General features: G+C 38.7%; 5 protein-coding genes and 1 non-coding gene across 6 annotated transcripts; 2 read left to right on the forward strand and 4 right to left on the reverse strand.

Moving 5' to 3' along the window:
* Positions 1-5,585: 5,585 nt before the first annotated feature.
* LOC131301309 (uncharacterized) lies at positions 5,586-13,357 on the reverse strand. Its single transcript, XM_058327511.1, has 7 exons — positions 13,207-13,357; positions 9,261-9,323; positions 9,017-9,096; positions 7,963-8,071; positions 6,863-7,022; positions 6,436-6,599; positions 5,586-6,203 (listed from the first exon to the last, which is right to left on the reverse strand). The coding sequence occupies exons 1-7, from the start codon at positions 13,207-13,209 to the stop codon at positions 5,862-5,864; spliced, it is 921 nt and encodes a 306-aa protein (XP_058183494.1). The 5' UTR covers positions 13,210-13,357; the 3' UTR covers positions 5,586-5,861.
* LOC131302155 (small nucleolar RNA snoR100) lies at positions 9,787-9,894 on the reverse strand. Its single transcript, XR_009191629.1, has one exon. It is a non-coding gene; the product is annotated as a small nucleolar RNA snoR100 (small nucleolar RNA).
* Positions 13,358-17,131: 3,774 nt separating the features above from the next.
* Positions 17,132-17,996, forward strand: LOC131300823 (CLAVATA3/ESR (CLE)-related protein 12). Its single transcript, XM_058326821.1, has one exon. It carries the CDS (start codon positions 17,407-17,409, stop codon positions 17,761-17,763), a length of 357 nt encoding a protein of 118 aa, XP_058182804.1. The 5' UTR covers positions 17,132-17,406; the 3' UTR covers positions 17,764-17,996.
* Positions 17,997-23,812: 5,816 nt separating this feature from the next.
* LOC131299408 (uncharacterized protein At1g26090, chloroplastic) lies at positions 23,813-27,388 on the forward strand. The gene is made up of 7 exons (XM_058324940.1): positions 23,813-24,103; positions 25,128-25,271; positions 25,362-25,436; positions 25,547-25,740; positions 25,857-26,028; positions 26,112-26,531; positions 27,066-27,388. The coding sequence occupies exons 1-7, from the start codon at positions 23,852-23,854 to the stop codon at positions 27,195-27,197; spliced, it is 1,389 nt and encodes a 462-aa protein (XP_058180923.1). The 5' UTR covers positions 23,813-23,851; the 3' UTR covers positions 27,198-27,388.
* A 113-nt stretch (positions 27,389-27,501) lies between these two features.
* On the reverse strand, positions 27,502-33,794 carry LOC131299407 (protein CHUP1, chloroplastic). The gene is made up of 9 exons (XM_058324939.1): positions 33,101-33,794; positions 32,802-32,893; positions 31,862-32,626; positions 29,699-31,057; positions 29,465-29,596; positions 28,960-29,141; positions 28,688-28,799; positions 28,224-28,367; positions 27,502-27,728 (listed from the first exon to the last, which is right to left on the reverse strand). The coding sequence occupies exons 1-9, from the start codon at positions 33,207-33,209 to the stop codon at positions 27,633-27,635; spliced, it is 2,991 nt and encodes a 996-aa protein (XP_058180922.1). The 5' UTR covers positions 33,210-33,794; the 3' UTR covers positions 27,502-27,632.
* Positions 33,795-41,496: 7,702 nt separating this feature from the next.
* Positions 41,497-44,270, reverse strand: LOC131301701 (probable transmembrane ascorbate ferrireductase 4). The gene is made up of 4 exons (XM_058328084.1): positions 43,929-44,270; positions 43,746-43,797; positions 43,412-43,608; positions 41,497-42,183 (listed from the first exon to the last, which is right to left on the reverse strand). The coding sequence occupies exons 1-4, from the start codon at positions 44,079-44,081 to the stop codon at positions 41,875-41,877; spliced, it is 711 nt and encodes a 236-aa protein (XP_058184067.1). The 5' UTR covers positions 44,082-44,270; the 3' UTR covers positions 41,497-41,874.
* Positions 44,271-71,111: the final 26,841 nt, after the last annotated feature.

Genomic DNA, 71,111 nt, shown 5'->3' on the forward strand with positions numbered 1-71,111 from the left:
AGTCGTCCATGGCGATTTCTAGTTTTCTTCCGGACAAACCGGCCAAATTGAATGAAACCGGACCAAAACCGGCAAATCAATTGAAACCGAACAGACCTAGTTTCGACCGGTGAATTTTAGATTGTCCTTCATTGATTGAAAATAATCTCCAAAAATTAATATATAAGCCTAAGTGGTCCCTTCACTCATTAGCTAATTTGTTTTGAGTTAAATGTTTTAACTTGCATACTAAAAGTGTCGGATGAATTTTAGATTTCATTGCCTTAAAAAGGTTCAGAGATTTTTTTGGATTGTCGTATATACTAGATTGTCATTTTGCAATCCAATTTTAGTGACTACTTGTGCTCTTTATTTTTTACTAGTAAAATAATTACATCAAAGAATATATGCTTACTACATAGTTACTTTATTCAGACGCACATTCATTCATATATTGCTGGATAATCCAACTTGGATTCATTCACTTACAAGGATGCCTACAATAACATTCTAAAAAAATTGAGCAGCTAACTTGACTAAGGCTCCGTTTCGGAACTCAATATAAGTATTTATTTTTTAAGAAGGCAATTTCAAGCTAAAAAATAATATATTTATGCAAATAATTTTTCTACCAATATAGATCTTGTTTGATAGATCTCATTGAGATCTTTTATACGGTGCAAAAAAAATTAAAAAATTATTTTCCATTTACATTATTTTTGAATTTGAAAATGTGAAATAAGTACTTATTTTTTAAGAAGGTGTTCTGGAACGGGGCCTAAATCAACAGGACTCTCTCTCTCTCTCTCTCTCTCTCTCTCTCTCTCTCTCTCTCTCTCTCTCTCTCTCTCTCTCTCTCTCTCTCTCTCTCTCTCTCTCTCTCTCTCTCTCTCTCTCTCTCTCTCATAACTCTTCCTCTGCTAGGGCTTTGCTTCCTTGGTGCTGCCGCCGCCTGGGGGGAGGCGTCTCCCTCCCTCCTCCTCGGGATCAGAGCCGGCTCTGAGATTTTGTGGGCCTAAGACGATCTTAAAAAATGAGGCCTTTAATAAATGTATACATAAAAAAAGTCGATAAATGAATTTTTCAAAACTAAATACATGTATTCAACGTGAAAAATCCCACAAAAAATACAATAAATCGCAATATTTCAAAAGCATCATTATCGTTACTTAAACATCATTCTTCTTCTTCTTCTTGGTTTTTTTTTTTTTTCTCTAGCCGGTCCGTTCTTCCTTTCTTGCGTTTGTTTGCAATGGGATAGTGTTTGTGTAAAAGGGGAAAAGATGATGGTAATGATGCACGATGCACCCACCACACGGTCCACACTGAATAAATTTCAAGGGCCCCAGAGATCAGCAATCCCGTGTTTCCTTTTATTCCAGCTTTTTTTTTATTTATTCCTCGGTTCCGTGTTCTTTTTAACTGGGCCACTGGGCCCTGTTCGCAATAGCCAGTGGGCGAGGAGAACATTGGGCCTTGGGTTTAAAAATAGGCCCGATAACAAACATATATACTTAGGTACTGAAAACAAATGGGGGCCCTAGTTTTTGGGCTTTTTTTAAGGCTTAAAGCTCAGGCCTCTTGGGCCTTAGCCCAGAGCCGGCACTGCCCAAGATCCTTTTTCCTCCTCTCTCTCTCTCTCTCTCTCTCTCTCTCTCTCTCTCTCTCTCTCCTCTTCTTCTCCTTTCTTGATCGAGATCATCTTCCGTTTTCCCTCTTTCCGTCTGTTTCTCGGGCACCGCCCTCTTTTACGAGGAGGGCGTGGCAGCAATGTTGTGGTGCACTCCGTCACCGACTGGAGGCCTAGCGGCGTTTGGGTGTCTCGGATGTTTGGTGATCGTGGGCGGCGCTGTGATGGTGTTTGATCTAGTTTGTCTGGGTGGAGGCGACGAGCGGTGGTGTGGTGGAGATGAAGATGTAGGTAGTTTTTCTAATCTCTGTTTTTGCAGGGTTTTTTCAAAATCGATTGGCGAAGATGACAGTCTGATCAATTCGATTTCTCTCTGGTGGTGGCAAGGTGGTTGCGATCCTCATGGATGGGTTGATCTTGATTGTCTTTGTGCGCCAAATTCAGGCTGACGGCCTTTCTGAGCTCTCATTCGGACGAGGGGTTGGCAGTTCGTCTCTTCTGGTTTGATGTTGCTGCTACTGATGTTCGTATTTGTTGCAGGGAACTGTTCAATGATGGTAGATGGTGGTGGTGGTTGGCCTTTAGGCCCTGACTGCCCCGGCTTTCACTTTTGTGGGCTGGCTCCCGCCGCCGGCCTCTACATTTGGGAGAGGCCGGCTCGGCTTAATGGCGAGGTTGGGCTCCGGTGATTTGTACGGCGGTGGCTGCCAATGTAGTTAGGGTTGTGGGATGGTTTGGGTGGGCCGGTCCAGGCTTGCGTCGAGTCTTGGGTGTTTGGACTGTCTTTGATTAATTTGGGTTCGGGTTGAGCTTAATGTTTTTTCTGTTATGGACCCTAATAGACCTTTGCGTGTTTCGGGTTTTGCCCTTGAGGCGTATTATCCAACTGTTTGTTGGATCCTCTTTCCCTTTTCCCGTTTTTAATAAAATTCATCTTTGCCGATCAAAAAAAAATTGAGCAACTCCGATCATTTGTGTGAGACCTCAAAGTGAATCCCACAAAATCCGGTGTACATTTGGTGTACTCATGATAGTTGAACTCTTTCTTTGCCCATTTTGAGGAACCGAGTTTTTATGAACACAATGATGAAACATTTAATTGGTATGGACTTTCTCAATTTGCCCTTATTGAATGCTTTGGTGACATGACAGTTAAATGTGAAAAAAGGATAAAACAGTAAATTTGCATAACTTTTTTTGTCGATTTTTCAAAGTTGATGTTCTTTTTGGAACATGCAAAAAGCACACGAAAGATTAGCTCTTTGGCACGGATGGAATATCTTGACATTTATGAAAGCCATCATGCATACAGTAACTTTCTCTTTAACCCAGAGCATCAATCTAAAAACTCTTGGGTGTTTTCTTCATTCGTAGCTAGTGATGACTTTTGTCACTTTCCATGAGGAATTCACTTTCCATAATTCCTCGAGGGTTTTCTCTCTTGATCTTAAATCTACAAATTTCTTCGTGCTATCCTCTCTTTTTTCCTTTCTCTCGACTTCTCCTTTATCTCTAAGGTGTCGGTTTAGTTTCCGACAATACTAGTGGTGATAGTTCTCTAACGAAGGAAGGCAGTGGTGATCCAAAGACAAATCAAATTGATTGGCTTGCCGGCCTCACTGATACGAGTGTTTGAATTTTAAACAATGTAAGTTTTCTTGTGTGTTGGCATGGGAGTGGGGTGGCCCATTCTTCGGCTTGGAGAGGTAATTGTAATTTGGGTGTCTGTACTTGGAAGGACTACCGTTCTTTGTGGCTTTCTAGGTCTTTTGATTAAGAACAATTGCTACTTCTAGATGATTATCTTATATACTCCTGTTTCCAACTTGAGCGTCTGTATTTGGAATGACTACCGTAAAAACATAATCTACGTATGAAACAGTCCCTACACGGCACGCTACAAGACGAAAAAAAAGAAAGTGTTCGCATCAATTAGGAGAATGTAGAAATCGATTTCCAGATATATACAAGGTACATTGAGTACTCTTGACATTGTAATCACCATTCAGCTTCTCTCTGTTCGTTTTTGGAAGCACATGAAACTGTCACTGCATTTATACATCATTTCATATCCAGGCAAAACTGTTAGATGAATGATTATGGTTTGTACCAGTGAACAAATCAGTTGTCTGGATGAGTTTGTTATCTTCGATTCTGTACCAGTGATGATGTCGCACAATTTGGTGGCACACAAAGCTCGTACCCCATTGAGAAAGAAAAACCAAAGAAAAAGTGGGGAGGTGTACCGTAAAAAAAGGCGGAGGAGAAGATAAGAAGAATCCAAATAGGGCGATTGGGATTCGTGAGGGCCAAACATGGTCATTTCAAGAAAGTATGATATGACATTCCGACGTACCCAAAAAAAAAAAAATGTATGATAGGATTCATTACGGAAGGGCATGCCTACTTAAAGGGAGGTACACCTGCTAAGAATTCGGGACAAGATAGCCGAAATGTGTCTGTTTGTGAGCCCTACTCTTATGTCAGTTAGCAGTCTGCAAACTACACATCAGAGTTTCAATTTTGTGGAGTCCCCGACTCAATTAGAAGCTCATCTGGTGTATCAGGGTTCAAGTCCGAGAAAACTCAGGTCCGAGCGAATCATGGCTCCCACGAAAGTTGATTCTGGGGATGCACTGTCCCATGGTATTGTGCCAAACACTAACATCATAGTTTGAGAGTTCGTGAAGTGGGAGGAATCTCAAGGATAAGGGTATCACGGACTTTAGGGACAGGGATTTTGAGGATGAAGGTCATCATACGCGCGCCTAACCAACCGCATGACTAGATATCTTAGGACTATGCGGTTCATGGCCTCCAGAAAATAGAATTCTCAAGGGTGGAGGTCGTCATATGGCTGGCCCAATCAACACAGGGCTTGCAGTCGAAAATCAGGGCTTATGGATATTGACGATGGTCAAAATTTTCAGGATTCCAATAAGTATGCAATCCCTGAGCACAAACAATCGCATGCCATTGAGGATAGTTGGACCGATCCTCGTGTGTTTCGAGCACACAACGTCTTGTGGTACACTACTATCCTTTATCTGCTCGTTTTAATTTCTTTGTTAGTTTTTTTCAGGTGCTGGAGTGGTTTTTCTTCCATATGTGATCGTTTAGTTACTTTTGCAACTTTAGTGGGAGTAGGCTTTTTCTTGCTTTTGTTTTGTGCTGGTCATCTCCCTTTAAGATTTGCGTTTCTTGTACTTTGTTATCAATGAATTTCTCTCTTCCTCCAAAAATTTTAAAAAAAAATTCCAAATAGGGTGGAGCAAGAAGATCCACATATATATCACCTAGCATTATGATTATAGAGAGCTTCTATGGGTACAACAAACTGTGTACAGATAGCACGTACAACGCGATTTTGGACCCGTATCGGGTCCCACAAATCAAATTCTGAAACAAAGTTTGACGTTTCATAAACACCCTTACCAATAACGGATGGGGCTGATTTTTACGGGGACTCTAACCAAAATATTTTGAACAAAACAAGTAGCTCCAGTCATCTTTGTGGCATCCAAGACAGGTCCAAAAACAGCGATGCACGCGCTGTCTATGCACGGTTTGTTTGTTGCACTCATATTCTTTCCGATGATTAATTATTTCCTTGCCCTTCTGCTAATTTTGCAGGTTGCCCTGTATTTAGGCACTTTTTCTTTTACATTTTGTTATACCAGTACACTACTCTGCGCTCGACTTACATTCGAAAATCCCGATTTCAGTATATAATAGGAAAATAATCAAAACGGGTGAAATGAAAACATTATTTCTGGGTTGAAAATGAAGATGGCTGGCGAAACAGAGGAAAATGAAGGATGAAAAGTGAAAACAAAGATAATCGAGCGGGTGTTGTTTTCACGTGTTGTCACGAGCGAACTTTTTTTTGACGCGACAAGTCAACACGGCATGATACCACAAAGAATCGACATTGCAGATTAAGGTTAAAGAGACTTCACCGCAAACCACAACGGCATGGGTTAAACAGCTTCAAACTTATTATAGCAAGGAACAGTGATATACTGTAACATATTCAACAATACAAGTTTTTGCTGCCTCATTACATCAATTATACGCGAAGCAACTGCTCCAACAAACACAGATTCAAGACAAATTTTAACATTACTACCTCTCTCAAACTGCAGAATCCACATCCATACCCTCAAAAGCCACCAAATTGACACAGAACCCTATCCTTAACTATAGTGGAAGCTTCACATTTAATCAGCTCTGAAAAAGTCCAACGGCTATATCAAACCTTCCTCTGTCTCCCGGAGGAAACTGCACTCTGCGACCAAGACGATGGCTTAAAACCCCCCACTAGTAAACTGGATGCAGCTGTTGCCTTAATTTTCCTTCTCTTGGACTCTAGCTCCATTCTTTTTGCATTAGATGTAGACAGGCCAGATGAACCAGGAAAAATAGATGCAGCTTTAATCAACGCTCTCTTTTCCTTCCTATTTCTCTCAAACTTGGAAGAGAACTTCACGCTTGCCGCCGCGGCAGCATCTTCTTCAGATGCTGGAAGCAGTCTTACGCCAAGGCCCCTTTTCCTGGAAGCAACCTCTTCTTCAGCAACTCTTTTCTTTTGATTCTGACAAATTGGGAAATTGATGAAAACGTTGGACATTATGGCTGTATTTGGATAGAGGATTTAGATAAGGTACCAAGAAATGGAAAGCTGAAGGATTTAATCGGTATGAGCTGTAAGATCCTTTTAACTTTTCTATTTCCTTATCAAAATCCTTGATCCAAACACAACGTAAGGGATGATGCTATTCATGGATTGGTACTAATGATAAATTATCATAACCACAATGACTTGCCCTGAGTTGAGCCCTAAGAGCTTTGTTTAAGGCATAATCGTCTGAATGTCTGGAGTCCGAAACTCGCTGAAGACGCACTAAAACTGGCTCAGCTTCTTTCTTCTTCTGCAGATCTTTTTCACCGTGTTCAAGGCGGTAAAATGGGTCTGCAAGCTTACCTCTTTCTGGAAAATAAAACAAAAAAAAGGTAAGAACATATGCATGACATGAAAAATGCCTGTAGGCAGTCAACCAAGAAGAATTCATGACTAGGAGAGAAGAAAAAAGACTAATGAAAACTCCATCACAGGCACAAACATAATTGTGTCTCCATTTTTTCCTAGCATAAAAGCAAAATAGACTCGTTAACAAGTCCCATAAAACAAATATCAACCCTCTGTTTTCATTAGATTTCCAATCATCAATATATCATAATAGTAACAAGCACCTTCATCAGGGGGAAGTATCAAGGTTTCTGCATCCTCAATGTCATAATCCTCGGTCTTTTTCTGTGCCCCGCTAATTATCACATACTCGCAATTTTTGGGATCTGTCTGAATAACAATCTCGTGCTTGCAGCATGCTGACTTCATGGAAAAGCTCCATATCTGATGAAAGAAAGTAGACATTTGTTGTTAGTTGAGATGATAAGTTTTCTCAATCCAGACAGTGATTCAGGAATTAGCAGAATGTCATTCTGAAGACATTGGCAAATAAAGTTTGACCCCAGTAGAAACAACATGAGATACTCCAACATCTGATTTCTACAAGAATCTCTCTAACAGGAAAAAAAGCAAGATCTCAAAACCCCTTGTGCCAAACACAAACATGTGTGAGTGCAAAAACGAATGAATGGAGAGAAGAGAATTCTTTAATGTGCATATCACACTAGATCACACTGATTGGGATCCCATTAGTTGATCTCTTCCCCCCTCTGCTGTCCTATCCCATCATGGGAAACTAGACATCGACATAGCTCCAACATGGCCCACAAGTAGGGCTGTAAATGAGCTGAGCAGCTCGCGAGTTCGGCTCGGTAAGGGCTCGTTCGGCTCGGTTCGAAGGATAAACGAGCCGAGCTCGAGCTCGATTTTTCGGCTCGTTTGATAAACGAGCTGAGCTCGAACCTAGCAGGGCTCGGCTCGAACAGGTTCATCTCGGCTCAAAATATATAGGTTCGGCTCGGCTCGGCTCAGCTCGAACATGCCAATATATAGGTTCGCGAACAGGTTTGTCACTGCTCGAAATATATAGGTTCTGCTCGGCTCGGCTCGAATATGCCAATATTCGGTTCGACTCGGCTCGTTTAGCCAATTTTTAATATCAATGCCAAAAGGTTGACGAATTCGAGCTCGAATTCGAGCCGAGCCGGCTCGTTTATTCCAGACCGAATACTAACGAGCCGAGCTCGAGCTTTGTACATGTTTGTCGAGCTGAGCTCGAGCCAGACGAATTCTGATCGAGCCGAGCTCGAACATGCCGATATTCGGTTCGATTCGGCTCGTTTACACCCCTACCCACAAGGAAGAGATTTCAAGAATAGCATACCTTTGTAGAGTAATAATTCCCCACTTGCTTCTTCTCCGCATTGAACCTCACACCTTTTGCAATCATAGAGTTGCATCCACCACACCAAATATTGTAAGGCATTTCAAACCTGAACATGGGGGAAAATGATGATAAGCAACTAGCCATTTCAAAAGAAGCTTTTCAATATTGTCACGTTTCCAATAAACTTCCAACAAGAATTTGTTAGTGTTGATTGCACACGAAGCAAAGTTGTAAAGCAAGGGAACGTAAATTTTTGGTTGTTCAATATTTACAACCTCATGCCAGTGTGCATCTTGCATCCATGTATTTCAAAATAAGAAGAAATTGAAGAAATCCCCCACATACTTCGCAAGACCAAAATAGTTACTCCGTATCAAGCTCTAGAAAAAAGAGTAATATTTCACCCTAGTGTTTAATACACTCGGTCTTCGATTAATGAAAACGTAAGCACTCTAGCATCAAGGTTTTAATAGCCTAAAATTGCTTATGCAGGGTGTTGAAGTACAATACAACATGCAACAAAACATGCATGATACAGTACTTCGATATCCTAGTCCGTAGAACTAACGCAAGGAGTAGGGATACTTACCACAAAAAAACACAAGTGATTTCCACTGAACCCTACTTATCTGTCTTCTAGCCACTGCTAGGGGAAAATGCTCTCTCTTAATTTCAAATATACAATATTATTATCACCCGACAACATGGAATGAACCAAACTTTCTTTTTTTTTTGAACAGACAGAATGAACCAAACGAACGTTGTAATAAAACGAAATCTATACTTTATGAGGATCTATAAAATGTCTTTTTTTCTGGCCTCGAACCTATTTGATTCGTATCCTTGTTGGACATTTCCTAGGAGGCATATTGAGAAATTTGAAGTTATCATAAAACTCTGTACAAACATACCATAGCATGAATACAATGCTCTATGACACCTTGTAAATACCATTTATTCCACAACATAAACTGGTATATTAGTATATATGAAACTTTTCCAAGTCAATGTAACAAAGGCTGGTACTTGATAGAATGGATATGATCAGTACCTTATAATCAAAATGCCCTGGTCTATTTTTCTTGCTCTCTCCCTTAAAGCATGTTGGCCATGGAACTTGTTTAAATTCCCCTGGAAAAACAAACGAGATGTAAAAAATCTGGAACATTCATGCAGCTCAAAATTGCATTCATAACAATATAGTGCAGAAGTGCTGTGCAAGAAAAAAAAATGAAATTACTTTCATAATTTCCGTTTAACCCAAAAAAAAAAGAGGAAGTGCTGTGCAAGAATACCTGTTTTGGGGTCCATTCTGGAGGGTAGTAAAAATTGTCTGCTCGGGCAGCTGCAAGTGAAGACTGCAAATACAATAAAACAAAGCAAGTTCAGCAGCAGAAAAAGGAAAAGAATCCTCTATGACAGTAGGATGTCCAGGCTCTGGCATAACACAACTCATGAGACTGAAATTTGTCTACTCAGATGCGGCTACAACTGCTACACTAGTGCACTAGAGTTATCAGAAGGGCCACAAATGATGGGTTCATCATTGAGAAAATCAAACTTAGCAAAATAACTCGGGAAAGAAAGTTCTGTCATACAAGTTGGTAAAATCGAAATCAAGGCATCCTGATTCCTCTTGACCCTCAACTGTATACCGTGTTCTAAAAACAACAACAATACAACAATAACAAGACCCATCTAGTCCCCAACCATTGGAGGTATGGGCGGGGGAGAATTGGAGACAGACCTAACCTTTGGCAGTATATACACAAAGTGACTGACAGTGGCCCCCCAATACCTCCAAGCCGAGGAGCTAAAGGGACGTTTGTTGCGGAACCATGCCCCCAAACCAAACTCGAAAGGCATCATAGAGTGTAGGCTTAGAGACCCAAATCAATTTCTTTGCACATTACCATGCTTACTTCATTCATAGTCCAAAGCATCGGAAAAGCACAAACATACCATGTTCTAAAAATGCTGAACGAAATTTCATAGCTACATCATGCTCAGTACGATGGCGTTAAAATGTTTTACATTAGGTACTTTCAAAACAAAAGGTCTCAGAACACCAAAAGACACCTTTTTTTTTTTTTTTTTGGAATAAGTAAAAGACACCTTTCAAACCAAAGGGTCTCAGAACACTAATAGACACCTTTCATATCCCGTTTGTGATATTAAACTAGGACATTGACATGGTTTTTCCAATATAGTTTATAACCCACATGAAAATGATCGGTAACTAGTACCAGGGGGAAGAAAACACAAAGTTACGGAAGCATATAGTAGATGAAAAAGCTAATAAACGGCTATGCGAAGTTCAGTTCCGAAACTGGGTCGTTCAATACAATTACATCTGCATAATTGTCATGGAAATTAATTGAATCATTTAACAATCGAAATTCTTTTCCAAGATATAAACTTTTTTCAATAAACATTCAATTGAATATCTTATGCTAGACTAATTTCACAGTTTATATGTATTATTGATTTCCATGCATCTTTCAACCAACAATTTCTAGAGGAGCTACCTCTTTCAGAAATGGAAATGACGTAAAACTCCTATGATATATGGTTTATATTCTTTCAATTGAATATCTTATGCTAGACTAATTTCACAGTTTATATGTATTATTGATTTCCAGGCATCTTTCAACCAACAATTTCTAGAGGAGCTACCTCTTTCAGAAATGGAAATGACGTAAAACTCCTAGGATATATGGTTTATATTCTCCACCCTTCTAACTCTCACGCATTGCCAACTTAAAGTCCTCATGCACGGACACAAGTTCAGATGCATCGATTTTCAAAGTAATACATTTCATTTATATCTTCATTTAAATTCCATGAGCCATTTAAAATTCACATCTTTCGTGTTAAAAGTACAAAATCTTGAAAATGATTACAATAGTAAAATATCACATGTTCCACATGAGCCTCAGCTTAGGGAGTTTTTTAAAATTACACACGGATACAAGTTCAGATGCATCGATATTCAAAGTAATACATTTCATTTATATCTTTCATTTAAATTCAATGAACCATTTAAAATTCACATCTTTCGTGTTAAAAGTACAAAATCTTGAAAACAATTACAACAGTAAAATATGGCATGTTTCACACGAGCCTCGGCTTAGGGGTTTTTTAAAATTACATCTTTTAGGTCCACAACAGTCCCAGTAGTCGGTACGAGTATCTCCTTGCGATGCAAGATCAAGTTGTTTATGCGTTACCTTTAATAAAGTCGTAGCACTTTCAGACTTTATTTGGTAGCCTGTTCGTACTAGTCTTATTTTTATGGTAAAGTACTATGATGATGCTTAATATTGTCTCAGTGTCCGCAAATTAAAACTCTGATTTTTCAGCAACTAAGTCAAACAAAAACGAAAAAAATGATGCTTCTGCAGCTCTTTTAACATAGATTGTATTGAAAGAGGAATCAATAAATATAATATGAAGAGTTGTTTATAACATTCACCACACTTAGACGAATTGGCATGTCACTAGACTTTTAACCCACAGGTTGGGATTGTAACAGAGGTGGTACTAATGTTTGTGTTTTGAATTTTGATGGACCCAACATATCAACTCCTGGGCTTTCAAATAAGCTTCCAAACTCCAAAGTACTGTTGTTCTTCGTAATAAGGCAATTCCACTGTTAAAGTCACCTACCTTCTTTGCTTGCTATGTTTAGGTGTATTCACCAATTCACTAAGGAAGAACAAGTATTCCCGTCTTTGAGTGTGCTTGTTGATCCAGGAAATAAAATTGACTTCCACATGTACATCTTTGGAGATCACACAACCAAATAGAGACTGTAGGACAACTAAGCAGGAAAAGTTTGCACGAGACACTTTTCCTCTATGTCACACTGAAACTCCTTAGGGCTAGACATTCACGTAGCACTCGAAGCAACAAACCATACTATGGCATGACTTTCCTCAAGAATGTTCATCCTCTTGATAATTCTCGGGACTCAGTAATTTACTCAATGACTTACGATCAAGAAACATAAATTCAGGGTATTATGGAACATGATAGAGGACAGGCGATAAGTCCTCCAAGAAGTAAAAAGGGAGCATAGTAAGCACACAAAACGATATCAGAAGTAAGCTAACATTACGCTTACATCTGGTTTGGACCCATTCCCTGCCACTTACAAAGATGTTTTACTATACTTTTGCTTTTTGACCCCACCAAATGAAGAAAAAATGGAATGAGCTTAAAGTGCTAACTGCTAAGGTATACCATGGACTACTCAAACTTTCAACAAGTATATACAGCCATTTTAAGCTATTGTACTAGTTTACAATCCCAATAGGCCTCGTGATAGGGTAGTGTTCATATCCAAGTTCTTTTGTAACTAAAATACGTACGGAAGATGAACAGTGTAACTCTAGTGTCATTAAAAGTTTTACCATCACACGATTAAAGTTTCAAGGACCTATCCAAAAGGTTGTGCTACATTTACCAGAAAGCAGCATTAAGATAATTCATCGGTTCCACACAACATCCCTACCTTCCTCCTCTTGAAATCACTTTCTTACCCCAACTTGTTAGCTCTAATACTCATGAATGCTATCATTGCCTAGTGTCAACTCTGTAGCTGGACGTTCAGGTATACCTTCTTCCCATAAGGAACATTATACAGTAGTGCTTTGACATTTGAAATTCTTCTCTCTTTTTTCTTTTACTAGATTTAGGTTAGGGCTTTTATCTTTTCATATTTTGGGAAAACATTTCATTCTTACTCTACATGTCAAATAGTAATACAGGTTGTCAATTGTTTGCAACTATGAAACCAAATAAGACTAGAGTTCAACTTTAAACAAAAACTTTAAATTTTCATTGGGATGTAAATATCAAAACCGGGCCATAATTGGAAATCAAACAAATACAACATCTACGCAATCCTTTATTTATTTGGCTTTTTTGATAAGTTGCAACATGAGGACCTTCCAAGGGGTCACCCACCCTAGTACTACTCGCACACTTAATTGCGGAGTTATGATAGAATCCGGTGCATTAGTGTTGGTATCATCGCACCCTCAATCCTCTATTTGTAACAGCTTCATCCAATATATCCGAGATTCAGCGAGTACACTCAGGTACAAGGCAATCGCACGACTTTTCATTAAATTGACGATTGAGCCCTAATTGCAACAGCAACATAGAAATACAATACGTCTATTTATCAAAACCAGGCGAAATTTAAAAGGCATCGGAGAAGAGATTTTTACGTACCATTTGATCTCCTTATTCGTTGAATTTCGCCAACAAATTTCTTCCTCTCCGATTTGACGCGCGTTCTGATCTGGTTTTGCCTTTCGTGGAGCTTTCGAAGAACACTTTTTTTTCCCCCGGGATTGTATTTATTGCCATTGGGGTTTACTACAAGTCTACAACACGTCGTCGTATGGCTTACGGCAAAGATGGCGGCAGAAAGCCCAATTCTAGAGAGGGCCGAAAGTTTTGGGCCATTGAAAGCCCATAGTCTATTGTAGTAAAAGATGAAAGGACAATTATTATTTTTTAAATATAACTTAGGATGTTCAGATCAGCTTATGTATATCTCGACTATTTATTGGGGACACAATTCCACTATTAACTAGCTACGTGTGTGTGGGAAAAATGTTTTAAGAGAGAAAGTAGAGCCAGGTGTGGAGGGAGAATAGGATCGGGGATTATGTGCCCTTTGAATTTTTGGACCCTTTCACTATTATTCCCCCTAAAAGATTACACTAATTTCTTTTTATGTTTTACAAAATAATTAAACAAACAACTCATATGTTTACAAATAATGAAAGTAGCCCGTTAATTAGTGTTTTACAGCCTTCTCTCTATTATGGAGGCTGTGGATGTCGGTGACTTTGGTATTTCAACGGCGGGGGGAGGCACCATGGAGGTGGTTGGGATGTGAGGGTGCTCAGCGGTTTTTGCGGCGGTGGCTTTTTGATTGTTTTGGGAGTGGCGATATACGACGGTCTCGCTTCCTGATGAAAGCGACTTGGCGTTTCGGGTTTTGATCAACGGCTTGTTTTTAGGGTTTTGGGTGTTGTTGGGCTTTATTGTTGGGTTAATCCCGTGTATTTGGGTTTTTATGCCTTTTCAGGTGTTTGGGCTACGTCATCTGCTCTCTATTGTTTTATCTGTGTTTTGTGGCCTTTTAGGTGCTAGGCTTTGAACCTTGGAGTGTTCTCCTTCGATTGGCATCTTGTCAATCAAAGGTTTGGATCTCAAATGGACACTTGTTGCCTTTCTCCCCGCTTCCTCTAGTCTTTGTAATCACTTTCAAAGATTTAATAAAAATAAATCGCCGTTCCAAAAACAAAAATTTATAATTATTTGTTACGCGATTAATATAACATTAGGCTTTTGATTATTTAGTTTTTTATATGATCTCGACCAATTAAATTGTGTTCTTAGATGCTTGGGACTTTGATTTATAATTAATTGTTAGGACTTTTCATTATGCTTTCTTATTAGGATCAGGCAGCCAGAGGAAATTCTTGTGAATCCTCTAGACGTTTCCGTGTGGAGTGGATTAGTCGAGGTGCGTGTAAATTGATCCGGACACCCTCGACTATAAAAAAAAAAAAAAAAGGATCGAGGAGTCACACTCATTTGATTTTATCGTTGTTGTTATTTTGATGGTATTTTTTAAAAAGCTATGAAATGCAAAGTTGTGAAATTCGTTTCGTACCGGCCGGTACCGGTGCTTAAACGGAACACAAAGACTCAAGATCCGTTCCGGTTGAAATACCGGCCTGTTCCGGCTAATACCGGATATACCGGACGATACCGGTCTATTTCGGACATTTTCCGATATTCCGGACGGTACAAAATTACCTTCTCTCTTCTTTTTTTTGCATGACATAAGTTAAAAAGCCGGCTGAACCAAAAAAGAAAAAGAAAAAGAGGATTCTCAATCAATACAAATATTTTCTAATCGTCTCCATGATATCACCGTACCCCTCACTTTTTTCTCTTTCAAAAATTTAAAATATAAAGGAAAAAAACAACAACATTCTCAAATTAAAAGAAACTTATGGGCTTATATATGATTTTCTTCGATTAAGATCACGATGGAATCCTGATCTGTTTCATAACTTTGTTTTGAGTCTTTTTGAATAATTTTTTGCTGCCATTTGTTTCACGGAAATGGTTTTGCAACCTGATAGATATATATTAAATATATATAAAATATTAATTGCGGTAAATCCAGAACAATACCAAGATACAGCCCGATACTGACACGTACAATTCCAGTAGTGAAAACGGTACGCTAGCCGGTACGAGATTTACAACTTTGATGAAATGCATAGAATCATAAAAACCAAACGTAAAGGCCGGACTCGTATCCAGCAAATAGATGGGTAAAGAGGAGCTATAAAGGTTTCCAGTAATCATATATTCTCATGTATTCCCCACATATATATGCACCCAGCCTTTATTATTTCCATATCCGTATTTACTCAAATACTCCTAGGTATGGCGCAACCCTAGCACATGCACGATCATCATGCCACAAAAGAGATCAGAGCCACAGTTAGATTTTCCTTATTACAAGTGGCATAAGAATACAAATATTTGAATTACATCCAAGGGGACATAAATCCACAATAATACCAAAATTTAACTGATAGTACATTGAGAGAACAAATTAATTAATAATAATACACATTTAACCCTCATTTGGAGGGCCAAAATAATCAATCTCTGATTTCTGGCAAGAATATATGTATCGACCATTTGACCTCCTCAATAAAAGTGTACAAGGGTGACTAACTGAGCTAACTCGAATTAGTTTAGAGCGAGAGTATATATATCGAACCATGTATATGGTCACTATTTCCAGAAATTAACTTTGCTTAACTTGCTTACTTAGCTGCCGATTTTTCGAACTTATATTTTAGAACATTTTGAAAAATAACTCCTTTTCTACTGGATGATTTCGAATTGTCGAAAACGTATAAGATACGAAAACAATGTATGTGTACTTAAAATACATAAATTGATGTACTAATGCATAATTTTAACATTTTAAGCCGTATAGGGTTAACCTGTGTAGACTCTTAAACCATGAATTTAAATTACGTTACTGTACTCCTGAGTTAACTAATACTAATAAGATTAAGAGAAAAAATTCGAAATGGTTCTTGTAATTTAGTGTTTGTATCAACTTGGCCCCTATAGTTTGAATTGACTCAATTTACACTCGTAGTTTTCGTTTTGTTCCAACTTGGTCCAATTACTAACTGTCGTTAGACTCCGTTAACCCCAGACATGAATGGGTTTCTTTTCTAGGGTTAAAACTGCAATATGTCATTCTCCTCTTACCTTAATATACATCTGAACCAAAACACAGAGCCTCATGCCTCATTGTTCCCTTCTCCATTTTTTTCACGGCTTCCATTCTCCATTTGTTACGCCCAAGATTTTACCTTCGACAGAAACGTGTCTTATTCACCTTCGGGGAAGGAGTGAAAGGGATTAGGGCTTGAATAAATGATCTGATTTCTATGGATTGCGATGTGGTTCTTGAAAAGAAAGAAAAAATGAGGAATTTTGTGCTCTATAAAAGGGGTTCGGATATGTTTGAAAAATGTTTGAATTTTAGAAAATGAAGTGGGTTTTATTTTAAAAAGGAACCGAGCTTTCATCAAGCTGCCTACATATCTCCAGGTAAAGGAGAATCAGGTCCAGCTATAGTTTCGGCCACAAAAGGGGTTTAGATCATCTCTTGAATATTAATTGGAAGAATAATTCAAGTATTTTATAAAAAAGAACACAGGCCAGAGAACCCGATTTTTAGAAAATAGTGACTCCATTTTGCTTTTTAAGAAAAGACTTTAGGTCTGCGAGGTTAGAGAAGAAAGAGTTCGGTAATTCAATAGAAAAGGGATCCATTTGTGTCTAGGATTAACGGAAGCTAACGGCTGTTCGTAATTGGACTAAGTTGGAACAAAATGAAAACTACAGAATGTAAATCAAGCCAATTCAAATTACAGGGACTATTTTGGTTTTTTTCCCTGAGATTAATCAAAGTTTACATAATTCAAGGTTTGACAATCCACATAATGACCCTTTTTGTTCCTTGATTTCTAAGGAATTGTCATAGGGAAACGGGTCTACCGGCCTTCTCTCTCTCTCTCTCTCTCTAAGGAATTGTCATAGGGAAACGGGTCTACCGGCCTTCTCTCTCTCTCTCTGTATTAAATAAGGACATAAACTTGCTCACAAGTCTCACATGGATATGCAAAACACCTTCCGAATTCAACTCTCCTCTACGGATCCTATACTAGTCCAATCGATTCAAGCTGTCAACCTTTCAAAAACTCTCAATATAACATAAAAATCTCTCTCTCCCTCTCCCTCTTTTTAGTTCCTCTCTCCTCCCATTGCCCCATATGTTTCCTCTTCTCTCTCTCCTCTTCCCTTATCATGGCCTTGAAAACATATTCTCGTGTACTCCTCACCGTTCTTTGGCTCTCTCTCTTCTTACTCTTCTTTCATGAACAACACACTTCGGATAGCTCCAAGATCAACGGCAGCAGCACACCGGCCGCCTCGTCGCCCTCTCGCCATCGTCCGATTGCCAGAAAGGTTCTAGCCAGCAAGTTTGACTTCACACCTTTCATCAACCACCTCCGCCGGCACCACCGTTACCACCGGAACCACCACCGGGAAAACTCACCGGATACCCGCGGACAGCCGGGGCCAGCCGGGAACGAGATCGATCCACGTTACGGCGTCGAAAAACGCCTCGTCCCGACCGGTCCGAATCCGTTGCACCACTGATTTACATGTGTGGTAAAATGGAAAGTGATCATCATAGAAAAAAAAAAGAAGAACAAGATATGGTTAGTGGGATATTAGTTTACATTATTGTGGTTTATTAATCCATTTCTCCGTTATTATCATATTGTTGTTGCATGGGATCATGTTACATGATCCACTAAATTTTGATTGTGTAATTAAAGGTATAATTAATTAAAAGACTTTGTATTAATTAATTGTTTGTCACAATTTTTTTTTAATTAATTCAAACTCCAGATTCTGTAAATGTTTTTTTCCTTTTAGCCATATTATATTATATTATTATTTTCCATTTGATGTGTTTTGAGTGAGATTTCAAAGAGACATTGAGTGTCTGTGACGGCACGGCACATGCATAGGGAAGAAATGATATTTAGCTAACGCCATAATGATGGCATTAATTAATGAGGTTGGTTAGAGTAGAATATTAGTTGCTTTCGGAATTATGGGATGGGATAGGGTGTGTGCATTGCACGTGATGGGTTTGTGCCACGTGACACCTCTCCGATGGATCGAATCCGATTCCGATGCAATTGGGTTTTCCCGTGGAGATAGGTCGCCTAAAAGTGTTTTTAACTATTCAAATTTGTAACAGACTATCTTACATAACGGTGAATATTTTTTACAAACTTGAGCGATTGATTGTCAGGAAGAACAGTTGAGATGCGACTGATTCCTGAGAGCTGAACTCCGACTATAGAGAAGCTGAGTCCCAATGAATGAATTTAGCTCGATGTTTCCCCTTTTCACCAACCACTTGGTTCTTGAGTCTAAACTCTAATCCTGTCTTTTTTTCATTGCAACCAAAAAAATTCTTCCACTTGCCCAAAATGGAACAGGTTCTTTAATGTTGCTCTAGATATTACATTTTATTTAAAAAAATTCCCGTTTTTTCAATCTTTTTGTATATTATGCTCGAATCTTTAATTAGTAAGATCAAGCATCTCATCAAAGTCCATTATCATAAATAGAAAAAGAAATAGCCGGATTAGATTACAAGAGAAGCTTCGAATATTGAGATCGAGTTGAGTACCATTTTCTTTGCTTCAACCTAATTTGCCTCAACCAGATAATTTTTTAAAGTTTTTAAGGTAATTTTAATTTTTTCTGAGCTTTTTGCTTGTTTTTCTTGGCTTAGCAATGTCATGATTTTAACCGCTACCTATTCTAGTATTTTCCAGTCATGGCCTCATGGGTAACTCAATGTAATGAATTGTCATAGGAGTATAAATTGTACTCCCTCCATCTTTTTTTTAGAGTTCAGTATTCTATTTTGGATTATTCCTTAATAAGTGTCCATTTTGTAAAGTTAGTGAGTAAAAATTAGTGAATTTTTTATTATGTCCTTAAAAGTAGATTCCATTTTAAAAAGTTAGTGAGTAAAAATGTAATGATGATGTTATCATAGAAGGTAAGAGAAGAAAATAAAGATAAAAGTTGATGTGAAAAGTATAATGATGATGTTTTTTTAATAAGTTAGAATTGCGAATCAGAACACTCAAAAGGGGACGAATGAAATAAATTGTAAAGCCAATAAAGTCAGTCATGGGCCCTTTTGCAGCTCTCAAAATGTGATTTTCTTTAATTGTTGACTGCTCTGTAGGGCCATGAGAATTAAATTCTGGAAGGATCTGATTACTAATAAAGCTGCAAATTACTCACTTCCACAAGGGAAATCATGACATTCCTGTGGAGTGACCACTAATCATGAGATCTTAAACTGGCACAGCATCTCTGCTTCATATACTCCGTAATTCACAAAATGGTGTTTTGCATTTAATCAAGCACTTGATTGTGTTAATTACTGCACTTTTAGCTTTCTAATCTTATATGAGAAGATTCTTTCTTATAGGGAGCATCTTCCTTTCTTTTTTCAAGTATGTAATCGAAGTGTATGTAAGTTGATCATGACATCCTTAACTATTGAAAAAAGAAAAGAAAAGAGCTACTGGTATTTGACGCCTCGAGACTATGGCTTGCTAGCTGGTTGAGAAAATTATGATTTGGGGTGCAACATAAAATTTGGTACCTAAAAGAAAAATAAAAAATGAGTACTAATTAAATATGAAACAACTTTCTCAACCAGTGGAGATATTGTTCTATTTATTTATAGTAATAAAGAATTACACTCTCTGAAAACAATTTACAAAAAGAGGACAGGAAAAACTTTAATTATAGGGATTATGATTGCTAACCAACCATATCACGATAATGATGAGAATTTCACTCTAAAATCAAATATTGGCAACATCACTGTCTCTCTAATGATTGCAAACATTTTTAATTCAATGAATTTAGGGGGAAATGTATGTGGAACTACGCTATAGAATTGGGGACTATCAGATTTAAATTAAAAGTTTCCAATATGTCGTTTGATTACAGAAATATCAAAAAAATATCCATTTTTAGAAAGCATTAAGGGGTGGTATTAGATCTCAAAGGCTCGAAATGAGCTTATGATTCTTTAAAAAAAAAAAAAACCTCTTTAGTCCCGTAGAGAAACTCAACCTTAGTGCGTTTTACTACTGCTTGCTACCCAAGGTTGTCAAAAAGTGGGTACATAAGTTTGGTTTCCTAGTATTTTTCATAGTATATATGCTTAATTTGTTCTTGTTTTGCTATTTGGTGCTTGTTGGTATACAATGTGAAATAGAAAAATAGATTAATTTTTTCATAACTAGGCAAATCTTATACTACTACTATAACTTTTACGGCTTGTTTGCCGATGGGCCGAGATATAGATAACGGATATACTACCAATCTAGATAATATATTTGATGTTGGCCACCCAGATATACAAGGAGGATATAATGTTCTCGGACTGTATATCCATCTGAAACTGAATAACACCACGTCCATCTATCTTTAACATATCCGCCTTCATATATGGCTTTGTAATTACAAAAATGCCACTGTTCCCTTTTAATTCTATATCCACCCACTCATATTACTATATAAAACAACCTATTTATAACATATTCTCCCTATTATATATTTGCTATTTAATCATATATTCATCCAACGCCATATTCATCCAAAACTAATCATGTCAACAAACTGTCCGTTAGAGAAGGACCTGAATTGGATTAAACAAACTATTTAATCATATATAAGATTGAAGTTTGAGAAAATAGAAGGCGGGGGGAGGGGGGGTTTTTTTCTAATCGATCGTTTGATGAAGAAGTAAGTGGGACCCAAGAAAGTGGTGGAATGGAACACCCTGATTTGCGGCTCGGAGACGGTCAAATGGGGACCTAAACACGCTTGCTTCATATTCTTGGCATGTTCCTACTACACCATTTGCGTTGACTCGTACACCCTGGCCTCGACAGCTCGACTCGAGGAAACCCAAACATGACTTGTTGACATTTTTCAGCGTCCTGTTTACTCTTTCCCCACCCAATGTCTGTCAAATACTCCAACTCTCAGCTAGCTCTCTCTCTCTCTCTCTCTCTCTCTCTCTCTCTCTCTCTCTCTCTCTCTCTATTACTATTGGCAAAGTCTAGACACAACTGCATATACAACACAATTGTATCCAGAATCATTTGAATGTATGTGGACCCATATTCAATGGTCATGTGGCTCTAGACACTGTTTGTGTCGGAAGTTGTATTTTAGAATTGTGTTTGTATATATCATTGCTTGTGTTGTCTATCAAGGGAAGTCTACTAATACAACAACTTATAAAACGTGCCAATTAAGGTTGCATATTATGTCATCGGTGAAAGAGTTTAAACGAAAGAGTTGCAAATCACCAGGAATAGAATGTCACACATGCATGTTGTACAAATGATTGTATTAGTAGTAATAGACTTTTCCTATCTATAGATGGAGTAATTGTCATGGAACTATGGAAGTCGGATTTCAGACTTCCCACCGACGTCCACATGCAGGGCCAGTCTCTTGCAAAAGCTCCGAGTTTTCCTTTTCTACTAATTAACAACTTAGAATGTTTGGACTAACTTTTATGCAGTACGCTAAACCTCGAATGATTTTGAAGAGCTCAATCTTTTCGTTGATTACTAATAAGGAGCCCGATTAAAGTCGGAACAAAATTTAGTCACTGTATGAACTAGTCCCATAAGCCCAAGATTTTCTTTCGCAGAGAAAAAATGTGCTAGCTAGCCAGCTTAGTTTGATCTTATGTTCAGAAAGGGTTTTGGAAATATTCAAACCGAACTTTTGTATCTCTTTTTTCTTAGTTGATCTTATTTTTGTTTTGACCCGCAACAATTTGTATTGGAAAATCCTATATGTACCGACCAAAAATGTAGGGAAATCGTACCGACGGCCGCACGCGGCCGTCTCTAGCCACCGAACGGCCGTCCAAAAATTTAAAAAAAAAAACCGAGGGGCCTAATGCGGGAATCAACGGCATCCGATGTGTGTAAGGTGCTTGATCTAAACACCCTATTTTTCGTGTATATATGTAAGGTGTTTAGATCAAGCACTCTACACACATCGGATGCCGTTGATTCCAGCGTTGGGCCCCTCGGTTTTCTTTTTAAAATTTTTTGGACGGCTCGGATCGACTGTCTGGTGGCCGGAGTCGGCCGCGTGCGGCCGTCGGTAGGAAACCGTCGGTGCAAATAGCACCACTCCATTTGTATTACCGTTAGCAAATTTTGTTGGGAAACCCTAATTTTATATACCATAAATTTTTTTATAATAAATTTTCTTTCTTTTCTTGGGAGGCCACAAAGTTTAGAGAAAACTTGGCCCACAATACTTGGGCAGAAATACAAATTACCAACACTGGAGTGTGTAATACGGAATTAAATCTTGCACCAAGGCACCTGCCGTGACCGAATATACGGAAGAAAGATCGATATCGATGCTGTAAAATAATTTCAAAATATATAATAGCTGTTGAAATTAATTGAATATTCAACTAACTTAGCTAGAAACCTGGTAAGCAAAGCAACACATGCACGTACCTGGTAAAGTGGGGGGAAAAAATATGTGCAAATATTGGGACAACAGGATCATGACAATACAAAGTTGCGTTTGGTCTTTAACTATATATAATAGCAAGTTCTGGACAGAACAAAGACACATCATCTGAGGTAGTAAATGCAAAGAAGGGATTCACATGAACTTCCAAGTTTGGTAGAACGAAAACCCATCTGCTAGCTAGTTCTGAAACATAATAGGGGTGTGATCATCATATTATTGGTTCGATCTCCCACATTATTTTAGTCTTAGTAGAACAACATATCTCACAAATTGTGTAGTACTCTAGCTTCAATATTGTTTTGGATTCTAGCTTAGGGGCCGGTGAAATAAAATCAAGAAAACGAACTAAACTGGACCGACTTGAAAATTCGGAATTCGGTTTTAAGATTAAGAATTCTAATTTTTCGGCTCGATCTCGGGTACATGAAAATACCCCTGAACCAAGCCAAAAAATAAATATAGGACAGATTGAATTATATAGGGGTTTTGATATTTTAGTGGTCTTATATAGGGGTTGTGATATTTTAATAGTCTTGGACAGGGTCATGATATTTTAGAAGTCTTGAAGCTCAACCCAAAAAACCTGACCAATCAGAATTGTCACAAAATCGATTTTGACCCATTGGATATTTTGAGCAGAATTGATTGTCATCCTTCCCCCACCAAACCGCACTAGCTAATTTCACCCCTGATTTTTTAACAAGCTCCAGTCAACTCAAACAAAGATAAGTACTCCCTCCATCCTCATTTAACAATTCTTTTGAAAATTCATGTCACTTTTCAATTGATTATATTTTGTAATTATAATATTTTATGTGATTTTAAAAGTATTATTTTATTGAATTAATCAAAATTTATCAAACAAAATTTATATTGAATATAAAATTTATTATTAATTTAAAAATATAACTAATTTTTTATCTGAACGGGGATTATTAAATGGGGACGGAAAGAGTACTAATTTTTCGAAAGTATTGGACATATTGGATCTAATCGAAAGCATTGGGTCCTGTTAATGCAATTTGAATAACCAAAAGGAGAAAAGTATAATTTAGGCCCACCCACAAGATAGTGAAAGAAGTCGACTGGAGAGAACGAAAGGTTGTGCAGAGAAATGGCTTCGTCTATTCCGTCACTCCTCTTAGCTTCGCCGCCACCTTCTTCATGTTCAGTACGCACCAGACGAAATTCTACCCAACGAGAGATCACAGGAGGGAATCGGAGAGGAATAACTCATCGGGTTTTCATCACGGCGGCGGCGGCTTCAACGAAAGTTGATGTACCTCCACAGAAATTACCAAAATTGGTTACCTTTTTAGGTAAAGGCGGCTCTGGAAAGACCACTTCCGCCGTTTTCGCCGCTCAGGTACATATCAATGTTGTCTTTCAGTTTAGACGATTTTGTGTTTGTTTGCGTTGTTTAATTCTGCTCATTATCTTGTGATGCCTTCAATGGCTCAAATTGTTTTGTAGTTCACTCGGGGTGTATGTGTATGAGGGCTCCGTTTAGCAAACTAGATTGAAAAATGGGTTAGAGATAGAAAATTGCGGAATTGGACCACTAATTGTTTCATATAACTTGAATCCACTCATCTTTACAAAAAGAAAACACTTGAACCACTGTTGGAAGTTGGAATTCTGGTGGTCCAATGCTACACCCATTTTTTAAAACCCAAATCTAGTGTTATTTAGGCTTTCCCTCCAAAATTTGAGTTAAAATGGCACATTTGTAAATATTAAGAAGTGAAAAGAGGTGTTGAGAAAAAAGGTATGGATTTGGGTCTCCCTAAATTTGAGTAAGGAAAAGGGTAAAACTCAAAAAGGGTAGGGAATGAGTATGGCATTGGAGATTAGTTTTTAGTGTTCTACTCAAATTTTGGGTTTGGGTAGAAAAAAAGGTAAGGATTGGAGATGCTCTGTAAGAAGGGAAGAATCAAATCAAAACCCACTTTATGTATTCGGAAATTGTAAAAAAAAAAAAAACTATAGTAGTCTTTATAGATCATACCTACATGAATTTTACCTCGCAGGGGGCAAGATGCTAAGCTTTCTTCATTGAGGCATGCAGCCTTTAAGAAAACTCTTCAACAGGATCAACACCATTAATGATTTTCTCTCTTTAATTGGTTTACTTACTTTTGTTGGTGAGTGGAGAGGGGAGGTCCTGTACATCAGTTTGCTTATGTTACGGTGGTGGAACTGGAATGTTTGCTATACTTTGGTTTTTTTTTGAAAAAACACCAGACAACTTGACGACTTGTATCAGCCTGTCATAACAAGCTTGATGATATGCCAGCACTGACGACTCTTTTTTCACTTTGTCTAAAGCTGCACGTATTTTTGCCAAAATTGTTTTGAGATATAACTGATCATTTATTTGTGTTGGTCAGCATTATGCAATGGCTGGGCTTAAAACATGTTTGGTGGTACATTCCCAAGATCCCACTGCTGATTATCTCCTAAATTTTAAGATTGGAACTTCTCCTACCACATGCAACTACAACCTTTCGGCTGTTAGGCTGGAAACTACTAAAGTGTGTTTTTCCTCTCTCAACACATTTAGCTTTCTCTGATACTATTATTTAAATTCATGCGTCTTAGTGAATTATTCCCTATAATTGCAGATGTTGCTTGAACCTCTTAATCGGCTGAAGGAAGCAGATGCTCGGCTTAATATGACCCAAGGAGTGCTAGAAGGGGTGGATAAGTAACAACTGTTTTTCTACTTTTTATTATGAAAGACATGGTTTCCCTCATTAGTTCTTATCTGTGGACTATTCCTCATCCGTTTCTTTCCGCTACATGATAGGTTGTGGGAGAAGAGCTTGGAGTTCTCCCTGGCATGGACGCAATATTTTCAGCCTTAGCACTTGAGAGGCTTGTAGGATTCTATGGGAATGTAGCTCAAAAAAACCGGCAGAAAGATAAATTTGATGTGATTGTATATGATGGTTTAGGTACTGAAGAAACTATACGGCTGATTGGTACCACTAGCAAAGCAAGGTTAGAAACACACTCTCTCTCTCTCTCTCTCTCTCTCTCTCTCTCTCTCTCTCTCTCTCTCTCTCTCTCTCTCTCTCTCTCTCGTGGGGTTCATGCAATCACATGTTCCTGTGCAGATTGTACTTGAAATATTTGCGGAATTTGGCTGAAAGAACTGATCTTGGAAGGCTGGCTGGTCCCTCTCTCTTGAGACTTGTGGAGGATGCTATTAGTTTGAGTGGCGGAGACTCCCGTCTCAATGGGAAAATGAGTGCTGAAATTTGGGACAATCTGGAACAAACTCTGGAGGTATGGTGATTGTGAGAACCATTTTATGTTTTTATCTGGTGTTGATCTATGTTAAATCATTTTGGGTTGGTTGTGTGATGTAGCGAGGATCTTCTGTATTTGAGGAAACAAGTAGATTTGGCTGCTACCTCGTGATGGACCCAAACAGTCCGACTTCTGTGAACTCCGCATTACGGTTTTGGGGGTGCGCAATCCAAGCTGGTGCAGAGGTTTCTGGTGCATTTGGTGTTGCATCTCCAAATTCTTCTGGGGAATCAATTGGAACTGTGAAGAAGAACTTTTCGCCATTGCCTTGTTCGCTCATTCCACATCTCTCAGTGATTCCCTCTCCAGATTGGAATGAGATTATGCTGAATGAGACCAGTGCACATGCAAAAGAACTTCTCTCTCTGAATACAAGACATAACATCGCTGTTGTACCTTCAGTCAGGTTTGATCCTGCCAATAAATCAGTGACTCTATTCATGCCAGGTTTTGACAAGTCAGAAATCAAGCTATACCAAGTATGCTCGCATCCTCTTGTATTTTCCCATACTAGTTCTCTTTACAGTTGTTAAATGGGGCATTCTAGTAATGATCCTTCCTAGAAGTCCCGATTTGATGGGAAGTTGGAATGATTTGATTCGCAGAGGAGAGTGGAACCTTTGATTGTTTAGGTCATTAAAGAGCCAAATGAGGAAAATCTTGTTCGTTGATAGATCATGGTCAAGAATGGCAAAATAAAGTAAGATGGGAATGTAAACATAGTTACGAAATACTTATTGAGCTTCGCTTTGAAGATACTGGAAGTAGCACATCCAGAGCATTTAGGACAGTTTTGTGTTCATTTGAGTTGTAGGCTTCAATGTATCCAGTAACAATGATGGACATAATCCATTTATTTTTACTTAGAAACAGTTGAAGTATTGGTTTAGCAGTGTCTAATTGTTAAAGCTTACATCTATAGCTGATAATGCAACTTCTTGAAACCATCATCTACGGTTTGTGTGTGTGCATGCTTTTGTTTACTTTGACAGAGTAGAAATTGACTATTGCAGTTCAGGGGAGGATCAGAGTTGCTGGTGGAAGCAGGGGACCAAAGACGTGTCATCGGCCTGCCGTCTCAAATTCAAGGAAAGGTGGGAGGTGCCAAGTTTACTGAAAGAAGTCTTGTAATCACTATGCGATAGTGTATGCATTTTTTCTTTGTTGGGAGGGGGGAAGAGAGAGAGACGTTCTTTTTTAATTAGAGAGTTGCAGATGTTCTCCAACTATTTTGTGCATTGTAGTATGGCGTTAAATAGATTGTAATCAGTTTTTCTTGATTGGGAAGGAAAGCGAGAGTTGAGCATTTTAAGTTTAAGTTGATATTTATCCATCATTCATTATCCAGGTAAGATGCTTTGAAACCATTCACAAATGGTTATGCGAAAAATCCTTTGTAGAGGACATGGTCCTGTGACTCGATATTGCCAGCATCCATTATGGTGCAACTGTATAAAATTCTTTTTCCTCCATTGATATGGACTGTATGATTGTACAGTGTTCAATAATGAACGATGTTTCCCACAAGTAAATACAGATTTTGAAGAATATAACTCAAACTCTATAAATAAACAAAACCCTCATGCTTCCAACTTGTTTTCTCCTGTTTGTGCACTGACACGGCCCCTTAGGTCTTCAAAAGCCTTCATGCTTTCTGCATCAAACCCTCCAGCGAACTGGAAACAAGCAAAACACTTCACTAACTATTTCGAATATATTGAAATATAATGTTCAAATGGTAGCCTCAAGCTTTTAGCAACTATTTTCGAACTCCTTTCCTTTTTTATTTAGGTTTCCATCGTATATTAGTATTATACTCTCTCCGTCCCTTTTTAAGTGTCCTGTTTCGTAACTCCAACTTATTAAAAAGACATCATCATTACACCTTTCACATCAACTTTTTCTTCCATTTTCCCCACTTATCCATCATCATTACACTTTTACTCACTAACTTTTCAAAATAAAATCTACTTTTAGGGACAAAATAGACAATACACCAACTTTTACCCCCCAACTTTACAACATGGACACTTATTAAGGGACAGCCTAAAATGGAATACTGGACACAAAAAAAGGGACGGAGGGAGTATCCTGTTTGTTATCTGCTACGTCAATGAGGTGCATTCCATTAAAACTGAAATCATCTGATATTAGCTGAAGTAGGAATTTACCTGATGAACACGGAAGGCGAAACGCACTCCTTGGAGTAGTAAAAATTCTCTGTTTGGTTCCTTCTCTGCTCCACCCAATGCATCAAGTTCTGATGCTACCCGTTTCATGTATTTCATTGCCAGTTGCACCGATGAGAGCTTGATCTGCAAGGAGAAACACGTCCATTAGGCATTTCATTGCAAAAATATCTAAGAGTACTCATACGCGTCATCACCTATTGTTGTATCCAGATGCTAGTGCAGTTCAGTAATTAGGTTTCTAAATGCTATCATTTCTCAAAGCATTTTATGCTTCCGACATATTTCGTTGTTTTTGGGATAACACAGTAGAGCCATTTACTATTGCCATAACATAAATTGGCAGATATCCTCTATTCAGAACATCAATGAAAAGTGCAAGTTAAATGGTACAAATGTTGCATTCAACAACGATGAAGTTTGAACAATCAAGCTTCGAAGCATACCTTGCCTACGATACCAGAATCCAGCAACCAATCAACTGGAATTCCAAATTCTCTGTATCGTGAAATAGCCATGTCACGTGTACGCAATAGTGCATACACACTCTGTTCCACCCTGGTGTTTGAGATTGAACATGCAGATGGTTTCAGACAAGATGGCTAGTTTCCGAAAGAAGCAATATGTTCTGAACAGGAACTGCATATTTTCGGGAAAGAAAAAGGAAGGCCCTTCATAGGTGAGGTCATTAAACATGCATGAGAAGAGGGTTACATACTTTTCAAGCAACTTGTACATTTTCTTCAAAGCAGCTTCACAAGGGAGTTTGGGATCATCATCGAAAGACGCCACTTGCCGCTCCAGCTTCACCAGGTCCTGATATTCAAAGGCTGCCTCTCTTAATGCATCTGCTTTCCCTTCTGGCCAATCAAAGTGTTTGAGGACTGCTCGCTCATCAACCTTACGAAAGACAGAAAAGTATATGTTCTCAGATGGTTTATTTAGCTAGTATGTATGTGTTCCCGCACATACAGTTGAACGAAAGCAAGGCAAGACTACATATGTTGAATGTTCTTGCTTAATGAGAATGCTAAACAAGAAGCGACCTTATCTGAACATTTTTTGGAATAAAGTTCTTGTGCTAACCCGAAAAGACAAACAAATAGACCATGGCATACAGATGAATTTCACATTCCCCATATATCAAAGTGTCTGAAAGGACGATAATAACTTATCCCTTTTTTGTTAAAAGAAGAGCAAATTCATCCCTTTAAAAGGCATACCAAGAAAGAAAGCTCCTCATCCAGCCAATTCACAAATATCACCAAATCATTTATGTTGGTAAAGGTAGCTGCTCGGACTTCAGTAGCCAGAGACTGCACAAAATCACCTTGAGTTTCTACATCAGCTTTCACCTGGACTCAAAAAAATACAGTATTAAGCAGTCAGAATTTGCAAAATGCCAACATACTCTGAATGCATGAAGTTAACTGCAATATAAGGAAACAGATCCGTACAGCTAACAAGAACGATGATCTGTTCTCAATCTCCCCAATCATATTGCTCCTAGCATCCGCTGCACCAGACGTCGAAGACACCAGCGATGATGTATCCTTCTTAGACTCACGTTTCATCAAGGACTGGTAAAATTCAACAAGTTCAGGAGCCCGGTGAACTTTATTACCGCTCGCTCCCCCCCTCGGTAAGCTTCCTGGTGGAGGAGGTGGGCGAGGTGGCCCACCAGGTGGCGGCGGCGGCGGTGGTGGGCCACCCGGTGGAGGAGGAGGCACACCAGCTGGCACCCCGCTTACAGGGTTACTATTTGCACCAGCTTCGGCAAATTTAGGAGGTGGACGTGGAACCCTGGGAGCTCTCTTCTCAATATGGGAAAGCTGCATCCTACTCACCACTTGAGAATCTACTATTTTGCCATCACTATTTGATTGCTCGCTTGAGTCACCGGAGACAACTACTGCTTTCTCCTTCAACTGAGAAAGTTTTGGTGGCAAACTTATGGGTTTATTATCCGCTTTCGAAGCTCTAGACTCAAAACTACTAGAACTTAACTTCGAACTCTCACCAAACCTCACAGCTCTTGCTTGTTCTGCTTTTTCCTTGATCTGCTTCTCCCTCTCCAACGCCAAGTTATGCCTACCTTTATACGCAGGGTACTTTTCATCTAAAACCCCAGCAACTGATTTAGACATCAACTGAAAAGACGATGCAACTGTATTCAGAGAATTATCAGAAGAAACCTTAGGAGTTTCAGGAGAATCAGGAGCTTCACCAAATGTAGTGATGGCTACAGTATCACCAGCATTCCTCAGCATAAGTGCTTCTAGTGGACCCCGTGGCCTATGGCTAATGCTAGCCCTATTAGGAGAGCTCCCACCAAAAGACCTAGCTGGTGACGAAAGAGTACTGGAATCATCTTTACTTCTTCCACCCCATTTCTTTAGTTTCTGCATTAAACCAGGCTTTTTACTGATACTGCTATACCTACTTGTGGAACTATCAATTGAAACATTGTCGAAATCCTCACTTCCAGGTGAAGACGGGTGGGAAAAGTTGCTTTCTAGATCCGTGTCTCCACCTTGGCCGCGTTCTGATCCTGCATATTCTAACATTAGCTGTTTGGCCTTTTCTTGGGACCTGGGGCTTAAGCTTTTGCTGAGGTCACGAGCTGATGTTTTCCCAGAAGGGGTCTGGTAGTTGCGCAGCTCAAATCTCAAGCACGCATTGACCCAACGGAGGTACACTAGCTCCTCTACTTCGCTAAACCTGTTCATTTGAAGCCCCTCCACTTGCTTTAATAGGTCTTCATTTTTTTGCCTCAAGTTGTTGACATCTTCTCTCACCCTGGCAACCATTTCGGTCTGCAGCAGCATGAACAAATGCAAGTTAGAAGAAGCAAACTTAATAAAAAAGCATGCACAAGCCATGATCCAAGTAGTTTTGATGCATCAATTTGTTAGTAATTGGACTACAATTTCTCTAGAAAGGTGATGCATGTTTAAAAGGCGATTTCTCTAGAAACTATAAGGCCAAATTTATGGGATTATTCATTAGGTACTAAGTCCGCGGTAAATGTTTCACACATTGTTACTAGCAAATGCCAATACCCTAGCCAACTATGATTTGGAACTCAATTTCTGAAAACATGATACACCTTGGTTCCAAAACAGTAAATTAAGCAATTTGAAGCTATCACAAAGTTTTCCGTATCAATTTCGTTACGGACTTTAACAATTTGCTTATAAGAAAACTTAAATGTGGTAAACTGGTCGAGACAAATCTAAAAAAGTGGTCATAGCCACCATGTAAATGTGTTTCAAATGTATAATTCACGAAGGAAAAACTATGTTTCGATGACTGTTTGTTACATGAAAGAAATACATTATACGAGTAGTATTGATATTAGTTACAGAGGCATATGCCTATCGTGCCACAATCTAGGACACACAGCATATCACGTTCTCATTACCTTTCTTTGTATCAAAACAATTCACATTCTAGTAACATACGTCTCACACAACTCCAGATACTCGATGTTTCACAAATAAACATAGGGGAAAGAACAAACTGACGGCTAGGCATTATGTGCAAAAGAGTCACAGCACAGATACAAACAAGCCCATATGGTTCTAAAACTGTGCAAAGAGAGCACATGAAACTTTTACCTCTGTCATCTCAGAGAGGGTTCTAATTCTGGCCTCAGCAGCACCCAGTTTAACACTCAACTCCCTCTTTTCATGCTGAAGCTCTTTATTCTTCCTCTTCAGCTCCACTACCTCTACCTCTAATTCCTTCAAAGCCTTAAGCTGCTTCTCAACTTCCGAATCTTTCCTAAAAGCTTCTTCCTCCTTCACCAGTAAACCACTCACTTGTTGTTTCAGCAACAAGAGTTGTCCTTTGGTCTGATTCGCTTCTAGTTGAATCTGTCTCTGAAGTTCCTTAATCTTATTCCTAGCTGCCTCCAGCTCTTTTTTTGCGACAGCTCCATTAGAGATCTCTTCCTGAAGCTTTTTTCTCTCGGCCTGAAGCGATTTAATGGTTATGTTCAACATGTCGATTTCCACTGTCTTAATCTTGAGCTGCCTTTGCAATTCAGTGACATCCGATTCTTGCTCTTTCAATCCATAGTATTCGAGCAATTCGCCTTCTAGCTTCACTTCCCTCTCCTCCAATTCCCTAACCAAACTACGCAGTCGTTCTAGTTCACTAGCATTATTTGCCATCTCGGTTTCATAAACTTTGTTTTTCTCTTCCGTGGAATTCTTCTCCGTGTTGTACTTGTCGTTGACAATTGGAAAATCAATCTCACCAGATAAAAGATCTTCAAATTCAGGTAAGATATCATCTTCAAAATCAGGTGACTGAGCAGGGTTTATTATGCCACTTATTAATTTAACCTCTTCTTTTTCCTCTTCTTCTTCCCCTTCCCCCTACGATACATAAATTACCTCATCAAAATTCAAAACAAGGATAAATATAGAAGGGGTGGTGCTATATAATCTTCGCAACCGAATACATAGCAAGAAAGGGCAATTAAAGGTAAAACTAATTAAGTCTACTAAGATAAAGAAACTTGGTCTTAATAAAACTTGCATGTATACTCACTTCCTGTTCATTGATGCTATCAATAGAACCTGTGAAGTGCTCTTTCTCTTCCCCATCAGTCCTAGGTTGTTCAATGGATAATTCGCCATTCTCTGAGTCCCAGATTCACAAAACCAGTCACATAAGATAAATAAAGACCGATGCTCGAAAACTAGAACACAAGACAAAACAAATAAAGCTCAACAACAAAACTCTCCACACAAAACAAAAAAGAAAAAAGAAGAAGCTATTCTTACAGCATGAAGTAAACTTTGTAAATTTAATAGTATTGAATGAAACTTGCACAACCCATTAAGTACCTGAAGTCTTAGTTGAAGTGGCTGATGACCTTGAGGCATTGACATTGATTTGCTTGATGGCATATGCTGCAAAAGAAGCAGCAACCAAAAAGCCCAGCCTAATAATCATGTAGATAAAAATATTCTAGATAGGAAATACTTGACCTTTCTATCATCTACAGAGAAAACCCAGTTGCTAAACACTCCCCCACCCAGTTCTCCCCTAAGCCATAGCTCACGGTTCAGACCATCTGGCCACTTGAAATGCCACAAGAACAACCCAAAACATACAATAGCTACTACCTTGAAAATACCCAGGTTAGGAAAGCAATAACCAAGCAAAATCATTAGCCATTATCACCTTATAAGGTTTTGAGACCATTCATGGGAGAGAACTCAGCTGGAAGGAATAGAGGGTTTGATAAATGGATTTCCATCACAACTGTCGCGCTAGGAGACCACCAAAAGAAACTAGTGGTTAGTTTTTCTCGAAAAGGATTGAAATTTGGCCAATGGGTGGGACTAGTTTGTTCACTCATTTCATGAGGAGAAGATGCACAGTCAAAGAAGCAAATATACGGACTGAAAAAGACTCCAGAAACGGTAAATCTTAAGAAAAGAATCATGGTCACCTAGGGTTTTTTCTGCCTCTTGGTCGAGATCTATTGGTTATTGGTAAGGCCGTTAACAAGATACTCCGTAATCTTGTCTCTATTGCCCAAAAGGAAAATAAAGAGACCATCCACTTATTGAGTCTTTATTGAGTGGTGCTTGTCTATCAGTCCAAGCTAATTGTCGGATTCTTTTTTTTATATTTCAAATGTTCAGACTAGCTAAAGCGCAAATCTTAAAGAGTTTAATCCCATCGGTTACTTAGTTCAATTAAAATAAAAGCACTATTTTTTATGGACGAATTTTAAAGAGTTGATAGCACTTTAAAATTTTCAAAATCCAAAAATCTGAAAGGAGAAAAAACCTAAATCTCAGGGGTCGACAACTAGGCCAAACCATTGTGGTGACCCCAGTGGTCTGATTAATCCCAAGCTTCCCGAAGGGGTCGACAACTGGGCCAAACCCTTGTGGTGACCCCAGTGGTCTGATTAATCCCAAGCTTCCTGAAATTTCCTTTTCTGTTGCAATTTCTTTGGTTGTCTTTTAGAATATGTAATATATTTCCTTTTCATATTTTGGGAGGCTTCAGCGGTTGTTTGTTAGCTTTTAAGGCTCGTTTGGATGAGGTATTAGGTTTGGAGGTAGTATATAAGAAAGGGGAGATTGGATAGTAGAGAGTATTATGTAAGAATGATGGGTCCACATTGATGTGACGAGGAGATTAAATAATAGTACTTAGTTTAGATGAGGTATAAAATAGAGGGATAAAATTATTTTGTAGTTGAATGGAAGAGAGATGGGGTATTATAAGGGGGGATTCCACATTGCCGGCTCCCACCCTAGCCATATGTAAGCCCCCCTTAGAGAGTATCAGGGGGGGTTATGGAGGAGAGCGTATTAAGATATCTCCGGTTATTGGCTTGCCAAACCACGCCATAGAAGAGGGCCCACGTTGTAAAATGGTGTATATTACAATACCACTTTCCATGGTGGCATCCAAATAGGCCCTTGCTTTATGAGCAAAATATACTGTAGTTTAAAACATTTGATTGTTGCTTCTTTTCGAGTTATAAAACATTACTCTTTCTGTTCTTTTTTAAGTGTCATATATTCCATTTTGAGTTGTCTTAAATAAGTGTCCTTTTATAAAGTGAGCGAGTAAAAATTGATACATTTTCTGTTTTGCCCCTAAAAGTAGATTTTCTTTTGAAAAATTGATGAGTAAAAATGTAATAATGATGTCTCTATAGAAGATAAATATGGAAAATAATATTTTGGAGGTACAATTATATTGACTCCTAAAACTGCGTGAAAGTCAAACTGAAACACTTAAAAAGTGACGGAGGGAGTAGCTATGTCTGTGTGGATAAATTCCGAATAGGAAAAATTTAAGAGTTGATGTTGTTCAGAATGCTAAAGAATTGATCTCATAAACTAATTCATGAGTCCTGATAACAAAAAAAAAACTCATTCTTGAGTTGAAATCTCAAACCAACGGCTCTGTAGTGCGCCCATGTATTACGGAATGTAGAACATGTCATTGTGTCGAATCGAAATGTTGTCATTACAGAATCCCCTTATCCTCAAATCTCTCATTATCGACACAGGCCTCGGGGTTTAGGCACCGCTATACCACTGAGTGGCCTAATTTCGCGTCCATTGCAAGTTTTACTACCTCCACCCTTTCCTAGCTAGTTTTCTATTTTGAAATTTCCCTTTTTTTTTTTTTTTTTTTTTGGGGGGGCGGGGGGGGGGGGGGGGTTTGTGAAATCCTTCTATAGCCTATAGGTAGTTCTACAAACAAACTGATTAGATAATAGTCCTAACTTTAATCCGATGCAAAACAAACATGCAAATTACGAATTTCACATAATTACCAATTACTTCTCTTTACCAACCCTAATCCTAATCCCTCTTCATTATTCTAAACGAAACTTGGTGTCAAACATGCCTTGTGTTCAAACAACGTCTGATATATCAAAACATAAGGGGGAAAGTCTTCAATACACATCCCTTTAAAGTGTGTACCATATGCATCTATTGTGTGGTTCATATTGTGCCATCTCATGAAAAATTACTTGTAGGACCGGTCATTCATAACATTTTATTTCGTGTCGTAACTTTTATACTAAAAATTCGTAACTTTTCATTATTGATTCGTAACTTTTTAGAAATTGATTCATAACATTTTGGGAATCATAACATTTTATTTCGTGTGTTTCAATAAAGGTGCATATGATACACACCCAAATAAGGGGTGTGTATTGTAGCACTTCCCAACATAAGGACATGGAAAATCTCTAATTATCAACAGACAAAAAATTAAGACCCACATGTAGGTTGGTCCATTTAGCAGCCACAAACAAATTGGCCGGGTGCAAGTTCCTAGTTTTGGCCTGACACAAAACACTAGTAAGGAAAGTAGATGGTGAATTTGTTAAAAAAGTTGGGGCTGAAATTTAGTTCCTGTCATTTGGTTAATGGAATGGAGCATGTGGAAGAAATTGGCCAAGAGAAAACCCTTCAAGATAACGTTGGACCCCTTTGTCAACCTGGTAGCCTTTTTGGCTTTTCTCTTACATTTTGTTTTACTCCGAAGTAGGGCCCGCAAACGAATGGAGTTGCTCTTGAGTAGCTCATAACTTGGCTTTTCTCTTACATTTTGTTTTACTCCGAAGTAGGGCCCGCAAACGAATGGAGTTGCTCTTGAGTAGCTCATAACTTGGCTCGTTAACGTAAGGTTTGCGTCGGCTCGTTTAGTAATCGAGCTAAGTTTGGGGTTGAGTTTTAGGCTCGTTTACTAAACGAGCCGAGCTCAACACTCAAAAGCTCCATTGGACTCATGAAAACTTGGTTCATTTAAAGAAGCTCGTTAACTAGATTAGTCAGGCTCAAATCGTTAAAGGCTCAAACGAGCCAAGCTCAAGTTTAGGCTCAGTTAGTAAATGAGCCGATCTCAAACACTATGAAGCTTAGCTCGTTTGCATCCCTACTATATAGAGCGTTTTTATTTCTCCCAGGTTGCATGACTTTTGTGGGGAATTTATTCAGTGCCCACATGGGCCCTTTTGTGATACAATTGCGTACGTGGTGCTTCGAAGTTCGAAGCATGAACTCCTCATACAATAGCAAAATATACAGTTTTACCAAATACGACATTAATCAGTCAATGAAAAGACGAAAAGCTAGTATATCTTGATCATAAAAGAAAACTATGGAACCCACAACCTCATAAGGGCCAAAGCCTTATCCCAAACGCCTCTAGTGGTTCTGGCTCAATCTCGGTGATGTGGATATGGATCTCTCTCTCTCTCTCTCTCTCTCTCCCTCCCTCCTATGGATATGGATATGGAGAGAGGCAGTTGGCCATGTTCAGTGGCGGCTTCAGAAATTTTGTGATAGGGGTTTCAAAATATACCTTAACTCTACTAACTGATATATTAACCAATAATATATGTATAAAATCTCATATAGTTGTATAAATAGTACGATAAAAAAACATAACATCTATTCAAGAAAAAAGTTAACTACGAGGCGAAATCAGAACTTAAAAATGTGTACTATTTTTTTTTTAAAAATTAATTTTTTTCAAAGTTGTTGTATTTCATAGTAGACAGTGTTTTGAGAATAGAAGGGTTGAGAATGAAGGGGGTAAAATTTTACATTGTCCTAAATGAGTTTTCATAGTTGTGCTAACGTTTAACTAGCGCATGTATTAATCTATTAAAATTCTTTTGAAAGAAATTGTAGTAAGAATGTTGGGGTTGATCTTCTCGAAAATATGTTGTTCTTTAGGATGACATGATGAGATTTTCTATCGTAGTCTTAAATTCAAAGGAATATTATTCAAGTTAACATGATTTGTAATGTAATTAAATTTTTTTAAAGTTTTGTCCGTAATGTTATAAGCTAACTAGACCCAAAAAAGGAAGTTATTGTCATGAATATGAAATCAACACATTTAGATCATCGACAATAAAGATGGAGAGAAAACGCATAGTATAATACTTACACAAATAGATTCTTCTTTTCACAATATTTTTATTATGATTATAAGCTTTATATATTTGAAGTAATGTGTTAGGTGTTCAAATATGAATTACCTGAATTGATGGACTATAATTGGGTCGTGCTTGAGTGTTTAATTAGTTTTGGGTTAGGAGTTCAATTCTTCTAGGGTCAGTGTTTAAGACTTTTAGAATTGGGTGTTCATTGATATTTACGTTGGGCGTTCGAAGAAAATGTCGCCCATAAATTTTACATGTATTCTAGAGGTGTCAAACAGGTCGTGCCGTGCTGGCACGGCCCATTTAACTCCGTGCTAACCATGCCGGCCCGTTTATAGTATTTACTCAAATCGTGTCGTGCCGTCCCGTGCCGTTTGTCAATCGTGTCGTGCCGTGCCGGTCCGTTTACTTAAATCGTGTCGTTTCGTGCCAACCCGTTTTCATAAATCGTGTTGTGCCGTGCCGTTTTCAATCACGTCGTGTCGTGCCGGCCCATTTTCTTAAATCGTGTCGTGCCGTGCCGTTTTCGATCGTGTCAAGACTTTCCGGCTCGTTTACTTAATCGGGTCGGGTTGGACCGTGCCGTTTTAAGTCGTGTTGTTTTAAATAAATTCCTTCAATGATGGATGATGATAATGTCCTGTACAAGTTGAACAATGAGAAATAATCCCAGGATACGGATTTTGTTTAGTTCTTGTCTTGAAATTTATTTGGGAAGCTTGTGTTGGTAATGCAAACATAATACTATGCATTAGTACATTACAACACCAAATTTTACATAGTGGTTTGTTTATGTATAAAAGAACCTAGGGACCTGGGTTCAAGTCCTAGTCCAGGCTGTCCAACCAACCCCTTTTTGTTTTTCTATTTTTTTTCCCCCTTATTTCTACTATGTATTTTTTTTCTTTTTTTTTTTGTTGAGACTTTTTTTCTTATTTCTTGTTAGATTTGGAGTAAATAATATACAACTCTTGCATATTTCCTTTCATATTAAATTACTCTTGCACCATAAATATTTTGATAAGTTTATTTAATTTTACTCGTTAACTTGTAATGTTAAATTTACAAACCAAAGGTCCAAAGCCTATGCAATAACAAAACAAAACAAATATTTTTTACCGAATAAAAATTGATTTTTTAAAAACATGATTTTTTTAAGAAATTGTTTTTTTTTAATTAAATATCTTAGATGTTTAAAGGTGAACAAATATTTTTTACCGAATAGAAATTGTTTACTTTTTTTTAAATTAAAAAAAGCCATTTGGCTTATTTATTTATTTATTTTGTTTTTCCGTGCCTCGTGCCGTGCCCTTTCGTGCCCGTGTCATGCCCATCCCCATGCCCGGCTAGAACCGTGCCGTGCCGTGCCGTGCCATTCCTGTCCACTTTTCGTGCCCGTGCCCGTGTCATGCCTGTCTACGACTGTGTCGTGCCGTGCCGTGCCAGGCCAACTTTCGTGTCGTGCTCGTGCTGTGCCCCCCACTTCCGTGCCCGTATCGTGCCCCAGGCCCAATAAGACCGTGTTGTGTCGTGCCGTGTCAGGCCAAGACCGTGCTTGTGACGTGTCGTGCCGCCCCGTGCCCGTGCCGGCACGGCCCATTTGACACCTCTAATGTATTCTAAGAAAAAAAAATTTGTTTGAATGTTGAGCTGACCATGAAACCCTCCATGTGCACTGTGCAGCCACCTCTGGCCACGTTGTTACTCCAAAAATAGATTAATTGTTCTTTTGAGCTTTTCTCTTTTGCTTTAGCTTGGGCCGGGCTTCAACACAGACCCAACCCAAGTGTTAGTCGGGCTAGCCCGGCCAGCTACCTCGCTCGTGGGCTGGCTGCTGACTTAGGTCGAGCTTTGGGAGGTACGTGGGCCTCTGCTCCAAATGATAGGGAAAATGAAGGCCAATGACGTGTTTTGATAATTAATACCCGCCAAGGACATGCTGAGAATATTTGTTAATGCTGAAAATGTCTTGGCGGGTATTAATTATCAAAACACGTCCTGGTCGTCATTTTCCCCAAATGCTATGGCCCTTGCTACCAAGGCTCTGGGTATATCTTATCTTTATTTTTCGTCGGCCTCTAATATACGTGAATTACTGAAAAACAACCATTTTATATAGAGGTTCTTTCAAGCCGCCCTGATTTGTCACCGCATACCCCCACCCCACGTCACACCCTTTTCCGCCGAAGCCCTGTTTCAAATGATGTACCCAAAATACCCCCACCTTTATTACTCGCGTGCATCTCCACGACATGGCGTCGACCTACCTCAGTTTCCAGCTCCTGTAGTATGGTCATCGCTTTGGCACCGCCGCAAGCTCCTAATTCGGTGCGGGAGAGCTGCCACCATACACACAATCACAAACCAGAACTGACGCCCCACCTCAACCGCCACAAATCACCTCAATGGCCGGCCGTGGTAAAGAGAGAGAGGCCGTCATGTTGGAAGTCCTTTGTGGATCGTCGTTGCAAATTGTTTGAAAGTTGAAAGTCCTAGTGGATCTCAAGTTCGAAGTCCTGGTGGATCTCATAAAAAGTTCAGTTTAGTTTGGTGGGAGTGAATTGTGTGATTGGCGGGTGTGAATTGTGCGATTTGGGCCTGTAAACTGTGGCTGTGAATTCTAATTCACAAGGGGTTGTGTAATTTGGAGATGTGAATTATGAGTGTGAATTCCGTAAGGAATGTGAGGGTGTGAATTAGGGCGACATTCATATTCCTCAGAATTCACACCCTAAAAACAGAAATTCACATCCACTAAAAGCAGAATTCACGGCCTATTTGATAGAATTTACGTGCTCTATTTGACAGAATTCACACCCATTAAAAGCCCTATTTGACAGAATTCACCACATATTAGATAGAATTCACATGTCTTATTTGACAGAATTCACACTCCTTAAAAATAAAATTCGACTCGTTATTTGACGGAATTCACATGCCCTATTTGACAGAATTCTCACCCCCTAAAAACAGAATTCACATGCTATATTTAACAGAATTCACACGCCCTAAAAAACTAAAAATAGAATTCAAAACCTGTATTGGACACAATTCACCCCCCAAACAGAGTACACCCCTTATTTGAAAGAATTCATACTTCTTAAAAATAGAATTCACACCCTTAAAAATAGAATTCATCCCTATTTCAGAGAATCCAGATGCCCTATTTGACAGAATTCACACCTTAGAATTCACCTGCTAAAAACAGAATTCATGCCCCCTAAAAAACCCCTGAATTCACTTGGACTCTTATGAGATTCACTAGGACTGACTTGGAAATTGAGATCCATGACGACTTCCAACTTCCATCCGCAAGGACTTCCAACTTGAGATCCATCACAACTTCCAACATGAGATACATGGTCAACAGAACTGATTGAGAATGAGCAACAGTAATGATTTGAATCACAACTCGATGATTTTAATCGCAATCACCGTTTCAATCAGGGTCGATCAACTCCTCTCGCTCCTCCTTGCCGCCGTCCTAAATGAAATGATCGACTAGTTGCCAGCTGTCATAAACGACAAGCAGAAGAAAAACATTAAAACAAGGGCAAATTTGTAAAAGTACCTTTAAAAAGGGGTCAGACGGGATACCACTACAAAACAGGGTCCGCAAGGAACGACAACAAGAGGATAGGACCGGCCAGTAATTTCCGGTTTTATACATGGATGTGAACCCTGTATCTTGATGAAGATCAAATACTAGTTCTTTTTTCCCCACTAAACAATATGCAAAAAGGAAGAAAAGAGAATAAGGGAAAGTTGCACTGCACATCAGTTCGAACATCAGGTCTCTCACAAGAAAGCGCCTCTTATTCGTATTACATAAATATGGTTTACATTGAAGCTAAAGCAGTACTAAAAGAATCTAGTTAATCAAGAGACAGAAGAAGTTCAAACCAATATGTTATTTAGTAACTCAGAAACCAAGCACAATCATGGGGAGGCACTGCAGGCTCTTGCTTACAGCAGAATTGGTTAACGGCATAGGAAATAGGCTGATTTCAGGCCTTGAACACTTGCCTCGGTGATGGGGGGAGTGAGTAGAACTTGTCGTCTCTAGGTGATGCTGCAGATTGTTGAAAATGGATGCATTTACACTCAACTACACACCTAAAGATTCCGAGTCAGTACAATGACTGGTTTCAAACAATTTGGAGGACAAGTGATTTCTTATCTCGAGTATACGGTCTTAGTAGCATGTTGATTTTGATGCTTTGGTGAAACTGCAGCTAATATAACAATCCCACTTAGAAGAGCCAACACAATTCCTAAACCGTTGACAATCATGGACTCCGTTGAATGCTTCAATACATTTCTCTTTGTTTGCAAGAATGTCAACTTCTCCAACAGCCCTGTCTCAGCTGTCACCACGGCTAAACCATAGGTATATAGACCCAGGAAGATGTGCCAAGGCAAGACTTGAACCCTTGTCGTTCGCCTCTCCCCTCTGTGCCAAAAGCTCAAGAAACCCATCAGCCACTGCACCCAAAAAGAGCAAAGATAGAACATCAGAAACTGCTCTTTTAAACGTAACACAAAAAGAGCATCATGTAAAGGATTATAACTCAGTTCTCAAGTATTGAAATTTGAGCAAAAAATTTGCATCAGTTCATCATGCAAAGGATTATATCTCATTTCTCCAGCATCGAAATTTGAGCAAACAATTTGGGGAGACATGGACCATTCTGCCTGTGACTGTGAGCCAGTTATGTGTCTGGTGGGTAAGCAGGGCAACTTGACCTCAGCAGCAGCAGAACTGTATTGTCTTAATCCTTTCACGGTTAACTTGCTGCCCCTCTTAAGAGCGTAACAGATTTGATAACAGCATAACTGTATCTTCATAATCCCGTACGGTTGAGTTACTCTTACTATTAAGAACCTTTAAGCTCTTAACGAATGTTACGTTATTCTTTGATTATTTGCCTCTACAGTCGACACGGTAAAGAAGGCTACGGTCTCTCTAGCTTAAAGTTAAACCCACAAAAAATGTAAAACTCTCATGACTTGACTGAAACAAGAAAAATATTCGCTAACTGAAAGCCTTCTTCTTCTTTTCCGAAAGGGCAAACTCAAAGTTAGTGATATTGTGGAGGGGCCGGAAACAATAGTGGCACGCTATGAATGCCAATGAGTGCGGCTGGCCCATACTTGTAAGAAAGGAAGCAGAAAAAAGATACCAGAAACGTTGAGCTTGGTCTAAAATATTGTGAAAAAAGGGGGAATATTTGACGGTACGAAATGAAAAACCGAGTTGGCCTAGTGGTCAAGACTAGGGACTTAGGGATTTGCTCCTTCTTAAGTCAGATTCAAAACCTCTTAGATGCTGTAATCCGATGGGGTTAGTCTAAATAAGCTTTGCTCTGACTTTAATTGGGATCCAGTCGACGGGTCTTGAACACGCTGGTGTGGCTCTTCGGGATGGCAGATCCGTGCTCCAGATTTCATATGTGCTTTTTAGGATTTGAGTTGGGTGTCCTTGAGGATTCTCTATTACCTTTTCCACGACAGGTTATGTACCGACGTTTTGCCAGGCCTGCACTTGCAATAGGTGCTTGAGTCTAAGTTTTGGTAGTTTTGGTTCATTCTTTTATCTTATGATGATTTCTGTAATGCCTAATGGCTTATATGGAATTGACGAATTTCAAAAAAAAAAAAAATCCTAACACAAGGCATTGCTCAGTATGCTATTATGGAATTAAGAACAAACCTGAGCACCAAACAAGAAAACGCAGATCAAACCCATCCATGAATGCAAACTGAAGAAATTAGCCACAATCCCATCTTGCCCATGGAATTTCGTCCAGATCCCAAAAATCCCACAAGCCAAAGCCACTCCTTGAAGACAAAAATGCACCGATTTCTTCAAATTTCTTGAACCCGGCAACCATCTGTGCACCAAAATCGCTGAAAAATTTAAAAACAAAATCCATCAAAACCCAAATTCTCAAATCACTTTCTTCTTCCAATAAAAAACCCTCCCATTTCGTAAAACCCTTTAAAGATAAAAAAAAACAATAAAGAAAATGTCTGCTCTGCTTCACCTTCTCCACTGATGAGAATGAACCCAATCACCATTAGCAATGGATGGAGCATCTGTTCAAAAAAAGAAAAAAGTTAGCACATAATGCCTTAATAATTGGCGCAAATGCCCTTGCACAATTGTATGTGATGCATACACTTGCAAATATGTGTTGTGCATATACAAAGAGAGTGTGGGGATTTACATCATAGATGAGGAGTTCACTGGAGGGAGGGTGAGCGAGGGAACTTGTTTTGAAGCCAAGTGCCCAAATGAGGACAAGAAGCGCAACAGTGAGACCTGAGAGTCTGGCAAACAATAACAGCAGAGGGAGTAGTGAAGCAGAGGCTGTGGCCATGGTTACCCTTTCTCAATCAAAGACCTCTTTGGGGCTGTTCAGAGTTGCTGAGTGTGAGTGTGACCGACAAAGGTCTAGATCTGCATTTATGTAGTACTGTATAGAATTGAGTTTTTCTATCTAAAAGTACTACTCTTTAGTTATTTTCTGAAGGGAAAAAAAAATTTTTAATTGAGTAGGGACCAGTTGGGCTCCCATCCAGAACTTAAAATACAGAATCAAAGTGAAACATAATCTTTACATGTAGTATCTGTGATGTGCTCCATCTTCGGTCTGTAATTATTGGTAGGTAGGGAGGGGTTGGTGCATTTTGGACCGAAAAATACGAAAATCCTATTGGTACAGATGGTACCGTAGGGAAAATGCACCGACGGCTACTGAACGTCCGTCTCCGGCTACCAAACGGCCAATCCGGGCCGTTCAAAAATTTTAAAAAATAAAACCGAGTGTGCTTTCACGAGAATCAATAGTATCCGAGGTGTGTAGGGTACTTGATCCGAGTACCCTTTTTTCGTCTATATATGTATATACGTGTATATACACGAAAAAGGGGTGCTCGGATCAAGTACCTTACACACCTCGGATACCATTGATTCTCACATTAGCCCACTCGGTTTTGTTTTTTAAAATTTTTAGACGGCTCGGATCGGCTGTCCGGTGGCCGGAAACGGCCGTCCGGTGGCCGTCGGTGCATTTTCTCTACGGTACCATCGGTACCAATAGCAGTACTCCAAAAAATATTCACACAGATTTCAGATCTGTGCAAACATGCACAGACCTCTTTTAGGTCAATTTTGGGTCCCTAAAAATTGATCGAAGTCACTCATTTTGTTTAAAATACTTTTATTTATGGTTCTATCAAAAATCAACTGAATAGAATATCGGTAAGAGTATATACGAAACATCTAATTTTGTCCAAGAATTTAGGCTTGAAGTCTGGGACAAAGTTGCATGTTTCTTAGACACTCTTACCGATATTCTAGTAAGCTGATTTTTGATAAGCATCATAAACAAAGTATTTTAAACTAAATGACCGGCTCTGATTATTTTTTTAGAACCCGAAACGGGTCTAAAAGAGGTCAGTGCACGCTAACACAGATTGTGAAATCTATGCAGATAGCACCGTCATTTTGGACTGACCTACCGTACTATTTAACTTAGGGTCCGTTCCGGAACCCAAAATAAGTCTTTATTTTTTAAGAAGGTAATTTCAAGCTCAAAAATTATAGGTTTATTGAAATCGAAAAATATGCAATATGGATTTTGTTTGGAAAATCTTGATAAGATCTTTTATACGATGCAAAAAAATTTGAAAAATTATTTTTCATTTACTTTATTTTTAAGTTTGAAAATGTAAAATAAATTACTTATTTTTTAAGAAGGTTTCTGAAACGGGCCTTATTGGTATTGAAAGCCGCAGGTGTCATGAATATTAATCCTATTTATCAGAATGAAACAAGCATGATTAACAGCTTAGTTGACAGTCTGACAGAGTAATAATATATACAAGTGCATCTAATGATTTTGTACCCAAACTTGTGAACACGCATACTGTCTCTATAATACTATGTAGGGTACACATACGTATTTATATATGGACGTCTGTGTGTATGTATGATTAAAAGGCCAGGCACTCAAGTTTGTTCTTTTTTGGTTCTCAGATTTAAAACCTCCTAGGTGTTATTGCGGAATTAGTCCATACTTGACTTTCTTCCTACTGGATTTTCCGGTACTAGTTGAAAGTGGAACTGACCCTCCTAAGGTTAGTCGCATTATGCGTATGTTAGCCCAGACACTCTGAGTTATTTAAAAACAAAAGGTAACTAAGAAAATTGAAATCTTACTCTTTTGCAGGGCTAAAGTTGCAAGTATAGACATGGAGTGGCAACCGAACGGAAGCGCAAAGATGATTTTGGCCCCGCGGCCTCTAACCGTGGTGTTCGACGGAAGAAAGGGAAGAAAGATGCGGTTCAACTTGGTGCACGAAATGTACGGAAGAAAGTGAGCTCAGCGACGATGATGGACGGAACAGAGTTACCGGAGAAAGTGGTGAAAAGGTGAGAAGAGATAATAGAAGAAGAGAGCATACAGTTCAAGTGGGAGAAGGGCGATGTTTTATTCTTGGACAACTTGGCCATCCTCCAAGTTAGAAGGCCCTCTCTTCCTCCTAGAAAAATCCTTGTTGCTACTTGCAAATTAAGTAGCTTCGGTGGTGCATGCATTCGGCATTGAGCTCAATCAAATGTTGTTTTAATTTTCTTAATTGTCAGGTGATGTTTTGGTTTCATTGTGTGTGTGTATTAAATAGATATTTTCCAAAAATCTGTAGCCAAAAGCATTGCTTAGTTAATTTCAATCATACCCGCAACGGAAACATAACGAAAATAACACATAGAAAGATAAATTTTCACTTTTAACATGGTGATTAATTTCTATTTCGAAAGATAAAATATCCTATCGGAACTTGTTTGAATGCCTAGGAACTTATCATTGTCCAGGTACTCTTGAGGCAAACATTACGTACAAATACTGTATCAGGTCTGTCCCTAAGGTAAAGTGGGAGATGCGGTCGCTTTACGCCTCCAAAATTTAAGCAAAAATTAGGACCCCATGCTTCATATAAGACATTAAGGTATAATATATAGTAGTTGTTCTGTGTTTTAGCACTCCTCGAGTTCTAGCATTATTGGTTTGTGTGAGGTGATTATACCCAAGATTAACCCTCCGTGTCTGTTAGGTTGAAAAACAGTGTTTGGATGATGATCCCACCTACGTACTGATGAGGATTTGGACCGTAGATTTTCTTTGTTGTTGGGTTTCAATTAGGTTTGGACTTAACCCAATAGGTATTTTGGGGTTGACATGCATCTTGCCAATTTCAGATTGGGCCTCGAATTGGTACATGATTGTTCTTAATTAATTTTGTTTGGAAATATGATGTCGTAAATTCTTGTTCCTTTTAATCTTTTGAATAATTTCAAAGATTAATAAAATTTTCTTTTTGCCGTTACAAAGGAAAAAATAGCAGCTTGCTCTTTTGGCAAAGTAATCTTTTTAATTTATATTTGTAACGCCCCCAATTTTGGGTACGTTAAATGAGGCATTTATTATATAATAAAGAGAGTCTGGCTCATTATTACATCATAAATACATCATAAGGAAAGGGTACATTTATTCAACAAGAAAGGAAACTAGGGTTCCTAACACTACTCTGCTTGCTCTTCCATCCTAGCAAGCTCCTCTGCTCCAAAAGCTTCCACGGTGTACATCTTATCCTGTTCATCTAAGAAGTCTGACACATTATACCAGCGTCGCCACCGATATAATATGTCAGGGTCACCAAAAGGTAACACCGTGAGCTACAACGCTCAATAGAGTAAACCCTACCCACTAACTCATAACTTACAAACAGTAAATCATATACGACGAATAGTAACAATCACACATCCACATTCATTATTCAAGTATCGTTGGTGTCCATGTTTTTTCTGTGTTTCTCCTACGCAACTCATCGTAGACCGTGTCTCCATTTTCACTTTTCATCACCAAATCAACATTTTCAAAATCCGTTTTTAACACACCCAACCTCGGTTCCGCCGTTCCGGGTTCCCGAGTATCCTCACAATGGTTCCGCCGCACCGGGTTCCCATTGGCACACATTTGCATTGGCTCCTCTCCGCGGATAACCAAGCCACACACCCAACCTCGGTTCCGCCGTTCCGGGTTCCCGAGTATCCTCACAATGGTTCCGCCGTCCCGGGTTCCCATTGGCACACATTCACACACACATCTCACATAATGCCATCAAAATCGGTCATTATGTAGTTTCAAAAATATTTCCTCCTTCGAAACACATTTTTCTTGTTAACCACACCCTAGGTGTCATGTTTCTATTTTTCTCGATTTTCGTGTCTCGTTCTCATGCATAGACTCCGCGGTAGGACCTTTCCCATACGCAACCATAAATCATTCATTGTAATCTAACAAGATCATCCAATTCTATATTGCTAAGCATGCTCGAAAAGATCAAAATATGAATACTTCAATTCAAGCGTTAAAATCTTATCTTTCGAAAATCGTTATATCTTACTTTTTGAGAAATTCAATACAACATATGTTTATTCAAGACAAAGTCATTTATCCAACATGTTCTTACCTCCATTAGTGAGATAACTTATTGACAATCATGCATTTTAAACGATAAGCTTATTTACTTGAAACCAAACAATAGATAATCTTATCTACGATATTGATACTTTGAATCAAGAACATGCTACTCTCTAACGTAGCTTTTATACTATACGTAGAGTTATTGGATTAGGGTTCTACGTATACTTAGGGAAGTGAGTAGAGAAAATCTACATGATCGTAATGTCATTTCAAGATTTTGTAAAACGAGCTTGCTATTTATTCCTAATACTTTAACTTGCCTTATCATAAGCAAAATAACTAAAGTTATACTAGGGAAAATGAGTAGAGATTAATCTACCTTGATCCGAAACTTAGTCGGGGCCGAATAAGCTAGTTGGAAGATTTCTACGGGCGGTGAAACTTGCAAATCTGGACCAAACTTTGGATGGCAGTAACTCGGTCAATATTTGGCCGAATACGATCGTTCTTGGGTCAAAGTTGAAGCTCTCGAAGTGCTCTACGACTTTCGTGAAGGAAGTTGATCCTAGAAACTACTTTAGGTAGGAGAAAAATGGTGATAAAGGCAGAGACAGTATGCTGTCTGGAAATGGAAATCCGAGATTTTTACTGAACTTCGGATGCCAATATCTTTGTCATTTCTTCACCGATTGGGATGGTTCTTGGGTCTAACTTGAAGGTTTCGAAGTGCTCTACAACTTTCTCGAAGGGAGTTGGTTCTAAAAACTACTTTAAGAAGGAGAAAAATGGAGATTCGTGGAGGACAGTAAGCTGTCTGGAAATGGAAATGGTTTTTGGAGAGGAATGAAAGCAAGGGAGTGAAGGGGTGAGTTGAACTTGAAGTGAGCTTGCTATTTATAGGCACAAGTCTTGGCTCCCTCCCTCCTCCATATGGCCGGCCCCCCCCTCTCCTCTCTTTTCCCCATGGATTTGCTCCATTGTCATGTCCAATCAAGCTTGAAAGCATGCCAAGTCTTCCATGACTTGTCACTTCCATTTGTAGGCCAAATCTTAGGTCATCATGAAGGGTTTTGGACTTGTCAAGTCTATGGGGAGGTTGCTTGCAAGAAGGAATATAATCATGACCTAGCTTTGTACTTTGGAAGACTAGAATGGGTTGGCATGTAGTCAAAAAAAATAGGCTTAAGGCTATAAAGGTTGCTTGTGTAAGTAATCAAAACTCATGCACATACTCCACCCCACTCTCTCCATCCGGCCTCCTCTCTCTCTCTCTCTCTCTCTCTCTCTCTCACTTGTATCTATATACATCCAAGAAAATCTAGGAAAGTGAGTCTAGGATTTTAAGACTAGAACATAGGTGTGCATGCATGGCAAAGCTAGCCTTGCTTCCCTTGGAAGCAAAATGATGAGATTCCTTAGCCCATGATTTTGTATTGTCAAATCAAGGCTTCATTGGCAACTTAATTGCTATTAACCAATGGTCAAAAATTCTCCTAGCATTTATTAACCATTGGTTAGAGAAGGTAAGTATGGGCTTGAATGACTAGTCAAATCTAGGTTCTCATTATGGCAAGTCTAAGGTTGCTTCTTTTGGAAGCAAAATGATGGGATTCTTGTATGACTTGTCTTGTCATGCATTTAGGCAAGTCAAAGGTCTAATAACCAAGGGACAAAAATTCCCCTAACAATTATGGACCAAGGGGTAAAGGGATATTGGTAATAATTTGATATGACTAGTCATGGAAATCTATTGTCCAAGGGATAATATTTTCCCTAACATTTATGGACCAAAGGTTAAAGTTTTCCCTTGCCTTTATTATCCAATAGGTAGGGTAAGTAATGATGCTAGGTAAAGTGAAATGACTAAACATAGGAATAAAATGATTACTCCTATAGTCTAATGGTTCAATTAGGGTTCGGGGGTTCAAAAGGCTCAAAGACGGTCAAAAAGGTCTAATTAGGGTTAGGGTAATGTAACTAGGTGAATCGGTGGTCCAGTTCCACTAACTAATCGGTTGAATGCTAATTCTACTTGCCAAGTAGGATTTCTAGCCAAGAAATATAATTTAAAGATTTTATCTAACTCGTTAGGAAAATATACAAGTGCTTTTATAAGTATACTTGTTTTTAAAAAATGACTAGATTGCTCGGCGTGAAAGATATAATTTTATAAGTCTCAAATCTAATTATGACGGATTATTAAAATTAAAAAGAAATTTTTAGTAGCAAATCCAAGTAGTTAAAATAAAATTTAAATATTTAACGAAATTTTTATTTACCAAAAATCCGGGTCGTTACAAACTATCCCCCTTAAAATAATTTCGTCCTCGAAATTGGTGCATGACTACGGATCAGATTTCGTCGCTTTACTGGTCTTGGAATCATCGTCTATCCCCCTTAAAATAGGAGCAGGTCACCACCAATAGCGTGATATTGAGGTGATCACCTTCGTCATTTGAGGATATCTCCATCACGTAACCTTCATAGACTAGGTTGACAGCTATTCTTCCTCCTGAAGTGATAACAGGTTCAACAGCGATCCTATGGGTTCAGTTTCTAGGTATGCAGTGATAAACAGTTTAGGAAAAACCTTCCCATTCCAAGGGTAGATTCTCGATTGGAAGAGGATAGAATACGCTACATGGGTATAGGTACCCTTGCAGTGTTGATCAGGCTCGAAAATTAGGATTTCAACTTATGACTGAACGGAGAGGGGTGATGTCAAGGAATGAAAGAAATGCCCCTACAAAATCAGGAAGGACCCTATAGGTATGTTTTAAGCCAATCAACGATTTAATCAAGATTCGAATACTCTGGCAACCCACAAAACGTTTTGGCATCACACGGCTACTGTCTAAGGCTCCGACAGGTCCTAGAAGTATCTCGAAGTAAGACGACAGCGTTTCAAGCATCTCTCACAATCAAATTAAGCCTCATCACTTGCTTAACAAGACGGGGTTGAAGTTGCTTCAGTCGTCGAACAATTTGCCTCGTAGTATGCCTTTGATGAAGTTTCTATCGTAGATACTAACGTCAAATGCAAAACTTCTACCAAATCATCATGCGGACTCGTATCCCATAAGCATCTTCTTATCACGTCCCTATCAAATCAGCATGCTTCCCACCTAACGATATTAAACCCATTTCTAAACTAGGAAACAACGGATTGCTTGGGCAGAATCCCTCCATTATCGTACAGCGTAAGTACTCCATCCTTATTCAGGGGGAAATCGAACATCAGTAAGCAAGTCTTACTATATTCCAAAAGCTCAGATATTTTAGCAAAGGCACTGAAAGAACCTATGCAGTCACGGGAAAATAAACCTGGGCGGCATCAACTTCTGGCAATAATTTCAGAGGTACGGTTATCTTGAAAACAAAATTTTATAAATCCAAGATAATCCTAGATGTCGGGACGGGAATGACTGAGTTAAGCTGCCCTCAAGTAGCGCAAGCTTTTGATAAGGAATTGATGACACCTGGTTAGTTCAAGGAAGGGTACCCATCTCCTAAGGAGATTAGTTTCAAACAAATTTGAATGATCGTACCATAAGAATGAAACAAGGAGTTTTTCCGAAATGATTTGAATATCATCAAGAGATGATCTGAATTTATTGATTACGAACGAAATGGAATAGTTATCAATGATGGAATGGACCAATCATCAAATCTTAGTTATTGCGAAATGACATTGCCGATCATTATCGAAAGTGTCAATAAAAGTTGTATCAGAAGAAAATGGTTGCTATGATTCTCGAGGTTCAAAACTCAAGAGTTACGAAAAATTCGAGGGATAGTGAAAGGTTCTAAATGATAATAGTTAGGATTAGTAACACCATAGGGTGCATCGCTTGGCCAATTAGGTCGGGTCACAAAAGATACCCAAGATTACGCCACTCTTATCAATAAGTGTCGTAGGGAGTAAAAATGAATGATTTCATTACTTGAAACAATGAGGGTTTCCTTCACAAGGATGTTGATTTCAAATAGAGATTTGAGAGAAGTAATGTAGTTAGGAAATAGTACGGATATAACTAGTCGATTGGTATATACTTCCTACTAGGATTTAGCTTGCAGACGTAATTGTCGTTCCCTTCGAGCATTCCCAATTTAAACGAACTTTTCGACCTCAGTGTTCCCGGTTTGCGTCCGGTACAGGTGGTTAGCGTCCGCAGCCCTTGAACAGTTTCACGCCTTCCTTTGTCGGTTTACGATTCTAAGGAATCTTGCAGTGTGAGAGGTTAGAATGGAAACTTTGGGAATAATGGTTGATCCTGCTGGCTTCAGACGTTGCGTTGGGGTGAACTTTCAACTTTTGCATCGATGTTGCCCTCATCGCTTGTGTGGCGGCCTCGCCGTTGGTGTTGGCATCTTGACTTGCTCTCGTAGTCCTTCCTTTTTAGAGTTAGTAGGGAGTTATTCACAATCTAGTTTCCTAACAGCGTGTAACTCGAAATCGCAAGGTTCTTACTCCTAGTGAAAGGGCTATGAGGTGAGAAAAGACCATTGAGATTTTGAAACGCGAACGAATTTTCAAAGCAGCAATGGAATAGGATGCAATTTGAATTCGGCTATCGTTTCGGCTGCTTAGGCCTAGGGTTGGTTAGTGCTAAGAATGGTTACAATAGCTTAGTTAGACCTATTCTGCGTTTTAAAGGGTCCTCCGTTATCGTATCCAAATCCGTGGCGCGTATTCACTATCTACGAGGAAAAATCGAAAGGGTTTTTTTTTTTTTTTACTAAAACAAATTTTCTTTTGCAAATGGTCTATCTTTCAAAAGTCAAAAGTAGCTTAATAACATAGTATGCAACGGTACTCTCTTTTAAAAGTAAAGCAGGTTTTTCATAGATACGAACATCATACAACATAAGCATAGAATTACAAATATAAACATAGAGTTCTACTCTAAAACAATTAGATTAGAACAAGATTCCTAATACAAGTTGAACACGATCTTAATCCTTAACATCCTACATCCCGAAGGATTACAATCGGCCTAATATATGTCTAAATGGCGTCGTTGCGTTCGGGTCTCGCCCATCCTCGAGATTCTCTACCATCTTTCGTTGTAAGCTTGGCGCAACTGACGTTCGTACTCCTTTATGACTGCGGCGAGTGCGACGGCCACGACGAGAGTCCCGTACCAGAAGGTGTTGAGACGGTTATTCACGGCGAACCACCGTGGCATGCCTATTGTGACTACCGCACAAAATATAATGAGGGCGAAGAGTTGCAACCATAGGGTTTGGATTGTTATGGTTATTTCGGCTCGCTCGATTTCTCGGAATATGGCGTCTTCCGGAAATCCTCGTCGTCGGGTTGCCATGGCTCGGCTCGGTTCGGTTCGGCTTGATAGGATATGATGGAGATTTGGAGGAGTTATGATGGTGAGGGAGATGATGAGATGGAAGTGGTGGTGGGGTATATATAGGGGACGGAAAAGGGGTGTTGTGGAGGGAAAGATTGGAAATTTAAATTTGAAGTTTGAAATTTGAATTTTGGAGGTTGAAATTTGAAGGTTAGGGGGGGTGCGGTTTGCCGCGCCTAATGGGGTTGTGCTCGGCACTCGGTGCTAGGTTCCGCTCTCATCGTTTAAAAGGCATGGAAAATATTTATCCAAGAACGAGCCGCAAGGTTTACTAATACCAAAAATGTTTTCGAGTTTCTAAGTCCCACATTCGATTCTTGATTTAAGTCATCATCCAATTGTTCGGGAATTCCCAGCTCGGCTGTACTGCCAATTCCGCGCCTTGCTTCAATCCGAAGATTGTTTTGACAGAATTCCACCCAATTTGGGACGGTAAACTTAAACTCAATTCACGTTTGTGCAACGGTCAATCTATCTCATGGTTCTACCCATTCTACCCATGGCCGAGGTTTTGAACCTAAAGCTCTGATACCAAGTTGTAACGCCCCCAATTTTGGGTACGTTAAATGAGGCATTTATTATATAATAAAGAGAGTCTGGCTCATTATTACATCATAAATACATCATAAGGAAAGGGTACATTTATTCAACAAGAAAGGAAACTAGGGTTCCTAACACTACTCTGCTTGCTCTTCCATCCTAGCAAGCTCCTCTGCTCCAAAAGCTTCCACGGTGTACATCTTATCCTGTTCATCTAAGAAGTCTGACACATTATACCAGCGTCGCCACCGATATAATATGTCAGGGTCACCAAAAGGTAACACCGTGAGCTACAACGCTCAATAGAGTAAACCCTACCCACTAACTCATAACTTACAAACAGTAAATCATATACGACGAATAGTAACAATCACACATCCACATTCATTATTCAAGTATCGTTGGTGTCCATGTTTTTTCTGTGTTTCTCCTACGCAACTCATCGTAGACCGTGTCTCCATTTTCACTTTTCATCACCAAATCAACATTTTCAAAATCCGTTTTTAACACACCCAACCTCGGTTCCGCCGTTCCGGGTTCCCGAGTATCCTCACAATGGTTCCGCCGCACCGGGTTCCCATTGGCACACATTTGCATTGGCTCCTCTCCGCGGATAACCAAGCCACACACCCAACCTCGGTTCCGCCGTTCCGGGTTCCCGAGTATCCTCACAATGGTTCCGCCGTCCCGGGTTCCCATTGGCACACATTCACACACACATCTCACATAATGCCATCAAAATCGGTCATTATGTAGTTTCAAAAATATTTCCTCCTTCGAAACACATTTTTCTTGTTAACCACACCCTAGGTGTCATGTTTCTATTTTTCTCGATTTTCGTGTCTCGTTCTCATGCATAGACTCCGCGGTAGGACCTTTCCCATACGCAACCATAAATCATTCATTGTAATCTAACAAGATCATCCAATTCTATATTGCTAAGCATGCTCGAAAAGATCAAAATATGAATACTTCAATTCAAGCGTTAAAATCTTATCTTTCGAAAATCGTTATATCTTACTTTTTGAGAAATTCAATACAACATATGTTTATTCAAGACAAAGTCATTTATCCAACATGTTCTTACCTCCATTAGTGAGATAACTTATTGACAATCATGCGTTTTAAACGATAAGCTTATTTACTTGAAACCAAACAATAGATAATCTTATCTACGATATTGATACTTTGAATCAAGAACATGCTACTCTCTAACGTAGCTTTTATACTATACGTAGAGTTATTGGATTAGGGTTCTACGTATACTTAGGGAAGTGAGTAGAGAAAATCTACATGATCGTAATGTCATTTCAAGATTTTGTAAAACGAGCTTGCTATTTATTCCTAATACTTTAACTTGCCTTATCATAAGCAAAATAACTAAAGTTATACTAGGGAAAATGAGTAGAGATTAATCTACCTTGATCCGAAACTTAGTCGGGGCCGAATAAGCTAGTTGGAAGATTTCTACGGGCGGTGAAACTTGCAAATCTGGACCAAACTTTGGATGGCAGTAACTCGGTCAATATTTGGCCGAATACGATCGTTCTTGGGTCAAAGTTGAAGCTCTCGAAGTGCTCTACGACTTTCGTGAAGGAAGTTGATCCTAGAAACTACTTTAGGTAGGAGAAAAATGGTGATAAAGGCAGAGACAGTATGCTGTCTGGAAATGGAAATCCGAGATTTTTACTGAACTTCGGATGCCAATATCTTTGTCATTTCTTCACCGATTGGGATGGTTCTTGGGTCTAACTTGAAGGTTTCGAAGTGCTCTACAACTTTCTCGAAGGGAGTTGGTTCTAAAAACTACTTTAAGCAGGAGAAAAATGGAGATTCGTGGAGGACAGTAAGCTGTCTGGAAATGGAAATGGTTTTTGGAGAGGAATGAAAGCAAGGGAGTGAAGGGGTGAGTTGAACTTGAAGTGAGCTTGCTATTTATAGGCACAAGTCTTGGCTCCCTCCCTCCTCCATATGGCCGGCCCCCCCCCCTCTCCTCTCTTTTCCCCATGGATTTGCTCCATTGTCATGTCCAATCAAGCTTGAAAGCATGCCAAGTCTTCCATGACTTGTCACTTCCATTTGTAGGCCAAATCTTAGGTCATCATGAAGGGTTTTGGACTTGTCAAGTCTATGGGGAGGTTGCTTGCAAGAAGGAATATAATCATGACCTAGCTTTGTACTTTGGAAGACTAGAATGGGTTGGCATGTAGTCAAAAAAAATAGGCTTAAGGCTATAAAGGTTGCTTGTGTAAGTAATCAAAACTCATGCACATACTCCACCCCACTCTCTCCATCCGGCCTCCTCTCTCTCTCTCTCTCTCTCTCTCTCTCACTTGTATCTATATACATCCAAGAAAATCTAGGAAAGTGAGTCTAGGATTTTAAGACTAGAACATAGGTGTGCATGCATGGCAAAGCTAGCCTTGCTTCCCTTGGAAGCAAAATGATGAGATTCCTTAGCCCATGATTTTGTATTGTCAAATCAAGGCTTCATTGGCAACTTAATTGCTATTAACCAATGGTCAAAAATTCTCCTAGCATTTATTAACCATTGGTTAGAGAAGGTAAGTATGGGCTTGAATGACTAGTCAAATCTAGGTTCTCATTATGGCAAGTCTAAGGTTGCTTCTTTTGGAAGCAAAATGATGGGATTCTTGTATGACTTGTCTTGTCATGCATTTAGGCAAGTCAAAGGTCTAATAACCAAGGGACAAAAATTCCCCTAACAATTATGGACCAAGGGGTAAAGGGATATTGGTAATAATTTGATATGACTAGTCATGGAAATCTATTGTCCAAGGGATAATATTTTCCCTAACATTTATGGACCAAAGGTTAAAGTTTTCCCTTGCCTTTATTATCCAATAGGTAGGGTAAGTAATGATGCTAGGTAAAGTGAAATGACTAAACATAGGAATAAAATGATTACTCCTATAGTCTAATGGTTCAATTAGGGTTCGGGGGTTCAAAAGGCTCAAAGACGGTCAAAAAGGTCTAATTAGGGTTAGGGTAATGTAACTAGGTGAATCGGTGGTCCAGTTCCACTAACTAATCGGTTGAATGCTAATTCTACTTGCCAAGTAGGATTTCTAGCCAAGAAATATAATTTAAAGATTTTATCTAACTCGTTAGGAAAATATACAAGTGCTTTTATAAGTATACTTGTTTTTAAAAAATGACTAGATTGCTCGGCGTGAAAGATATAATTTTATAAGTCTCAAATCTAATTATGACGGATTATTAAAATTAAAAAGAAATTTTTAGTAGCAAATCCAAGTAGTTAAAATAAAATTTAAATATTTAACGAAATTTTTATTTACCAAAAATCCGGGTCGTTACAAACTATCCCCCTTAAAATAATTTCGTCCTCGAAATTGGTGCATGACTACGGATCAGATTTCGTCGCTTTACTGGTCTTGGAATCATCGTCTATCCCCCTTAAAATAGGAGCAGGTCACCACCAATAGCGTGATATTGAGGTGATCACCTTCGTCATTTGAGGATATCTCCATCACGTAACCTTCATAGACTAGGTTGACAGCTATTTTTCCTCCTGAAGTGATAACAGGTTCAACAGCGATCCTATGGGTTCAGTTTCTAGGTATGCAGTGATAAACAGTTTAGGAAAAACCTTCCCATTCCAAGGGTAGATTCTCGATTGGAAGAGGATAGAATACGCTACATGGGTATAGGTACCCTTGCAGTGTTGATCAGGCTCGAAAATTAGGATTTCAACTTATGACTGAACGGAGAGGGGTGATGTCAAGGAATGAAAGAAATGCCCCTACAAAATCAGGAAGGACCCTATAGGTATGTTTTAAGCCAATCAACGATTTAATCAAGATTCGAATACTCTGGCAACCCACAAAACGTTTTGGCATCACACGGCTACTGTCTAAGGCTCCGACAGGTCCTAGAAGTATCTCGAAGTAAGACGACAGCGTTTCAAGCATCTCTCACAATCAAATTAAGCCTCATCACTTGCTTAACAAGACGGGGTTGAAGTTGCTTCAATCGTCGAACAATTTGCCTCGTAGTATGCCTTTGATGAAGTTTCTATCGTAGATACTAACGTCAAATGCAAAACTTCTACCAAATCATCATGCGGACTCGTATCCCATAAGCATCTTCTTATCACGTCCCTATCAAATCAGCATGCTTCCCACCTAACGATATTAAACCCATTTCTAAACTAGGAAACAACGGATTGCTTGGGCAGAATCCCTCCATTATCGTACAGCGTAAGTACTCCATCCTTATTCAGGGGGAAATCGAACATCAGTAAGCAAGTCTTACTATATTCCAAAAGCTCAGATATTTTAGCAAAGGCACTGAAAGAACCTATGCAGTCACGGGAAAATAAACCTGGGCGGCATCAACTTCTGGCAATAATTTCAGAGGTACGGCTATCTTGAAAACAAAATTTTATAAATCCAAGATAATCCTAGATGTCGGGACGGGAATGACTGAGTTAAGCTGCCCTCAAGTAGCGCAAGCTTTTGATAAGGAATTGATGACACCTGGTTAGTTCAAGGAAAGGTACCCATCTCCTAAGGAGATTAGTTTCAAACAAATTTGAATGATCGTACCATAAGAATGAAACAAGGAGTTTTTCCGAAATGATTTGAATATCATCAAGAGATGATCTGAATTTATTGATTACGAACGAAATGGAATAGTTATCAATGATGGAATGGACCAATCATCAAATCTTAGTTATTGCGAAATGACATTGCCGATCATTATCGAAAGTGTCAATAAAAGTTGTATCAGAAGAAAATGGTTGCTATGATTCTCGAGGTTCAAAACTCAAGAGTTACGAAAAATTCGAGGGATAGTGAAAGGTTCTAAATGATAATAGTTAGGATTAGTAACACCATAGGGTGCATCGCTTGGCCAATTAGGTCGGGTCACAAAAGATACCCAAGATTACGCCACTCTTATCAATAAGTGTCGTAGGGAGTAAAAATGAATGATTTCATTACTTGAAACAATGAGGGTTTCCTTCACAAGGATGTTGATTTCAAATAGAGATTTGAGAGAAGTAATGTAGTTAGGAAATAGTACGGATATAACTAGTCGATTGGTATATACTTCCTACTAGGATTTAGCTTGCAGACGTAATTGTCGTTCCCTTCGAGCATTCCCAATTTAAACGAACTTTTCGACCTCAGTGTTCCCGGTTTGCGTCCGGTACAGGTGGTTAGCGTCCGCAGCCCTTGAACAGTTTCACGCCTTCCTTTGTCGGTTTACGATTCTAAGGAATCTTGCAGTGTGAGAGGTTAGAATGGAAACTTTGGGAATAATGGTTGATCCTGCTGGCTTCAGACGTTGCGTTGGGGTGAACTTTCAACTTTTGCATCGATGTTGCCCTCATCGCTTGTGTGGCGGCCTCGCCGTTGGTGTTGGCATCTTGACTTGCTCTCGTAGTCCTTCCTTTTTAGAGTTAGTAGGGAGTTATTCACAATCTAGTTTCCTAACAGCGTGTAACTCGAAATCGCAAGGTTCTTACTCCTAGTGAAAGGGCTATGAGGTGAGAAAAGACCATTGAGATTTTGAAACGCGAACGAATTTTCAAAGCAGCAATGGAATAGGATGCAATTTGAATTCGGCTATCGTTTCGGCTGCTTAGGCCTAGGGTTGGTTAGTGCTAAGAATGGTTACAATAGCTTAGTTAGACCTATTCTGCGTTTTAAAGGGTCCTCCGTTATCGTATCCAAATCCGTGGCGCGTATTCACTATCTACGAGGAAAAATCGAAAGGGTTTTTTTTTTTTTTTACTAAAACAAATTTTCTTTTGCAAATGGTCTATCTTTCAAAAGTCAAAAGTAGCTTAATAACATAGTATGCAACGGTACTCTCTTTTAAAAGTAAAGCAGGTTTTTCATAGATACGAACATCATACAACATAAGCATAGAATTACAAATATAAACATAGAGTTCTACTCTAAAACAATTAGATTAGAACAAGATTCCTAATACAAGTTGAACACGATCTTAATCCTTAACATCCTACATCCCGAAGGATTACAATCGGCCTAATATATGTCTAAATGGCGTCGTTGCGTTCGGGTCTCGCCCATCCTCGAGATTCTCTACCATCTTTCGTTGTAAGCTTGGCGCAACTGACGTTCGTACTCCTTTATGACTGCGGCGAGTGCGACGGCCACGACGAGAGTCCCGTACCAGAAGGTGTTGAGACGGTTATTCACGGCGAACCACCGTGGCATGCCTATTGTGACTACCGCACAAAATATAATGAGGGCGAAGAGTTGCAACCATAGGGTTTGGATTGTTATGGTTATTTCGGCTCGCTCGATTTCTCGGAATATGGCGTCTTCCGGAAATCCTCGTCGTCGGGTTGCCATGGCTCGGCTCGGTTCGGTTCGGCTTGATAGGATATGATGGAGATTTGGAGGAGTTATGATGGTGAGGGAGATGATGAGATGGAAGTGGTGGTGGGGTATATATAGGGGACGGAAAAGGGGTGTTGTGGAGGGAAAGATTGGAAATTTAAATTTGAAGTTTGAAATTTGAATTTTGGAGGTTGAAATTTGAAGGTTAGGGGGGGTGCGGTTTGCCGCGCCTAATGGGGTTGTGCTCGGCACTCGGTGCTAGGTTCCGCTCTCATCGTTTAAAAGGCATGGAAAATATTTATCCAAGAACGAGCCGCAAGGTTTACTAATACCAAAAATGTTTTCGAGTTTCTAAGTCCCACATTCGATTCTTGATTTAAGTCATCATCCAATTGTTCGGGAATTCCCAGCTCGGCTGTACTGCCAATTCCGCGCCTTGCTTCAATCCGAAGATTGTTTTGACAGAATTCCACCCAATTTGGGACGGTAAACTTAAACTCAATTCACGTTTGTGCAACGGTCAATCTATCTCATGGTTCTACCCATTCTACCCATGGCCGAGGTTTTGAACCTAAAGCTCTGATACCAAGTTGTAACGCCCCCAATTTTGGGTACGTTAAATGAGGCATTTATTATATAATAAAGAGAGTCTGGCTCATTATTACATCATAAATACATCATAAGGAAAGGGTACATTTATTCAACAAGAAAGGAAACTAGGGTTCCTAACACTACTCTGCTTGCTCTTCCATCCTAGCAAGCTCCTCTGCTCCAAAAGCTTCCACGGTGTACATCTTATCCTGTTCATCTAAGAAGTCTGACACATTATACCAGCGTCGCCACCGATATAATATGTCAGGGTCACCAAAAGGTAACACCGTGAGCTACAACGCTCAATAGAGTAAACCCTACCCACTAACTCATAACTTACAAACAGTAAATCATATACGACGAATAGTAACAATCACACATCCACATTCATTATTCAAGTATCGTTGGTGTCCATGTTTTTTCTGTGTTTCTCCTACGCAACTCATCGTAGACCGTGTCTCCATTTTCACTTTTCATCACCAAATCAACATTTTCAAAATCCGTTTTTAACACACCCAACCTCGGTTCCGCCGTTCCGGGTTCCCGAGTATCCTCACAATGGTTCCGCCGCACCGGGTTCCCATTGGCACACATTTGCATTGGCTCCTCTCCGCGGATAACCAAGCCACACACCCAACCTCGGTTCCGCCGTTCCGGGTTCCCGAGTATCCTCACAATGGTTCCGCCGTCCCGGGTTCCCATTGGCACACATTCACACACACATCTCACATAATGCCATCAAAATCGGTCATTATGTAGTTTCAAAAATATTTCCTCCTTCGAAACACATTTTTCTTGTTAACCACACCCTAGGTGTCATGTTTCTATTTTTCTCGATTTTCGTGTCTCGTTCTCATGCATAGACTCCGCGGTAGGACCTTTCCCATACGCAACCATAAATCATTCATTGTAATCTAACAAGATCATCCAATTCTATATTGCTAAGCATGCTCGAAAAGATCAAAATATGAATACTTCAATTCAAGCGTTAAAATCTTATCTTTCGAAAATCGTTATATCTTACTTTTTGAGAAATTCAATACAACATATGTTTATTCAAGACAAAGTCATTTATCCAACATGTTCTTACCTCCATTAGTGAGATAACTTATTGACAATCATGCATTTTAAACGATAAGCTTATTTACTTGAAACCAAACAATAGATAATCTTATCTACGATATTGATACTTTGAATCAAGAACATGCTACTCTCTAACGTAGCTTTTATACTATACGTAGAGTTATTGGATTAGGGTTCTACGTATACTTAGGGAAGTGAGTAGAGAAAATCTACATGATCGTAATGTCATTTCAAGATTTTGTAAAACGAGCTTGCTATTTATTCCTAATACTTTAACTTGCCTTATCATAAGCAAAATAACTAAAGTTATACTAGGGAAAATGAGTAGAGATTAATCTACCTTGATCCGAAACTTAGTCGGGGCCGAATAAGCTAGTTGGAAGATTTCTACGGGCGGTGAAACTTGCAAATCTGGACCAAACTTTGGATGGCAGTAACTCGGTCAATATTTGGCCGAATACGATCGTTCTTGGGTCAAAGTTGAAGCTCTCGAAGTGCTCTACGACTTTCGTGAAGGAAGTTGATCCTAGAAACTACTTTAGGTAGGAGAAAAATGGTGATAAAGGCAGAGACAGTATGCTGTCTGGAAATGGAAATCCGAGATTTTTACTGAACTTCGGATGCCAATATCTTTGTCATTTCTTCACCGATTGGGATGGTTCTTGGGTCTAACTTGAAGGTTTCGAAGTGCTCTACAACTTTCTCGAAGGGAGTTGGTTCTAAAAACTACTTTAAGCAGGAGAAAAATGGAGATTCGTGGAGGACAGTAAGCTGTCTGGAAATGGAAATGGTTTTTGGAGAGGAATGAAAGCAAGGGAGTGAAGGGGTGAGTTGAACTTGAAGTGAGCTTGCTATTTATAGGCACAAGTCTTGGCTCCCTCCCTCCTCCATATGGCCGGCCCCCCCCCTCTCCTCTCTTTTCCCCATGGATTTGCTCCATTGTCATGTCCAATCAAGCTTGAAAGCATGCCAAGTCTTCCATGACTTGTCACTTCCATTTGTAGGCCAAATCTTAGGTCATCATGAAGGGTTTTGGACTTGTCAAGTCTATGGGGAGGTTGCTTGCAAGAAGGAATATAATCATGGCCTAGCTTTGTACTTTGGAAGACTAGAATGGGTTGGCATGTAGTCAAAAAAAATAGGCTTAAGGCTATAAAGGTTGCTTGTGTAAGTAATCAAAACTCATGCACATACTCCACCCCACTCTCTCCATCCGGCCTCCTCTCTCTCTCTCTCTCTCTCTCTCTCTCTCTCTCTCTCTCTCTCTCTCTCACTTGTATCTATATACATCCAAGAAAATCTAGGAAAGTGAGTCTAGGATTTTAAGACTAGAACATAGGTGTGCATGCATGGCAAAGCTAGCCTTGCTTCCCTTGGAAGCAAAATGATGAGATTCCTTAGCCCATGATTTTGTATTGTCAAATCAAGGCTTCATTGGCAACTTAATTGCTATTAACCAATGGTCAAAAATTCTCCTAGCATTTATTAACCATTGGTTAGAGAAGGTAAGTATGGGCTTGAATGACTAGTCAAATCTAGGTTCTCATTATGGCAAGTCTAAGGTTGCTTCTTTTGGAAGCAAAATGATGGGATTCTTGTATGACTTGTCTTGTCATGCATTTAGGCAAGTCAAAGGTCTAATAACCAAGGGACAAAAATTCCCCTAACAATTATGGACCAAGGGGTAAAGGGATATTGGTAATAATTTGATATGATTAGTCATGGAAATCTATTGTCCAAGGGATAATATTTTCCCTAACATTTATGGACCAAAGGTTAAAGTTTTCCCTTGCCTTTATTATCCAATAGGTAGGGTAAGTAATGATGCTAGGTAAAGTGAAATGACTAAACATAGGAATAAAATGATTACTCCTATAGTCTAATGGTTCAATTAGGGTTCGGGGGTTCAAAAGGCTCAAAGACGGTCAAAAAGGTCTAATTAGGGTTAGGGTAATGTAACTAGGTGAATCGGTGGTCCAGTTCCACTAACTAATCGGTTGAATGCTAATTCTACTTGCCAAGTAGGATTTCTAGCCAAGAAATATAATTTAAAGATTTTATCTAACTCGTTAGGAAAATATACAAGTGCTTTTATAAGTATACTTGTTTTTAAAAAATGACTAGATTGCTCGGCGTGAAAGATATAATTTTATAAGTCTCAAATCTAATTATGACGGATTATTAAAATTAAAAAGAAATTTTTAGTAGCAAATCCAAGTAGTTAAAATAAAATTTAAATATTTAACGAAATTTTTATTTACCAAAAATCCGGGTCGTTACAATATTTCTTTGTTGGATTTAGATATAGACAACTTACGACTCTTGCACCTCTTTGTATTATAAATAAGTTGCTTTAATGGTTGTAGATGTTACTCAAGTTTCAAATTTTTTGCACATCATAAATGTTTTGATAAATATTTTTATTATAGTTAAATTAAAAGAATACACATCTACAAACTTCTATGCCTATTTCATAAGTATGAAGATGTCATTTTCACAATGACCGTTTCCGTAAGGGCCATCAGTCACTAATAATTTTCTGGTAGCTAGTAATACGTTTTCACTTTTTGATTAGCAAATTAATAAGAATAAGATAAAGTATGTTCCAAAATACTGACCCCACTGTCAGAGATCCCTGGTTCCGTCTCTGCGCATGACCCACACCTAGAATCATAGGTCGAAATATGGATCGGATTATACCGAAAATATTTTCAAAGTTAGCCAATTTAAACAGTGACCAAGAAATGCGTTGGAGCGTCTAACCAATTGTTCCACGAAGAGCAAAAGAATCGTATATATGATCAACTTTCGTAGCTCGACCTGTTCACCTCTCAGATTTTATAAGTAGTAATGGTGAAATTTCCCTTCGCACTTGATCTCAGCTTACAAGAACTTGTCAGAATACATATACGTTAATAGAAGTAACATCCTTTTTCATCACACATTTCTGTTGAATTCATACACTTAATCCCTCACGGGACACGCCGCAGATCAGGAGTCTTTATGGTCATGATACTCAATGAAAGTTATGTTGGGTTTTTGCCCATGTGAGAAAAGAAAAATTGGAACTGGGGTTTCACTTCCCACGTGGTGTGGAAGTAGATACAAGGAATAAGGTTAATTAATTGATGGTATTTGGTTGTTTCTTTAAAGTAGGGTCATGAAATGCAATGAGATTTGGCTCGGGCTGTGCAAACATTGCTAGAGGCTTCTTGAAGAAGACCAATCGATCGGCAGATTCATAATTTCTATTTATAGCGTACGTGAGTTGTATTTGCCATGCGTGTGCCGTGTGAGCTAAAGAGGGTGCCCTTTGAAGTTGCCGGGTACTACCGGCTATAGGTCTGTCAATGGACCGGATACGATCAAGATCCGATTCGAAAAATCCGATAACGTTGATCCGATAATCCGAATCCGGTAATTCAAATACGGATCGGATTTAATACGTAATCAATCCGATCCGAAATTTTATATTTTAATTTTTTTTAAAACTGTAAATTTTTTATTTTGAAAAAAAAATTTGTTTAAGAGTTGTCTTTTTATTTTTTTTTGGAAAAAAAAATTTTGAATTTTTTTTTTTTTTTTTTTGCTAAAAATTTTGGAGTAAAAATTTTTCAGATCGGATCCGAATTTTTTGGATTCGGATCCGACCCATTTGACAGGCCTAACCGGTAAGGCGAGAGGAGAGAATAGATGTGAGGGAAGAATAGTGATGTGGGGTTGAGCAAAAAATATCGTGTAGAGCCATGGTGTTAATTAGGAGTTTGGGAGTGATTTTTCATCTCACATTGTACTATCTTATTTTTCATCTAATAGAATCTCTCTCTCCGGTGAAATAGGTATTGAGGCCGCCACATAAACATGTTAAATTGTTAGATGTTCATCATAAGACTATGCAAGGTTAATTAATTAATATGATGCAAGCTTTTCTTACAAGCTTTATGATAAGGTTATGATATGCTATGTTCAAGAAGGTTACATATATTATTTCCATGGTAACTCATCTCTGGTATAGTATCTCACACGAGTTGTCGACTTATGAAAATTAATTATTTTTACAGGTAACGGCAAATAGGAGCAAGGTATGCTGTTGTCAGAGGGACATATAAAAGTTGTATAGTTAACTCTGGGCCATGTACAGTCGCATGGAAATAAGAATAAGAAATGATGGAAAAATCAATTTTCTTGTAACTTTCTATGTGTTCAGTTACCAAAATAGTTGCAGGACCCACAATTTCAACTTTTCTATTGAAAAATGTTTTCCAGCAAAATCTGTCTTGTCAAAAGAAATGAATTTTAGTTTTCCTGCAAATTTCTATCAAACGTAGAGGATTTCATCTTAATTGCCTTTACTTCACTTCACCTCACTTCAATTTCATGGGAATCCATTTCTCACTCAACATTCCCGATAACTTAAAAGGAGAGTGTGTTACATATGAAACTTCAAAAGGTAAAATATTAGATACGATCAAATCATTTGAAATTACCGCTCAAGTCTAAAAGCTTTCGAGTTGGGTTGAGATTGGATCCTCTCGATCTGACTTGATCTCTTATAAGATACAAAATAAGACACACCAAAGTCTTATTTACTGATTGGAGTCATTATTGGTAAGAACTTTATCAAATTATATTTTTTTCTGACATTTCATTGCTATTAAAACTAAGCACTTAGTGCTTTTTGTCGTTCGGAAAGTAAACTCTCTCTCTCTCTCTCTCTCTCTCTCTCTCTCTCTCTCTCTCTCTCTCAACATCACCATTTGTGATGCATATAAATCAGATGGGTAGGATTATATAAAAATGTATCACATAAATTAAACGAAAGGACCAGCTAGCTCTATCCCATTTCAACACCCATAATCAGTTCTAAACCACATAAAAATTAATTGAAGAACCCATTAGATCCACAAGTCGACAAACATGAAGCTTGTACTTGGCAACTAGTAATATGAATTTGAAATTAGTCTGAAATGCATACTACATACCCCAAAACCTTGAAATTGATTTAGGGATGACTATATACTCTTAAATTCCATTGGGCAGGATGGAGTTATAGATTTACAAACGTGTCACTTTTTAGCCTTTAATTAGTAGACTTTGTCGTCCGGACAACAAAGATGACTAAAGACTAAAGAGTGATGTGTTTGTATGGAGATGGATTGGCGGGAAGCTTTTCTTGTTTAGAAAAAAGGCAGGGAAGACGAAGAAACGAAAGCAGCTAAGAGCATAATTTGGTGTGGTCGGGTGTGTAATTGAAACTTTTTTGCGATTGGACATATGTGCATTGTGTATTGTGAGGTTTTTTTAATTAGGGATGCAAAAATAACCAATGTGGAGGTAGAGATTGTTAAGTTTGATTATGAACTAAATAGATAATCAAATGCTGACGTGATACATTTTGATTATTAGTTTTGATTATTCCCATTGTAGATGCTCTAATGAGTGTAAAATTGTCCAATAGCGTAAATAATCGTGGCGCTAAAGCAAGAAGTCGAGGCAGTATAATTTATTGGTTCAGAATCAAAATTTGGTTATTTTAAGAATAAGATTGTTATTGGGTAAGTGAAGGATGTGGTCCATTTAATTTAGAAATTTAGAAATGTGATTTTCTTAGTTGAACATGTCATCAGAAATCATAGCGAAAGCCCCAATAAACTTTTGGTCCACCAATTTATATGTATTTGCGTGGTCTATTATACATTATTATCAGGTGGGAAAATCAGTTGGAGCGCTATTCGTAAGCAATTATAAGTATATTCTTGTCTACAAGAGATTATTAGGAATTAAGATTGTACGCAATGTGAAGATCTTCAAGTGATGATGCTAGATGAGATCAAAGATGGAAATATTCGATGATGCAAACCTTTTGATTTTTCAGGAAACTATGTGTACATTATTCATGTAAAATAATAGATTAATTGGATATCGTTATACATCACATGATTATATTTGTCTTAAGAAAAATGACTGTGGAGAATCTGACCATTCATTCTATGTGATTTTTTAACTGATGTTTTACACTTTGGGGTTGACAAATAAACGAATCTGATGATAAATGAGATCATTGTGGACGAAGCCACCTTTGGGGGTGGCGTGGCCCAGGCCACCCTTAACCTCAAAAATTAAACTAGACACCAAGAGTAAATATGAATATTTTGTAAAGAAAGCAAAAAAAAAATTGTATTTTCATTACTTTACACTCCTTATACGCTAGACTCATAAATAAAACAAACTTATGAAAGTTTAAAGGTGATAGATTTTTGCACTCCTCCTAATATAAGTATGAGAAAAGTTCGAAAAAAAGGAGGGTTTGAACCGTGAGATACACATCGCAATTACATGCATATTCATCTCCGACCATTTTTCTTCTCCATGGAAGTGATTTTAATTTAAATTGGAGTAGTTTTAATTTAAATTTATATTCGAAACTATATGTAACAAAAACTTATTCATGTAATCATGTCAATACATAAAATTTTAGATTTTAAAATCGGCCCCCACTCCGCGTAGATCCTAGCTCCGTCTCTGCAAATGTAATCCCATATCCCTACATTTCCTAGACCAGAATAAGAATCACAAACACTGAGTAGTATTCGGTGCAAACGACAAAAATACTTTCATCTAATTAAAAATAAGAGAACTTCAAATCACGCAATATCAAATTAAAACAAAGACAAAATGTAAATATCACGTAACCAAGTTCATGGAATCTTTTTTCTTTTTTGGTATCCCTTTTTGTTACGGTGCGTGACGCTCAGGAAGACGTGCTTTCAAACTGATGGAATCTGATATTACTAGTGATCCTATTTCACGCAGGACTAAATATGACAGGTCCTCCAATTTGTTTATATTTCTTACAGAGAAAATCTAGCAGACAGATTAAGGCATTTATTAATTCAAAAGTGTAATCAAGAATTAAAAAGATTAAGTTACTCACCGGCTGAGGTGGCAAGCTCCACGTATACGTATACTTATATTGGCATGGACCAATGACAGCATGAAAAATAGAGGGAAAATAACAATAGAAAGAGAAACATTCAAAACATGTCAGCATGGATGAATGTCAGTGGCTTAGGTGCCGATCTAGTCGGGATGTTGGTCGTCGATTATGGTGGCCTTGTTTTGCCTTTTGTTCCTGTTATATTGGTTCTTGGTTCATTTTTATTATAATAATAATTCTTCTTCGCTTTTTCCAAAAAATGGATGTGTACGTATATTATCAATGCACAAAAGCTAAAAGGATGCTTGGGAAATTATTTTTTCTCATGGGGTAAGGAGATGTACCCCTTATTTGTCGTGGTTAGTAAATACCGCGGACTCATGACTTTAGTGTTGATTAAATTAGATGATTTGACATGTGGTGTGGTGTGATTGTTGTGGAGTACCGCTCAAAAAGCAATCAATAACCATCTTTGTGTTCTGGGTGGTATCAGAGGGTTGTGGTGTGTGGGTTTTGTGAGTGAGATGTCTAAATGGGTTTAGTTTCAGGTTGGGAAGGTTTTTGTGGCAGGGTGAGTTCGAGGAGTGTGGCTGCTGTTTGTGGTTTTTTTGGTCTGCCTTCGGTATTGATTTGCTCTCCTATGGTTTTGTGTCTGTTGGTTTTCTAATGGTGGGTTGCTACTTTGGTTGTCGTCTTAATTTGTGCCGGTGCTTCTAGAGTTCTGATCATAGTGGTTTTTGGGCTGCTGTTGCTCTTAGGTTTCTGGTATGCTGGGATGTCTGATGTTGATTTTGGGCAGTCCTTTGGCATCTCTTTTGTTTCAGTTTGGCCAACAGAGTATTGGATGATTGCTGCTTCTTGCTCTGGTTGAGGAGGAGGTTCTGGGCTCTTCATTCAACCATCTGTTGGATGTTTTTATCTTTATTTTTGTTATAGGTCTTTCCAAGAGTGGAACCGGGAATTAATTATGCCATGGGCTATTTCAAATTTTTTTTCGGTGGGCAAAACATGTAGCATCATCATATGCTCGACCTCGTATATTGTGAATATCCATATTGTAAAAAATGAGTACACCAGATATCTATTTCTTAATATTTAATACAGTGGTGTCTTTATGCACAATATAAAAATTAAAAAACACTCCTATGAAAATCTCTTGGACACCAACAAATTTGAAAAACCGCTCCAGATTTTTTTGTACCATTATAATTTAAACCTAAAAGAGAAATTGCAAGAACCAACGTTTTTAAATTTAAGCACACCAACTAGCTTTCTGAATCAACTAAATCAGTAAAAATATTTACCACACACACTCCCTTTTTTGTCTTTATTCATATGAATTTACTTTTTTACCCTTTCATAAGTTCATTTTTTTACACATTAAGAAGCAATAGAGTAAATTCATACCAAATAAAGACACACACACAAAAAAGAAGAAGAAGAAGTGTATGTGGTAAAAAAGGGAGTGTGAAGTCATTTTCCTTACTTTTAATATATGGTATAGATAGATATGATCGATAGTCATTGCTTGGTGAACCCATATATCCTTAGTTTGATCCTTGTCGTATCATACGCTTTACGATTTAATTTATCCTTCAGGCATTTGAGGAAGTCAAGAAGCCCTATAGTTTAGTTGTCTTGGTTATCTTATCTTCTATCTTGCTTGTGCTTATTCAGGAAGACCTTGAACAGAGGTGATCTTGATCATCACTTAATTGACCATACCGAATATATCGCGCTTTTTCAAGAAGACATTGAACAGAGGTGATCTCGATCATCACTTAATTGACGATATACCAGATATGAAATATATGATGGTAGTTTTGTCTCGACCGGTTCAGTTATTGCGCTTATTTAGGAGAGACCTTGAACAGAGGTGATCTCGATCATCACTAAATTGACAATACCAGATATGAAATATATGATGGTAGTTTTGTCTCGACCGGTTCAAAATATTTACTAGAAGACTATGCACTTACTCTTACTATTGACTTAAATTTTTATTTTCATGTGTGAGCATGTTTACTGGCGGCGAGATTGAGAT

The sequence above is a fragment of the Rhododendron vialii genome, chromosome 9a (assembly GCF_030253575.1).
Source record: "Rhododendron vialii isolate Sample 1 chromosome 9a, ASM3025357v1".
NCBI classification, from domain to species: Eukaryota; Viridiplantae; Streptophyta; class Magnoliopsida; order Ericales; family Ericaceae; genus Rhododendron; species Rhododendron vialii.

What these genes read in the sequence shown, in the direction of transcription:
- LOC131301309 (XM_058327511.1), bottom strand. An exon ending in GGAATTATTACTCTACAAAG is followed by an intron (nt 7,023 to 7,962) that starts GTATGCTATTCT and finishes TTCTTTCATCAG; the next exon opens with ATATGGAGCTTTTCCATGAA. An exon ending in GATACTTCCCCCTGATGAAG is followed by an intron (nt 6,600 to 6,862) that starts GTGCTTGTTACT and finishes TTTATTTTCCAG; the next exon opens with AAAGAGGTAAGCTTGCAGAC.
- LOC131300823 (XM_058326821.1), top strand. Translation starts at nt 17,407, where the DNA reads ATGGCCTTGAAAACATATTCTCGTGTACTCCTCACCGTTCTTTGGCTC.
- LOC131299408 (XM_058324940.1), top strand. Translation starts at nt 23,852, where the DNA reads ATGGCTTCGTCTATTCCGTCACTCCTCTTAGCTTCGCCGCCACCTTCT. An exon ending in CCGCCGTTTTCGCCGCTCAG is followed by an intron (nt 24,104 to 25,127) that starts GTACATATCAAT and finishes TGTGTTGGTCAG; the next exon opens with CATTATGCAATGGCTGGGCT. An exon ending in TTAGGCTGGAAACTACTAAA is followed by an intron (nt 25,272 to 25,361) that starts GTGTGTTTTTCC and finishes CTATAATTGCAG; the next exon opens with ATGTTGCTTGAACCTCTTAA.
- LOC131299407 (XM_058324939.1), bottom strand. Translation starts at nt 33,209, where the DNA reads ATGATTATTAGGCTGGGCTTTTTGGTTGCTGCTTCTTTTGCAGCATAT. An exon ending in CCCTCTCTGAGATGACAGAG is followed by an intron (nt 31,058 to 31,861) that starts GTAAAAGTTTCA and finishes ATGCTGCTGCAG; the next exon opens with ACCGAAATGGTTGCCAGGGT. An exon ending in GATCATCGTTCTTGTTAGCT is followed by an intron (nt 29,597 to 29,698) that starts GTACGGATCTGT and finishes TTTTGAGTCCAG; the next exon opens with GTGAAAGCTGATGTAGAAAC.
- LOC131301701 (XM_058328084.1), bottom strand. Translation starts at nt 44,081, where the DNA reads ATGGCCACAGCCTCTGCTTCACTACTCCCTCTGCTGTTATTGTTTGCC. An exon ending in GTGAACTCCTCATCTATGAT is followed by an intron (nt 43,798 to 43,928) that starts GTAAATCCCCAC and finishes TTTTTTGAACAG; the next exon opens with ATGCTCCATCCATTGCTAAT. An exon ending in TTTTCTTGTTTGGTGCTCAG is followed by an intron (nt 42,184 to 43,411) that starts GTTTGTTCTTAA and finishes TTTTGGGTGCAG; the next exon opens with TGGCTGATGGGTTTCTTGAG.